This window comes from Pristiophorus japonicus, unplaced genomic scaffold, assembly GCF_044704955.1.
Source record: "Pristiophorus japonicus isolate sPriJap1 unplaced genomic scaffold, sPriJap1.hap1 HAP1_SCAFFOLD_56, whole genome shotgun sequence".
In the NCBI taxonomy this organism is placed as follows: domain Eukaryota; kingdom Metazoa; phylum Chordata; class Chondrichthyes; family Pristiophoridae; genus Pristiophorus; species Pristiophorus japonicus.
In genome coordinates, this window is record NW_027254467.1 from 3,792,135 (window position 1) to 3,864,223 (window position 72,089).

Here is a 72,089-nt window from a genome sequence, read left to right on the forward strand (position 1 = left end):
GGCTCTCAGCGACCGGACCCTTGGCCCTCAGCCACCGCGTCCTTGACCCTCAGCCACTAGTTCCTTGGCCCTCAGCCATCGGGTCCTTGACCCTCAGCCCCCAGTCCCTTGGCCCTCAGCCACCGGGTCCTTGAATCTCAGCCATCGGTCCCGTGACTCTCAGCAACCATTCCTTTGGCCATCACAACTGGTCCCTGTGCCCTCAGCAACCGGTCATTTAGCACTTAGCACCTGGTGATTTAGCTCTTAGCAATTATTCTTTAGGCACTTCGTAATTGGTCCCTTGGCCCTCAGCCACCTTCCCTTGACTCTCAGCCACCGGATCTTCCGTACTCAGCCACCGGTCCCTTGGCTCTCAGCGACCAGACCCTTGGCCCTCAGCGACTGGTCCCTTTTCTCTCAGCCACCGAGTCCCTTGGCCCTCAGATACCGGTCCCTTGGCCCTCAGCCACCGGTGACTTGGCCCTCAGAATCTGGTCCCTTGGCCCTCAGCCACCGGTCCCTTCGCCCTCAGCCACCGGTCCCTTGGCCCTCAGCGACTGGTCCCTTGTCCCTCAGCCACCGGTCCCTTGGCCCTCAGACACCGGTCCCTTGGCCCTCAGACACCGGTCTCTTGGCCCTCAGACGCCGGTCCCTTGGCCCTCAGCCACCGGTCCCTTGGACCTCAGCCACCACTCCCTTGGCCCTCAGACACCGGTCCCTTGGCCCTCAGCCACCAGTCCCTTTGGCCCTCAGCCACCGGTCCCTTGGCCCTCAGACACCAGTCCCTTGGCCCTCAGCCACCAGTCCCTTGGCCCTCAGCCACCGGTCTCTTGGCCATCAGCCACCGGTCCCGTGGCCATCAGCCACCAGTCCCTTGGCACTGAGCAACTGGTCCCTTGTCCCTCAGCCACCGGTCCCTTGGCCCTCAGACACCGGTCCCTTGGCCCTCAGACACCGGTCCCTTGGCCCTCAGACGCCGGTCCCTTGGCCCTCAGCCACCGGTCCCTTGGACCTCAGCCACCACTCCCTTGGCCCTCAGACACCGTTCCCTTGGCCCTCAGCCACCAGTCCCTTTGGCCCTCAGCCACCGGTCCCTTGGCCCTCAGACACCAGTCCCTTGGCCCTCAGCCACCAGTCCCTTGGCCCTCAGCCACCGGTCCCTTGGCCATCAGCCACCGGTCCCTTGGCCATCAGCCACCGGTCCCTTGGCACTGAGCAACTGGTCCCTTAGCCCTCAGCCACCGATCCATTGACTCTCAGCCACCGGTCCCTTGGCCCTCTGCAACCCGTCCCTTGGCCCTCATCCACCGGTCCCTTGGCCCTCAGCCACCGGTCTATTGGCACTCACAACCAGGTCCTTGGCCCGCAGCCACCGGTCTCTTGGCCCTCACTGACCGGTCCCTTGGCCCTCAGCGACCGGTCCCTTAGCCCCCTCGTAATGACACCTTGATTTCTACCATATCCAGTCCCCTCAAAATTTTATACACCACATTGTGGTCTCCCCTCAACCTCCTCTGTTCCAAGGAGAGCAATCCCAACTGTCCATTCTGTCCTCATAGCTAAGAGTCTCCATTCCAGTCACTATCCTCGTAATTCTCCTCTGCACCTTCTCTAGTGCAATCATGTCCTTCCTGGAATACGGCGACTAGAACTGCACGCAGTACTCCAGCTGAGGCCTAACCAGTGTATTATACAATTTAAACATAATCTCCCTGCTCCTGTATCCTATGCCTCGGCCAATAAAGTCAAGCGTTGTGTTTACCCTCTTAACCATCATATCTATCTGGCCTGCTACATTCAGGGATCTGTGGCCAAACACTCCAAGTTCCCTTTTTTAATCTGCACTTCTACTTAGCCTATTTTTTAATGTGTATAAATTTCCTTATTAGCCCTCCCCAAGTGCATTACCTCACACTTCTCCGAATTAAATCCGGTTGCGTCATAAATACACCAATAAAAAACTGTTCCTTTAGATGGTGGAATCGTGTGATACCACATGATTTATTTTATGTGAGGCTTTCAAACCCTCTCCAGCTTCCGTGGGATGTGAGGCAGCCATGAGTAGCACCATTTCCTATCAGCGCCCATAACTCGCTCGCTCCTGCAGCCTGTTGCCAGTGATCTACAAACAATTCAATTGCAGAGATAGGGCGCAAAGAATCATCAGGGAGAGCTGCATGGGCTCAAAAACTAAATTAGAGGGACAGGATCAGTGGGACAGTTAATGTTCTGGAGCATGGTCATCGGTCAGAGCTGCAAACACATCAATGTAAGATGGAGAGAACATTTTAACTCTGGAGGAAAGGTCCAGCTCAGTGGGTATTGATCCTGCAGGGAGAAACGATTGATTGTTACTTTGTAATCGCTACAAATTCACGGCAGATCACGACGAACCAGAGCCTCAGACCGAGGAGGCAGAGGTATATGGGGTGCACACATTTACCCCAAAGTGTCCCCCGATAATGCTTAAATTTGAATTAAATGGACTCCCGGTGTCAATGGAGCTGGACACGGGCGCGAGCCAGTCCATTATGAGCAAAATGATTGAAATAAATTGTGGTGCAGCAAGGCCTCAAGGACAGTCTTGTCTCCCATTTGCACGAAACTGAGAACTTACACAAATGAATTGATTCCCGTAATCCGCAGTGCTCCTGTAAAGGTAACCTACGGTGGAGTGGTGCAGAAGCTACCACTCTGTGTGTTACCGGGCGATCGCCCCACGCTGTTCGGCAGGAGATGGCTGGCAAAGATACACTGGAATTGGAATCCTTTCAGAGCGCTCTCGTCCACTGACGACACTTCGTGTGCCCAGGTCTTAAACAAGTTCCCTTTGATGTTTAAACTAGGGATCGGGAAGTTCCAAGGAGCAAAAGTAGAGATCCATCTAAGTCGGGCGGTGCGACCCATCCATCACAAGGCGAGAGCAGTATAGTACATCATGAGAGAAAGAATAGAGAGCAAGCTGGACTGCTTCAATGAGAGGGCATCATTTCGCCAATCGAATTCAACGAGTCCGATTGTTCCAGTCCTCAAGGGATATGGCACCATCAGAATTTGTGGCGATTACAAAGTCATTATCAATCGCTTCTCCCTACAGGATCAATACCCACTACCAGAAGCTGACGAACTTTTGGCGACATTGGCGGGAAGGAAGACGTTCACGAAGCTGGACTTGACCTCGGACTACATGATGCAGGAGTTGGAGGAATCATCGAAGGGTCTCACCTGCATCAACACGCACAAAATTCATTTCATTTACAACAGATGCCCATTTGGGATTCGATCAGCCGCTGCGTTATTCCAGAGAAACATTGAAAGCTTACTGAAGTCGGTCCCGCGCACAGTGGTCTTCCAGGATAGCATATTGGTAACAGGTTGGGGCACAGTCGAGCATCTGTAGAACATGGAGTAGGATTTTAATCGACTCAACTGCGTGGGGCTCAGGTTAAAACGCTCGAAGTGCGATTTCCTGGTGCCTGAAGTGTAATTCCTGGGGATAAGAATCGCGGCGGATGGCATCAGGCCCACCGATTGGAAGATTGAGGCAATCGAGAACACACCGAGGCCACAGAACGTGATGGAGCTGCTGTCGTTTCTAAGACTCCTGAACTATTTTGGCAACTTCTTACAGGCACCAAGGGAGCAGTTGCTAAGCACCAAGGGACCAGTTGCTAAGGGCGAAGGGACTCGTTTCTCAGGGTGAAGTACCCGTTGTTAAGTTCGAAGAGACTGATTGCTAAGCGCCAAATGACCAATTGCTCAGGGCCAAATGACCAATTGCTCAGGGCCAAATGACCAATTTCTCAGGGCCAAATGACCAATTGCTCAGGGCCAAATGACCAATTGCTAAGCGCCAAATGACCAATTGTTAAGCGCCAATTGACCAATTGCTCAGGGCTAAATGACCAGTTGCTTCGGGCCAAGGTGATCAGTGGCTGAGGGCAAAGGGGACCGATGGTTGAGAGCCAAGGTGCTGGTGGCTGAGGGCCAAGGGACTGGTTGCTGAGGGCAAAACTGCTGGTTGCTGAGGGCAAAGCCATGGTGGGTCAGGGCCAAGGGACCGGTTGCTTAGAGGCAATGGTTGGGCGCTAATGGCCAAGTGAATTCTTGCCGAGGGCCTTGGCACTGGAAGGCAGAGGGCCAAGAGACAAGTTGCTAAGGTCAAGGGAGCAGTTGCTAAGGGCCAACGGCCTGGATGTTAAGGGCCAAGTGACCAGTTGCTAAGTGCAAAGGAGCTGTTGGTAAGGGCCAAGGGACTGGTTGGTAAGCACCAAGTGACTTGCTGCTAGAAGTGAAACGACCGGAGGCTGTGGGCTTAGGATCGGGTGGCTGAGCATGAAGGGACTGGTCGCTGAGGACCAAGGCACTGCTTGCTATGGACCAATGTTGGTTGCTATGGGGCAAGGGACTGGTTGCTATGGGCCAAAGGACTGGTTGGTCAGGGCCAAGTGTTGTGCCGTTAAGAGCGTAATGACCAGTGGCTGAGGGCTGAGGAAACGTTGCTCACGGCGCAGAGACCAGTGGCTGAGGGTGAAGAGATCGGTTTCTAAGTGGCAAGTGTTGGCTGCGAACGGCAAATAGGCCAGTTGCTAAGGGCCAAGGGACCGGTTGCTCAGGGCGAAGGGACCGGTTGCTGTGGGCCGAGGGACCGGTTTCTGTGGGCCAAGGGACTGTTGGCTGAGAGCCAAGGGACCGGTGGCTGAGGGCCAAGGGACCGGTGGCTGAGGACCAAAGGACCGGTTGCTAAGGGCCAAGGGACCGGTTGCTAAGTGCCAAAGGGACCGGTGGCTGAGGGCCAAGGGACCGGTTGCTAAGGGCCAAGGGACCGGTTGCTAAGGGCCAAAGGGACCGGTTGCTGAGGGCCAAAGGGACCGGTGGCTGAGGGCCAAGGGACCGGTGGCTGAGGGCCAAGGGAACGGTTGCTCAGGGCCAAAGGGACCGGTTGCTAAGGGCCAAGGGACCGGTTACTAAGGGCCAAAGGGACCGGTGGCTGAGGACCAAAGGACCGGTTGCTAAGGGCCAAGGGACCGGTTGCTAAGTGCCAAAGGGACCGGTGGCTGAGGGCCAAGGGACCGGTTGCTAAGGGCCAAGGGACCGGTTGCTAAGGGCCAAAGGGACCGGTTGCTGAGGGCCAAAGGGACCGGTGGCTGAGGGCCAAGTGACCGGTGGCTGAGGGCCAAGGGAACGGTTGCTCAGGGCCAAAAGGACCGGTTGCTAAGGGCCAAGAAGCCGGTTGCTAAGGGCCAAAGGGACCGGTGGCTGAGGGCCAAAGGGACCGGTTGCTGAGTGCCAAAGGGACCGCTGGCTGAGGGCCAAAGGGACCAGTTGCTAAGGGCCAAAGGGACCGGTTGCTAAGAGCCAAGGGACCTGTTGCTAAGGGCCAAGGGACCGGTTGCTAAGGGCCAAGGGACCGGTTTCTGTGGGCCAAGGAACCGGTGGCTGAGGGCCAAGGGACCGGTTGCTGAGGGCCAAGGGACCGGTTGCTAAGGGCCAAAGGGACTGGTTGCTGAGGGCCAACGGACCGGTGGCTGCGGGCCAAGGGACCGGTTGCTAAGGGCCAAAGGGACCGATTGCTGAGGGCCAAGGGACCGGTGGTTGAGGGCCAAGGGACCGGTTTCTAAGGGCCAAGGGACTGGTTGCTAAGAGCCAAACAACCGGTGACTGAGGGCTAAGGATCGGGCGTCTGAGTGGCAAGGGACTTGTCACTGAGGGACAAAGCATCAGTTGGTAAAGGCCAAATGTTGGTTGCTGTGGGCACGCAACCAGTTGTAAAGGATGAAAAGACTGGTGGCTCAGGGCCAAGGGACTGGTGGAAGAGGGCCAATAGACCAGTTGCTAAGGGCCTAGAGACAAGTTGCTCAGGGCCAAGGGTGCAAGTGCCAAGGGCCTGGTTGCTAATGGCCAAGTGGCCAGTTGCTGAGGGCCAATGGATCTGTTGGTAAGAGCCAAGGTACTGCTGGCTGAGGGCCAAGGGACTGGCTGCTGTGGGAAGAACAGTCGGTTGCAGGGGGCAAAGCAATGGTGGTTCAGGTTTAAGGTACTGGTTGCTTAGAGGCAAGGGTTGGGTGCTAAGGGCCAAGCGACCGGTTGCCGCGGGCCTTGGCACTGGTGACAGAGAGCCAAAGAAATGGTTGCCAACGGCCTACAGACTGGTTGCTAAGGGCCAACAAAACAGTTGCCAAGGGCCAAGGGCCTGGTTGCTTTGTGCCAATGGACCGGCTGCTAAGGGGCAAGGGACCGGTTGGTAACGCCCAATGGACTTTTTGTTAAGGGAATAGTGCCTTGCTGCTATAAGTGAAATGACCGGTGGCTGAGGGCTAATGATCGGGCGGCTGAGGGCCAAGTGCCTTGCCGCTTGGAATGAAACAACCGGTGGCTGAGAGCTGAGGTCCGGTTGCTCAGGGCGAAGAGACTAGTGGCTGAGGGCGAAGAGACTGGTTGCTACGTGGCAAGAGACTGGTTGCTAATGGCCAAGGGACCGGGTGCTAAGTGGCAAGAGACCGGTTGCTAATGGCCAAGGGATAGGTTGCTAATGGCCAAGGGACCGGTTGCTAATGGCCAAGGGACTGGTTGCTAATGGCCAAGGGACCAGTGGCTGAGGCTCAAATGACCAGTGGCTGAGGGCCGAGGGCGGGTGGCTGAGGGCCTAGGGACCAGTGGCTGAGGGTTGTGGGATTAGTGGTTGATGGTCAAGGGACTGGCTCTTAATGGCCAAATGATTGACTGCTAAGGGCCAAAGGAGTGACTGCTAAGGGCCAAAGGGACCAGTGGCTGAGGGCTATGGGACTGCTGACTGAAGGTCAAGGGACAGGCTCCTGAGGGCCAAATGACCGGTTGCTGAGGGCCAAGGGCCCAGTTGCTGAGGGCCACGGCACCGGTTGCTGAGGGCCAAGGGACCGGTTGCTGAGTGCCAAGGGACCGGTTGCTGAAGGCCAAGGTACAGGTGCTGGGAGGCAAGGGAATGGTGGCCGAGGGCCTAGGACCTGTTGCTGAGGGCCACGGGGCCGGTTGCTGAGCACCAATGGGCCGGTTGCTGAGGGCCATGGGGCTGTTTGTTGAGCGCCAATGTACAGGTGCTGGGAGCCAAGGGACCGGCGGCTGTGGGCCAAGGTTTCGGTGGCTGAGGGCCAAGGAATCGGTGGCTGAGGGCCAAGGGATCGGTGGCTGATGGCCAAGGGATTGGTGGCTGAGGGCCAAGGCATCGGTTTCTGAGGGCCAAGGGATCGGTGGCTGATGGCCAAGGGACTGGTGGCTTAGGGCAAAGGGACTGGTGGCTTAGAGGCAATGATTGGGTGCCAAGGCCCCAGTGACAGGTTTCTGAAGTCCTTGGCACTGGTGGCAGAGGGTCAAGAGTCCGCTTTGTAAGGGACTAGAGACTGGTTGCTAAGGGCCAAGGGACCAGTTGCGAAGGGACAACGGACCAGTTGCGAAGGGCCAAGGGACCAGTTGCGAAGGTCCAAGAGACCAGTTGCTAAGGGCCAAGAGACCAGTTGCTAAGGGCCAAGGGACCAGTTGCTAAGGGCCAAGGGACCAGTGGCGAAGGGACAAGGGACCACTTGCGAAGGTACAAGGGACCAGTTACTAAGGGACAAGAGACCACTTGCTAAGGGACAAGGGACCAGTTGGGAAGGGACAAGGGACCAGTTGCTAAGAGCCAAGGGACCAGTTGTGAAGGGTCAAGGGACCAGTTGTGAAGGGACAAGGGACCAGTTGTGAAGAGACAAGGGACCAGTTGCGAAGGGACAATTGACCAGTTGCTAAGGGCCAAGGGACCAGTTGTGAAGGGACAAGGGACCGGTTGTGAAGGGACAAGGGACCAGTTGTGAAGGGACAAGGGACCAGTTGCGAAGGGACAAGGGACCAGTTGTGAAGGGACAAGGGACCAGTTGTGAAGGGACAAGGGACCAGGTGCGAAGGGACAAGGGACCACCTGTTAAGGGACAAGGGACCAGTGGCTGAGGGTCAAATGACCGGTGGCTGAGGGCCGAGGGACCGATGGCTGAGGGCCTAGGGACCGGTGGCTGTGCGTTGTGGGATTAGTGGTTGATGGTCAAGGGACTGGCTGCTGAGGGTCAAATGACCGGTGGCTGAGGGCCAAGGGCCCAGTTGCAGAGGGCCACTACACCGGTTGCTGAGGGCCAAGGGACCGGTTGCTGAGGGCCACGGAGCCGGTTGCTGAGCGCCAAGGGGCACGTTGCTGAGCGCCAAGGGGCCGGTTGCTGAGCGCCACGGGGCCGGTTGCTGAGCGCCAAAGGAACGGTGGCTGAGGGCCAAGGGGCCGGTTGCTGAGCGCCACGGGGCCGGTTGCTGAGCGCCAAGGGAACGGAGGCTGAGGGCCAAGGGGCCGGTTGCTGAGCGCCAAGGGGCCGCTTGCTGAGTGCCAAGGTGCCGGTTGTTGAGTGCCAATGTACAGGTGCTGGGAGCCAAGGGACCGGCGGCTGTGGGCCAAGGGATCGGTGGCTGAGGGCCAACGGATCGGTAGCTGAGGGACAAGGGATCAGTGGCTGAGGGCCAAGGGATCGGTGGCTGAGGGCCAAGGGGCTGGTTGTTGAGGGCCAAGGGACTGGTGGCTGAGGGCAAAGGGATCGGTGGCTTAAAGGCAATGATTCGGTGCAAAGGCCCAAGTGTCTGTTTGCTGAAGGCCATTGTACTGGTGGCAGAGGGTCAAGAGTCCGCTTGCTTAGGGACTAGAGACTTGTTGCTAAGGGACAAGGGACCAGTTGCGAAGGGACTAAGGACCAGTTGCGAAGGGACAAGGGACCGGTTGCGAAGGGACAAGGGACCAGTTGCGAAGGGCCAAGGGACCAGTTGCGAAGGGCCAAGGGACCAGTTGCGAAGGGCCAAGGGACCAGTTGCGACGGGACAAAGGACCAGTTGCTAAGGGCCAAGAGACCAGTTGTGAAGGGACAAGGGACCAGTTACGAAAGGACAAGGGACCACTTGCGAAGGCACAAGGGACCAGTTGTGAAGGGACAAGGGACCACTTGCTAAATGACAAGGAACTGGTTCCTAAGGGCCAAATGCCTTGCTGCTTGGAGCGAAACGACCGGTGCCTGAGGGCCAAGGGGCTGGTTGTTGAAGGCCAAGGGACTGGTGGCTGAGGGCAAAGGGATCGTTGGCTTAAAGGCAATGATTCGGTGCAAAGGCCCAAGTGTCTGTTTGCTGAAGGCCTTGGCACTGGTGGCAGAGGGTCAAGAGTCCGCTTGCTTAGGGACTAGAGACTTGTTGCTAAGGGATAAGGGACCAGTTGCGAAGGGACAAAGGACCAGTTGCGAAGGGACAAGGGACCAGTTGCGAAGGGCCAAGGGACCAGTTGCGAAGGGACAAGGGACCAGTTGCGAAGGGCCAAGGGATCAGTTGCGAAGGGACAAGGGACCAGGTGCGAAGGGCCAAGGGACCAGTTGCGAAGGGACAAGGGACCAGTTGCTTAGGGCCAAGGGACCAGTTGGGAAGGGACAAGGGACAGGTTGCTAACGGACAAGGGACCAGTTGCGAAGGGAGAAGGGACCAGTTGTGAAGGGACAATGGACCAGTTGTGAAGGGACAAGGGACCAGTTACGAAAGGACAAGGGACCACTTGCGAAGGCACAAGGGACCAGTTGTGAAGGGACAAGGGACCACTTGCTAAATGACAAGGAACTGGTTCCTAAGGGCCAAATGCCTTGCTGCTTGGAGCGAAACGACCGGTGGCTGAGGGCTAAGGATCGGGTGGCTGAGTATGAAGTTTCTGGTGGCTGAGGACCAAGACACCGGTTGCGAAGAGCCAAGTGTTGGTTGCTGTGGAGCAAGGGAACAGTTGCTATGGGCAACGGACTGGTTGCTAAGGGCCAAGTGCCTTGCTGCTTAGAGCGAAAAGGCCAGTGGCTGAGGGCTATGTGGCAAGTGTTGGCTGCTAACGGCCAAGAGACCAGTTGCTATGGACCAAGGGACCGGTTGCTAAGGGCCAAGGGACCGGTGGCTAAACATAGAAACATGGAAAGTAGGCGCAGGAGAAGGCCATTCGGCACTTCGAGCCTGCACCACCATTCAATATGTTCATGGCTGATCATTCAACCTCAGTACCCGACCCCTGCCTTGTCTCCATATCCCAGGATCTTTTAGCCGTAAGGTTGACATCTATCTCCCTTTTGAATATGTCCAACGAACTGGACTCAACAACTTACTATGGTACTGAATTCCACAGCTTCACCACTCTCTGGGTGAATAAGTTTCTCCTCATCGCGGTCCTATATGGCTTACCCCTTATCCTTAGACTGTGACCCCTGGTTCTGGACTTCCCCAACATCGGGAACATTCTTCCCGCATCTAACCTGTCCAATCCCATCAGAATTTTAAAAGTTTCTATGAGATCGCCTGTCATTCTTCTAAATTTCAGTTAGTATAAGCCAAGCCGATTCAATCTTTCCTCATATGTCAGTCCTGCCATCCCGGGAATTAGTCTGGTGAACCTTCACTGCACTCCCTCAATAGCAAGCACGTGCTTCCTCAGATTAGGAGACCAAAACTGAACACAATACTCATAGTGTGGTCTCTCCAAGGCCCTGTGCAACTGCAGTAAGACCTCCCTGCTGCTATACTCAAATCCTCTCGCTATGAAGGCCAGCATGCCATTTGCTTTCTTTACTGCCTGCTGTACCTGCATGCCAACCTTCAACGACTGATGTATCATGATACCCAGGTCTCTTTGCACCTCCCCCTTTATTAATCTATCACCATTCAGGTAATTATCTGCCGTCCTGCTTTTGCCACCAAAGTGGTAACCTTACATTTATCCACATTATACTGCATAAGGGCCAAGGTACCGGCTGCTAATGGCCTAAAGACTGTTTGCTAAGTGCCATGGGACTGGTTGCTATGGGCCAAGGAACTGGTTGCTAAGGGTCAAGGAACTGGTTGCTAAGGGCCAAGGAACTGGTTGCTAAGGGCCAAGGGACAGGTTGCTAAGGGCTAAGGATCGGGCGGCTGAGTGTCAAGCGACTTGTCGCGAAGGGTTAGGGCATCGGTTGCTAAGGGCCAAGGGACAGGTTGCTAAGGGCCAAGTTCCTTGTTGCTAAGAGCGAAACGCCCAGAGGCTGAGGGCTAAGGGCCTGTTGCTCAGGGCGAAGGGACCTGGTGCTAAGTGGCAAGTGTTGGTTGCTAACCACCAAGGGGCTGGTTGCTGAGGGCCAAGGGGTCGATTGCTGAGGACCAAGTTGCTGAGGGCCAATGGACCTGTGACTAAGGAACCGGTTGCTGAGGGCCAAGGGTTGGCTGCTAAGTGGCAAGGGTCTGGTTGTTGAGCAGCAATGGACCAGCTGCTGAGGGCTAATTGACTTGTTGCCGAGGCCATGAGACTGGTGGCTGAGGGCAATGGGATTGTCTACTAAGGTCCACGGGACCGGTTGCTAAGGACCAAAGGACCTGTTGCAGAGGGCCAAATTACTGGTGGCTGAGGGCAATGCGATGGTGGTTGATGGCCCGAGACCAGTTGCTTTGAGCCAAGGGACCGTTTGCCGAGGTCAAGAGACTGGTTGCCGAGGGCCAAGGAACAGCTTGCCAAGGGCCAAGGGACTGGTTGCTAAGGGCCAAGGGACCAGTTGTTAAAGGACAAGGGACAGGTTGTTGAGGACCAAAAGACCGGTGACTGAGGGCCAAGGGACTGGTGGCTAAGTGCCAAAGCACCAGTTGCTAAGGGCCAAGTGTTCGTTGCTGTGGGCCAAGGGAGCGTCAGCTAAGGGCCAAAGGACCAGTTGCTTGGGGTCAAGAGACCGGTTGCTAAGGGCAATATGACGGTTTGCTAAGTGCCAAGTGACTGGTGGCTGATGGCCAAGAGACTTGTTGTTAAGGGCCAAGGGGCCAATTGTTAAGGACCAAGAGACCTGTTGCTAAGGGCCAAGAGACCGGTTGCTAAGGGCCAAGAGACCGGTTGCTAAGGGCCACGGGACCGGTTGCCGAGGACTTTTGGACCGGTTGCCGAGGGCCATGGGAGTGTTGGTTGAGGGCCAGGGGACGGGCTGCTAAGGGCCGAGAGACTGGTTGCTAATGGCCAAGGGAATGGTTGGTATGGTCCAGCTGCTTGCTGCTAGGAGCGAAATGACTGGTAGCTGAGGGCTAAGGATCGGGTGGCTGAGCGTGAAGGGACTGGTGGCTGAGGGTCAAGTGTTGGTTACTGTGAGCCAAGGGACCGGTTGATAAGGGCCAAGCGACTGTTTGCTAAGGGCCAGGTGCCTTGTTGCTGAGAGCGAAATAACCGGTGGCTGAGGGCTTCGGGACCAGTGGCTGAGGGCCAAGTTGCAGAGGGCCATGGCACGTTTGGCTAAGGGACCGGTTGCTGACAGCAAAGGGTCATAGAAACATAGAAAATAGGTGCAGGAATAGGCCATTCGGCCTTTCGACCCTACAGCACCATTTAATATTATCTTGGCTGATCATGCAACTTCAGTACCATATTCCTGATTTCTCTCCTAACCCCTTGATTCCTTTAGCCGTAAGGACCACATCTAACTCCCTTTTGAATATATCGAACGAACTGGCCTGAATAACTTTTTTTGCTCGAGAATTCCACAGGTTCACAATTCTCTGAGTGAAGAAGATTTTCCTCATCTCTGTCCGAAATGGCTTACCCCTTATCCTTAGCCTGTGTCCCCTGGTTCTGGACTTCCCCAACATCGGAAACATTCTTCCTGCATCTAACGTGTCCAATCTCGTCAGAATGTTATATGTTTCTATGAGATCCCCTCTCATTCTTCCAAATTCCAGCGAAAATAAGCCTCATCGATCCAGTCTTTCTTCATATGTTAATCCAGTCATCCCGAGAATCAGTCTGGTCAACCGTCGCTGCACTCCGTCAATTGCAAGAATGTCATTCCTCAGATTAGAAGACCAAAACTGTACACAATATACAAGGTGTGACCTCACCAAGGCCCTGTGCAACTACAGCAAGACCTCGCTGCTCCTATACTCAATTAATCTTGCTATGAAGGCCAACATGCCATTTGCCTTCTTCACCGCCTGCTGTACCTGCATGCCAACTTTCAATAATTGATGTACCATGACAGCCAGGTCTCGTTGCACCTCCCATTTTCCTAAGCTGTCACCATTCAGATAATATTCTGCTTTCCTGAATTTTCACCAAAGCGATAACTCACATTTATCTACATTACACTGCATCTGCCATGCATTTGCACAATCGCCTAACCTGTCCAAGTCAACCTGTAGCCTCTTAGTATCCTCCTCACAATTCACGCTGACACCCAGCTCAGTGTCATCTGCAAACTTGGAAATATTACATTCAATTTCTTCATCTAAATCATTAATGTATATTGTAAATAGCTAGCGTCCCAGCATTGAACCTTGCGGTACCACAATCGTTACTGCCTGCCGTTCTGAAAAGGACCTGTTTATTCCTACTCTTTGCTTTCTGTCTGCCAACCAGTTCTCTATCCACATCAATACTTTCCCCACAATACAATGTGCTTTAATTTTGCACACCAGTCTCTTGTGTGGGACCTTGTCAAAAGCCTTTTGAAAGTTCGAATACGCCACATCCACTGGTTCTCCCTTGTCCACTCTACTAGTTACATCCGGAAAAAATGTAAAAGATTTGTCAAGCATGATTTCCCTTTCATAAATCCATGCTAACTTGGACTGATCATGTCACTGCCTTCCAAATGCGCTGCTATTACAACTTTAATAATTGATTCCAACATTTTCCCCACTATCAATGTCAGACTCTAATTCCCTGTTTTCTCTTTCCCTCCTTTTTTAAAAAGTGGGTTTACATTAGCTACCTTCCAATCTATAATAACTGATCCAGAGTCTACAGAATGTTGGAAAATGATCACCAATGCATCCACTATTCCTAGAGCCACTTCCTTAAGTACTCTGGGATGCAGACTATCAGGCCCTCGGGATTTATCGGCCTTCAATCCCATTAATTTCCCCAACACAATTTCCTGACTCATAAGGATTTCCTTCAGTTCCTCCTTCTCGCTAGACCCTCGGTACCCTAGTATTTCCGGAAGGTTATTTTTGTCTTCCTTCATGAAGACGGAGCCAAAGTATTTGTTCAGCTGGTCTGCCATTTCTTTGTTCCCCATCATAAATACATCTGATTCTGACTGCAAGGGACCTACATTTGTTTTCACTAATCTTTTTCTCTTCACATATCTATAGAAGATTTTGCAATCAATTTTTATCTTCCCTGCAAGCTTACTCTCATCCTCTATTTTCACGCTCCTAATTAAACCCTTTGTCCTCCTCTTGAATTCTAAATTTCTTCTAATCCTCAGGTTTGCTGCTTTTTCTGGCCAATTTATATGCCTCGTCCTTGGATTTAAAATATCCCTAATTTCCCTTGTTACCCATGGTTGAGCCACCTTCCCCGTTTTAATTTTAAGCCAGACAGGGATGTACAATCTTTAAATTTCATCCATGTGATCTTTAAATGTCTGCCATTGCCTATCCACCTTCAACCTTTTAAATATCATTTGCCAGTCTATCCTAGCCAATTCACACCTCATACCATCGAAGTTACCTTTCCTAAAGTTCTGAACTCTAATCTCTCACTTAACTGTCTCACTTTTCATCTTAATGAAGAATTCTACCATATTATGTTCACTCTTCCCCAAGAGGCCTCGCACAACAAGTTTGCTAATTACTCCTTTCTCATTACACATCACCCAGTCTAGGATGGCCAGCTCTCTGGTTGGTTCCTCGACATATTGGTCTAAAAACCCATCCCTTATACACTCCAGGAAATGCTCCTCCACCACATTGCTACCCGTTTGGTTAGTCCAATCTTTCTGTAGATTAAAGTCACCCGTGATAACTGCTGAACCTTTACTGCATGCATCCCTAATTTCCAGTTTAATACCATCTCCAGCCTCACTACTACTGTTCGGTGATCTGTACACAACACCCACTAGCGTTTTCTGCCCTTTTGTGTTCTGCAGTTCTACTCATACAGATTCCACATCATCCAAGCTCATGTCCTTCCTTACTATTGTGTTAATATCCTCTTTAACCAGCAACGCTACCCCACCTCCTTTTCCTTTCTGTCTATGCTTCCTGAATATTGAATACCCCTGGATGTTGATTTCCCAGCCTTGGTCACGCTGGAGCCATGTTTGCGTAATCCCAATTACATCATATCCGTTAACAGCAAACTGCACAGTTAATTCATTCAGCTTATTATGAATAAGGACAAAACAGTAAACCTTGTCTTATACTCAATAGTCCTATGGATAAATCCAACACCCTATTGCTCTTACTATCGCTGCACGGCATTGCTCGTGTACATTTAATGCACTTGAAAGCCGACATTTATTTTTATCTCTGCACCTTTAGGATGTACGAATGTTAAGCATTTGCCCTACCCGCATGCATAACATGGAACTTATCTAAGTTATACGTAATTTTCTAGTGATGAGCCCAGTCTCCCAACACATTAAGATCTGCTTGAATCAGACGAGCCTCTTCTACAGTTCGAGCATGCGCATAGATCTTGGTATTATTTCCAAATTGTGCCCCAACCCCACAATCCAGATCATTGATAAAAATAGTGTAAAGCAACGGTCCCAACACTGATCCCTGCAGGACACCACTGGTGACTGGTCTCCAAACAGATCCAAATCCATCTATAACTGCTCTTTACCTGCACCCTGCCAGCCAGTTCTGTATCCAGCTCAACATACTTCCACTAATATCAGAGGCTCCGATCTTGCGTGGTACCTTGTCAAAAAGGTTTTGGAAATCTAAGTAGACAATGTCTACTGAGCTTCCCTCATCCATCAACTTTGTAACTTCTCAAAAAGTACAATTAGAGTTGTGAGACATGAACTTTTTTTATGAAGCCATGTTGGTTTTCCCTAATATGTCCCTCCCTATCCAATTCATAAATTGCATCCCATATGATTCTTACCATCATCTTATCTATTACAGATATAATTACACAGATCAGCCTTGTCACATTGTTTTAAAAATGGGGACTACTTTCGCCTCCTTCCTATCTGTAGGGATAATTCTAGAGTGCAGTGAGCTATTAAACATACAGGACAGGGGCTCACACAGCACATGTCTCATCTCCCGGAGGACCCTCACACAGCACATGTCCCATCTCCCGGAGGACACTCACACAGCACATGTCCCATCTCCCGGAGGACCCTCACACAGCACATGTCCCATCTCCCGGAGGACCTTCACACAGCACATGTCCCATCTCCCGGAGGACACTCACACAGCACATGTCCCATCTCCCGGAGGACCCTCACACAGCACATGTCCCATCTCCCGGAGGGGCTCACACAGCACATGTCCCATCTCCCGGAGGACCCTCACACAGCACATGGCCCACCTCCCGGAGGACCCTCACACAGCACATGTCTCATCTCCCGGAGGTCCCTCACACAGCACATGCCCCATCTCCTGGAGGGGCTCACAAAGCACATGACCCATCTCCCAGAGGATCCTCACACAGCACATGTCCCATCTCCCGGAAGGGCTCACACAGCACATGTCCCATCTCACGGAGGACCCTCACACTGCACATGTCACATCTCCCGGAGGACCATCACAGAGCACATGTCCCATCTCCTGGAGGACCCTCACACAGCACATGTCCAATCTCCCGGAGGGGCTCACACAGCACATGTCCCATCTCCCGGAGGACCATCACACAGCACATGTCCCATCTCCCAGAGGGGCTCACACAGCACTTGTCCCATCTCCCGGAGGACCCACACACAGCACATGTCCCATCACCCGGAGGGGTTCACACAGCACATGTCCCATCTCCCGGAGGAACCTCAACAGCACATGTCCCATCTCCCGGAGGACCCTCTCACAGCACATGTCCCATCTCCCGGAGGACCTTCACACAGCACATGTCCCATCTCCCGCAGGTGCCTCACACAGCACATGTCCCACCTCACGGAGGAGCCTCACACAGCACATGTCCCATCTCCCGGAAGTCCCTCACACAGCACATGCCCCACCTCCCGGAGGGGCTTACACAGCACATGACCCATCTCCCGGAGGACCCTCGGATGGATAGCCTCCGGCCCAGCTGCTCTATCTATTTTAAAGTTGTGAATGTTTTCTGAAACAATATGTTTATCAATGTTAATGTTACTGATAAAACTAATATTATTAAATTCTAATATTTGAGCATGATGTTAAATGGTGAAGACTGATGCAAAGTACTCACTGATATTCCCGCTATACTCAGTGAATCCTGTGTAACCTGTCCTTGAACACCCTTCAGTGGCCCAATAAAGACTTTGATAGTTCTCGGACTCTGCACATCACTGAAAAAGTTCCGCCCATGTCGGCCAGTTGTCTACAATCATTTTATTCCCAGAGACTTTTTGCTGATTGAACAGCAGCCTTCGTTTTCTTTAGTTGTTCCTTGTATTCACCCTATTTATTTGAGGTTAAATTTATTTAATTTGTGGAAACTTTTCTGTTTACATCTTTGTCTAGAGCCAGTCGGCCACCTTGTCTTTTTCTTACCACATTTCCTTCTTTTAATTTTGACTACATTTGTTAACCACATTTTTAAACTTGTTCTGAAAACCTTTCCATTGATATCCAACATCGGTCACATCACCACCGAGGAGGGTTGACCAATTTACCTGTTACAATCCTCTGCCAGTTTGGAGAAGTTTGCCCTGAAATGCGGTCCATGTTGCAGGGTCTCAGTCCCTTTGGTTCTCCGGGCCAATCGGGATGGTATAATGTGATCAGTGTTGCCCTGATGTTCCCCACACGGAGGACTGATCCCAGGTCAGGCTCACCACTAAACACCAGATCCAATCTCTGGTTTTCCCCAGTTACTGCATCAACATGTTGTGTCATTAAACAGTGCTGAAAATTGTCACTCAATCTTTCAGCTGTACTGCCCCCAGCAGCTGGTAAAGGCCCCTGGCCCTGAATGTCAGGCCAATGACAATGATCTTCCCTCACTTCCATTCTCTCTCTGTCCCCACACACACACTGACTGAGCTCTCAGGCTGACTGTACCCAGCACCTTCTCTCTTTATTCTCTCACATTGCAGCATTCCCGCTGCTGGGCTCAGGGGCTGTGTGGGCGGGGCCCTGACCTCACACACGGTGGGCGGGTCTGTGACCTCACACAGGAATTGAGAGCGAGTTGGATCTTCATTGTTGTCTCTCCGGACACAGAGAGAGCCCCAGACAGTGGAAGGGAGAAACCCCTTGTTAATCAGTGTCATTAAAGCTGGCCAACGCTCCAGGGAAATTGCTGAGTTGTCTGAGTTGAATATATTGTCTGTCAGCTCTCTCTCTGCCTGAGGTGTCACTGAGAGAAAGTAAAACACGAGGGAAAGACAGACAGATGGAGGCTGGGCGGGTTTGTCCTGGATGGGCTTCAGCCAGGAATATAAAGGAATGGGCAGCGATTACAGATAGCGGAGAAAGCATGCTGGCCTTCAAAGCGAGAGGATTTGCGTACAGGAGCAGGAAGGGCTTACTGCAGTTGGACAGGGCCATGGTGAGACCACACTTGGAATATTGTGTGCAGTTTTGGTCTCTTAATTTGAGGAAGGACATTCTTGCTATTGAGGGAGTGCAATGAAGGTTCACCAGACTGAGTCCGGGGATGGCAGGACTGACATATGAGGAAAGATTGGATCGGCTTGGCTTATACTCACGGGAATTTTGAAGAATGAGAGGGGATCTCATAGAAACATATAAAATTTTGATGGGATTAGACAGGTTAGATGCGGGAAGAATGTTCCCGATGTTGGGCAAGTCCAGAACCAGGGGACATAGTCTAAGGAAAAGGGGTAAGCCAATTAGGACCGAGATAACGAGAAACTTCTTCACTCAGAGAGTGGTGAACCTGTGGAATTCTCCACCACGGAAAGTTGTTGAGGCCAATTCACTAAATATATTCAAAAGCGAGTTAGATGTGGTCCTTAGGGCTAAAGGGATCAAGGGGTATGGAGAGAATGCAGGGCTGGGATACTGAGGTTGAATGATCAGCCATGATCTTATTGAATGGCGGTGCAGGCTAGTACGGCCGAATGGCCTGCTCCTGCACCTATTTTCTATGTTTCTATCTTCAATATGTGACCTACTCGTGATAAATGCACGGCCAGTATATGAGGAGTCGCTCACCGCGGAATATTGAATTATTTTTAATTGAATGTTTTGTTTCAAACAGTAACTACAAGGTAGGTTAACATCGCACTGTATTTCACACCGATAATATTGGTCTCATTTTCTGTCTGATTAGATGTGCCGGTGAATGTAGGAGTGCTTGAGAAGATTCCAGCTGTGGACCTAACAGGGAGTGTAGACTGAGGAACAAGACCAGATGAACCAGCCCAGGATTGTGAGTGCACCAAACAGAGAAAACTATTGATTCAAAGAGCTTCCATACATCGATAGGGGCTAAAGGTAAGAGAGAGTCCCATAGATTCAGATACACAGTGGTCCTGGGGAGAGACTGGGGAGAAAGGTCAGAGAGAGTCCCATTGACTCAGATACACACTGGTCCTGCGGATAGACTGGGGAGAAAGGTCAGAGAGTGTCCCATTGACTCAGATAAACACTGGTCCTGGCGATAGACTGGGGAGAAAGATCAGAGTGTCCCATTGACTCAGATACACACTGGTCCTGGGGATAGACTGGGGAGAAAGGTCAGAGAGAGTCCCATTGACTCACATACACACTGGTCCTGGGGATAGACTGGAGAGAAAGGTCAGAGAGAGTCCCATTGACTCAGATACACACTGGTCCTGGGAATAGACTGGGGAGAAAGGTCAGAGTGTCCCATTGACTCAGATACACACTGGTACTGGGCATAGACTGGGGAGAAAGGTCAGAGTGTCCCATTGACTCAGATACACACTGGTCCTGGGCATAGACTGGGGAGAAAGATCAGAGAGACTCCCATTGACTCAGATTCACACTGCTCCTGGGGATAGACTGGGGAGAAAGGTCAGAGAGTCCCATTGACTCAGATACACACTGGTCCTTGGGATAGACTGGGGAGAAAGGTCAGAGAGAGTCCCATTGACTCAGATACACACTTGACCTGGGGATATACTGGGGAGAAAGGTCAGAGAGAGTCCCTTTGACTCAGATAAGCACTGGTCCTGGGGATAGATTGAGGAGAAAGGTCAGCGAGAGTCCCATTGACTCAGATACACACTGGTCCTGGGGATAGACTGGGGAGAAATGTCAGAGAGAGTCCCATTGACTCAGATACACACTGGTCCTGGGGATAGACTGGGGAGAAATATCAGAGTGTACCATTGACTCAGATACACAGTGGTCCTGGGGATAGACTGGGGAGAAAGGTCAGAGTGTCCCATTGACTCAGATACACAGTGGTCCTGGGGATAGACTGGGGAGAAAGGTCAGAATGAGTCCCATTGACTAAGATAGACACTGGTCATGGGGATAGACTGGGGAGAAAGGTCAGAGAGAGTCCCATTTACTCAGATACACACTGGTCCTGATTTAGACTGGGGAGAAAGGTCAGAGAAAATCCCATTGACTCAGATACACACTGGTCCTGGGGATAGACTGGGTAGAAAGATCAGAGAGTGTCCCATTGACCCAGATAAACACTGGTCCTGGGGATAGACTGGGGAGAAAGGTCAGAGAGAGTCCCATTGACTCAGATACACACTGGTCCTGGGGATAGACTGGGGAGAATGGTCAGAGAGAGTCCCATTGACTCAGATACACACTGTCCTGGGAATAGACTGGGGAGAAAGGTCAGAGTGTCCCATTGACTCAGATACACACTGGTCCTGGGGATAGACAGGGGAGAAAGATCAGAGAGACTCCCATTGACTCCGATACACACTGCTCCTGGGGATAGACTGTGGAGAAAGGTCAGAGAGTCCCATTGACTCAGATACACACTGGTCCTGGTGGTCTGGGGAGAAAGGTCAGAGAGAGTCCCATTGACTCAGATACACACTGGTCCTGGGGGACTGGGGAGAAAGGTCAGAGAGAGTCCCATTGACTCAGGTACACACTGGTCCTGTGGGACTGGGGAGAAAGATCAGAGAGAGTCCCATTGACTCAGATACACACTGGTCCTGGGGATAGACTGGGGTGAATGGTCAGGGTGTCCCATTGACTCAGATACACACTGGTCCTGGGGATAGACTGGGGAGAAAGATCAGAGAGACTCCCATTGACTCAGATTCACACTGCTCCTGGCTATAGACTGGGGAGAAAGGTCAGAGAGTCCCATTGACTCAGATACACACTGGTCCTGGGGATAAACTGGGGAGAAAGGTCAGAGAGAGTCCCATTGACTCAGATACACACTGGTCATGTGGATAGACTGGGGAGAAAGGTCATAGAGAGTCCCTTTGACTCAGATAAACACTGATCCTGAGGATAGATTGAAGAGAAATGTCAGAGAGAAAGCCATTGACTCAGATACACACTGGTCCTGGGGATAGACTGGGGAGAAATGTCAGAGAGAGTCCCATTGACTCTGATACACACTGGTCCTGGGATAGACTGGGGAGAATGGTCAGAGAGAGTCCCATTGACATAGATACACACTGGTCATGGGGATAGACTGGGGAGAAAGATCATATAGAGTTCCATTGACCCAGATAAACACTGGTCCTGGGGATAGACTGGGGAGAAAGTACAGAGAGAGTCCCATTGACTCAGATAAACACTGGTCCTGGGGATAGACAGGGGAGAAAGGTCAGAGAGCGTCCAATTGACTCAGATAAACACCGGTCCTGCGGATAGACTGGGGAGAACGGTCAGAGAGTCCCATTGACTCAGATACACACTGGTCCCGGGATAGACTGCGGAGAAAGGTCAGAGAGAGTCCCATTGACTCAGATACTCACTAGTCCTGGGGATAGACTGGGGAGAAAGGTCAGAGAGAGTCCCATTGACTCAGATATACACTGGTCATGGGGATAGACTGGGGAGAAAGGTCAGAGTGTCCCATTGACTCAGATACACACTGGTCCTGGGGATAGACTGGGGAAAAATGTCAGAGAGAGTCCCATTGACTCAGATACACACTGGTGCTGGGAATAGACTGGGGAGAAAGGTCAGAGACAGTCCCATTGACTCAGATACACACTGGTCCTGGGGATAGACTGGGGAGAAAGATCAGAGAGTCCCATTGACTCAGATAAACACTGGTCCTGGGGATAGACTGGGGAGAAAGGTCAGAGAGAGTTCCATTGACTCAGATACACATTGGTCCTGCGGGGCTGGGGAGAAAGATCAGAGAGAGTCCCATTGACTCAGACACACACTGGTCCTGGGTATCGACTGGGGAGAAAGGTCAGAGAGAGTCCCATTGACTCAGATATACACTGGTCATGGGGATAGACTGGGGAGAAAGGTCAGAATGTCCCATTGACTCAGATACACACTGGTCCTGGGGATAGACTGGGGAGAAAGGTCAGAGAGAGTCCCATTGACTCAGATACACACTTGCCCTGGGAATAGACTGGGGAGAAAGATCAGAGAGTCCCATTGACTCAGATAAACACTGGTCCTGGGGATAGACTGGGGAGAAAGGTCAGAGAGAGCCCCATTGACTCAGATACACATTGGTCCTGGGGGGCTGGGGAGAAAGGTCAGAGAGAGTCCCATTGACTCAGACACACACTGGTGCTGGGGATCGACTGGGGAGAAAGGTCAGAGAGAGTCCCATTGACTCAGATATACACTGGTCATGGGGATAGACTGGGGAGAAAGGTCAGAATGTCCCATTGACTCAGATACACACTGGCCCTGGGGATAGACTGGGGAGAAAGGTCAGAGAGAGTCCCATTGACTCAGATACACACTGGTCCTGGGAATAGACTGGGGAGAAAGGGCAGAGAGAGTCCCATTGACACAGATACTCACTGGACCTGGGGATAGACTGGGGAGAATTATCAGAGAGTCCCATTGACTCAGATGAACACTGGTCCTGGGGATAGACTGGGGTGAAAGGTCAGATAGAGTCGCATTGACTGAGATATACACTGGTCCTGGGGATAGACTGGGGAGAAAGGTCAAAATGTCCCATTGACTCAGATACACACTGGTCCTGGGGATAGACTGGGGTGAAAGGTCAGATAGAGTCGCATTGACTGAGATATACACTGGTCCTGGGGATAGACTGGGGAGAAAGGTCAAAATGTCCCATTGACTCAGATACACACTGGTCCTGGGGATAGACTGGGGAGAAAGGTCAGATAGTCCCATTGACTCAGATACACATTGGTCCAGGGGATAGACTGGGGAGAAAGGTCAGAGAGTCCCATTGACTCAGATACACACTGGTCCTGGGGATAGACTGGGGAGAAAGGTCAGAGAGCGACCAATTGACTCAGATACACACTGGTCCTGGGGGACTGGGGAGAAAGGTCAGAGAGAGTCCCATTGACTCAGATACACACTGGTCCTGGGGATAGACTGGAGAGAAAGGTCAGAGAGAGTCCCATTGACCCAGATAAACACTGGTCCTGGGGATAGACTGGGAGAAAGTTCAGAGAGAATCCCATTGACTCAAATAAACACTGGTCCTGGGGATAGACAGGGGAGAAAGGTCAGAGAGAGTCCCATTGACTCAGATAAACACCGGTCCTGGGGATAGACTGGGGAGAAAGGTCAGAGTGTCCCATTGACTCAGATAAACACTGGTCCTGGGGATAGACTGTGGAGAAAGGTCAGAGAGAGACCCATTGACTCAGATACACACTGGTCCTGGGGATAGACTGTGGAGAAAGGTCAGAGACAGTCCCATTGAATCAGATACACACTGTTGCTGGGAATAGACTGGGGAGAAAGGTCAGAGAGAGTCCCATTGACTCAGGTACACACTGGTCCTGGGGATAGACTAGGGAGAAAGATCAGAGAGTTCCATTGACTCAGATACACACTGGTCCTGGGCATAGACTGGGGAGAAAGGTCAGAGTGTCCCATTGACTCAGATACACACTGGTCCTGGGCATAGACTGGGGAGAAAGATCAGAGAGACTCCCATTGACTCAGATTCACACTGCTCCTGGGGATAGACTGGGGAGAAAGGTCAGAGAGTCCCATTGACTCAGATACACACTGGTCCTTGGGATAGACTGGGGAGAAAGGTCAGAGAGAGTCCCATTGACTCAGATACACACTTGACCTGGGGATATACTGGGGAGAAAGGTCAGAGAGAGTCCCTTTGACTCAGATAAGCACTGGTCCTGGGGATAGATTGAGGAGAAAGGTCAGCGAGAGTCCCATTGACTCAGATACACACTGGTCCTGGGGATAGACTGGGGAGAAATGTCAGAGAGAGTCCCATTGACTCAGATACACACTGGTCCTGGGGATAGACTGGGGAGAAATATCAGAGTGTACCATTGACTCAGATACACAGTGGTCCTGGGGATAGACTGGGGAGAAAGGTCAGAGTGTCCCATTGACTCAGATACACAGTGGTCCTGGGGATAGACTGGGGAGAAAGGTCAGAATGAGTCCCATTGACTAAGATAGACACTGGTCATGGGGATAGACTGGGGAGAAAGGTCAGAGAGAGTCCCATTTACTCAGATACACACTGGTCCTGGGATTAGACTGGGGAGAAAGGTCAGAGAAAGTCCCATTGACTCAGATACACACTGGTCCTGGGGATAGACTGGGTAGAAACATCAGAGAGTGTCCCATTGACCCAGATAAACACTGGTCCTGGGGATAGACTGGGGAGAAAGGTCAGAGAGAGTCCCATTGACTCAGATACACACTGGTCCTGGGGATAGACTGGGGAGAATGGTCAGAGAGAGTCCCATTGACTCAGATACACACTGTCCTGGGAATAGACTGGGGAGAAAGGTCAGAGAGAGTCCCATTGACTCAGATACACACTGGTCCTGGGGATAGACTGGGGAGAATGGTCAGAGAGAGTCCCATTGACTCAGATACACACTGTCCTGGGGATAGACTGGGGAGAAATGTCAGAGAGAGTCCCATTGACTCAGATACACACTGGTCCTGGGGATAGACTGGGGAGAAATATCAGAGTGTACCATTGACTCAGATACACAGTGGTCCTGGGGATAGACTGGGGAGAAAGGTCAGAGTGTCCCATTGACTCAGATACACAGTGGTCCTGGGGATAGACTGGGGAGAAAGGTCAGAATGAGTCCCATTGACTAAGATAGACACTGGTCATGGGGATAGACTGGGTTGAAAGGTCAGAGAGAGTCCCATTTACTCAGATACACACTGGTCCTGGGATTAGACTGGGGAGAAAGGTCAGAGAAAGTCCCATTGACTCAGATACACACTGGTCCTGGGGATAGACTGGGTAGAAAGATCAGAGAGTGTCCCATTGACCCAGATAAACACTGGTCCTGGGGATAGACTGGGGAGAAAGGTCAGAGAGAGTCCCATTGACTCAGATACACACTGGTCCTGGGGATAGACTGGGGAGAATGGTCAGAGAGAGTCCCATTGACTCAGATACACACTGTCCTGGGAATAGACTGGGGAGAAAGGTCAGAGTGTCCCATTGACTCAGATACACACTGGTCCTGGGGATAGACAGGGGAGAAAGATCAGAGAGACTCCCATTGACTCCGATACACACTGCTCCTGGGGATAGACTGTGGAGAAAGGTCAGAGAGTCCCATTGACTCAGATACACACTGGTCCTGGTGGTCTGGGGAGAAAGGTCAGAGAGAGTCCCATTGACTCAGATACACACTGGTCCTGGGGGACTGGGGAGAAAGGTCAGAGAGAGTCCCACTGACTCAGGTACACACTGGTCCTGTGGGACTGGGGAGAAAGATCAGAGAGAGTCCCATTGACTCAGATACACACTGGTCCTGGGGATAGACTGGGGAGAATGGTCAGGGTGTCCCATTGACTCAGATACACACTGGTCCTGGGGATAGACTGGGGAGAAAGATCAGAGAGACTCCCATTGACTCAGATTCACACTGCTCCTGGGTATAGACTGGGGAGAAAGGTCAGAGAGTCCCATTGACTCAGATACACACTGGTCCTGGGGATAAACTGGGGAGAAAGGTCAGAGAGAGTCCCATTGACTCAGATACACACTGGTCATGTGGATAGACTGGGGAGAAAGGTCATAGAGAGTCCCTTTGACTCAGATAAACACTGATCCTGCGGATAGATTGAAGAGAAATGTCAGAGAGAAAGCCATTGACTCAGATACACACTGGTCCTGGGGATAGACTGGGGAGAAATGTCAGAGAGAGTCCCATTGACTCAGATACACACTGGTCCTGCGATAGACTGGGGAGAATGGTCAGAGAGTGTCCCATTGACATAGATACACACTGGTCCTGGGGATAGACTGGGGAGAAAGATCATATAGAGTTCCATTGACCCAGATAAACACTGGTCCTGGGGATAGACTGGGGAGAAAGGACAGAGAGAGTCCCATTGACTCAGATAAACACTGGTCCTGGGGATAGACAGGGGAGAAAGGTCAGAGAGCGTCCAATTGACTCAGATAAACACCGGTCCTGCGGATAGACTGGGGAGAACGGTCAGAGAGTCCCATTGACTCAGATACACACTGGTCCCGGGATAGACTGCGGAGAAAGGTCAGAGAGAGTCCCATTGACTCAGATACTCACTAGTCCTGGGGATAGACTGGGGAGAAAGGTCAGAGAGAGTCCCATTGACTCAGATATACACTGGTCATGGGGATAGACTGGGGAGAAAGGTCAGAGTGTCCCATTGACTCAGATACACACTGGTCCTGGGGATAGACTGGGGAAAAATGTCAGAGAGAGTCCCATTGACTCAGATACACACTGGTGCTGGGAATAGACTGGGGAGAAAGGTCAGAGACAGTCCCATTGACTCAGATACACACTGGTCCTGGGGATAGACTGGGGAGAAAGATCAGAGAGTCCCATTGACTCAGATAAACACTGGTCCTGGGGATAGACTGGGGAGAAAGGTCAGAGAGAGTCCCATTGACTCAGATACACATTGGTCCTGCGGGGCTGGGGAGAAAGATCAGAGAGAGTCCCATTGACTCAGACACACACTGGTCCTGGGGATCGACTGGGGAGAAAGGTCAGAGAGAGTCCCATTGACTCAGATATACACTGGTCATGGGGATAGACTGGGGAGAAAGGTCAGAATGTCCCATTGACTCAGATACACACTGGTCCTGGGGATAGACTGGGGAGAAAGGTCAGAGAGAGTCCCATTGACTCAGATACACACTTGCCCTGGGAATAGACTGGGGAGAAAGATCAGAGAGTCCCATTGACTCAGATAAACACTGGTCCTGGGGATAGACTGGGGAGAAAGGTCAGAGAGAGTCCCATTGACTCAGATACACATTGGTCCTGGGGGGCTGGGGAGAAAGGTCAGAGAGAGTCCCATTGACTCAGACACACACTGGTCCTGGGGATCGACTGGGGAGAAAGGTCAGAGAGAGTCCCATTGACTCAGATATACACTGGTCATGGGGATAGACTGGGGAGAAAGGTCAGAATGTCCCATTGACTCAGATACACACTGGCCCTGGGGATAGACTGGGGAGAAAGGTCAGAGAGAGTCCCATTGACTCAGATACACACTGGTCCTGGGAATAGACTGGGGAGAAAGGTCAGAGAGAGTCCCATTGACACAGATACTCACTGGACCTGGGGATAGACTGGGGAGAATTATCAGAGAGTCCCATTGACTCAAATGAACACTGGTCCTGGGGATAGACTGGGGTGAAAGGTCAGATAGAGTCGCATTGACTGAGATATACACTGGTCCTGGGGATAGACTGGGGAGAAAGGTCAAAATGTCCCATTGACTCAGATACACACTGGTCCTGGGGATAGACTGGGGAGAAAGGTCAGAGAGTCCCATTGACTCAGATACACATTGGTCCAGGGGATAGACTGGGGAGAAAGGTCAGAGAGTCCCATTGACTCAGATACACACTGGTCCTGGGGATAGACTGGGGAGAAAGGTCAGAGAGCGACCAATTGACTCAGATACACACTGGTCCTGGGGGACTGGGGAGAAAGGTCAGAGAGAGTCCCATTGACTCAGATACACACTGGTCCTGGGGATAGACTGGAGAGAAAGGTCAGAGAGAGTCCCATTGACCCAGATAAACACTGGTCCTGGGGATAGACTGGGAGAAAGTTCAGAGAGAGTCCCATTGACTCAAATAAACACTGGTCCTGGGGATAGACAGGGGAGAAAGGTCAGAGAGAGTCCCATTGACTCAGATAAACACCGGTCCTGGGGATAGACTGGGGAGAAAGGTCAGAGAGTCCCATTGACTCAGATAAACACTGGTCCTGGTGATAGACTGTGGAGAAAGGTCAGAGAGAGTCCCATTGACTCAGATACACACTGGTCCTGGGGATAGACTGTGGAGAAAGGTCAGAGACAGTCCCATTGACTCAGATACACACTGTTGCTGGGAATAGACTGGGGAGAAAGGACAGAGAGAGTCCCATTGACTCAGGTACACACTGGTATGGGGATAGACTAGGGAGAAAGATCAGAGAGAGTCCCATTGACTGAGATATACACTGGTCCTGGGGATAGACTGGGGAGAAAGGTCAGAGAGAGTCCCATTGACTCAGATACACACTGGTCCTGGGGATAGACTGGGGAGAACGGTCAGAGAGTCCCATATGACTCAGATACACACTGGTCCTGGGGACAGACTGGGGAGAAAGGTCAGAGACAGTCCCATTGACTCAGATACACACTGGTCCTGGGGATAGATTGGGGAGAAAGGTCAGAGAGAGTCCCATTGACTCAGATATACACTGGTCCTGGGGGTAGACTGGGGAGAAAGTAAAGAGAGAGTCCCTTTGACTCAGATACACACTGGTCCGGGGGTAATGGGGAGAAAGGTCAGAGAGAGTCCCATTGACTCAGATACACTCTGGTCCTGGGGGACTGGGGAGAAAGATCAGAGAGAGTCCCATTGACTCAGATACACTCTGGCCCTGGGGGACTGGGGAGAAAGGTCAGAGAGAGTATCATTGACTCAGATACACTCTGGACCTGGGGGACTGGGGAGAAAGGTCAGAGAGAGTCCCATTGACTCAGATACACACTGGTCCTGGGGATAGACAGGGGAGAAAGGTCAGATAGAGTCCCATTGACTCAGATACACACTGGTCCTGGGGGATAGACTGGGGAGAAAGGTCAGAGAGTCCCATTGACTCAGATACACACTGGTCCTGGGGGATATACTGGGGAGAATGTTCAGGGAAGTCCCATTGACTCAGATACACACTGGTACTGTTGACTGGGGAGAAAGGTCAGAGAGTCCCATTGACTCAGATACACACTGGTCCTGGGATTAGACTGGGGAGAAAGGTCAGGGAAGTCCCATTGACTCAGATACACACTGGTACTGGATGACTGGGGAGAAAGGTCAGAGAAAGTCCCATTGACTCAGATACACACTGGTCCTGGGGATAGACTGGGGAGAAAGATCAGAGAGAGTCCCATTGACCCAGATAAACACTGGTCCTGGGGATAGACTGGGGAGAATGGTCAGAGAGAGTCCCATGGAGTTCCACAGGGCGTTCTGGGACGTCCTGGGGGGCGACTACGCGCGGGTCCTGGGGGAATGTCTTGCGACCGGGGAGATGCCCCTCACTTAGCACAGGGCAGTTATCATCCTGCTGCCTCAGAAGGGTGATCTCCAACTCCTTAAGAACTGGCGCCCGGTCTCCCTCCTCAGCACGGACTACAAGATCTTCGCCAGGGCGACGTCTGCTCACCTTGGCGCCGTGCTGGACCACATGATCCACACCGACCAGTCCTACACGGTCCCGGGCCGGACAATCCACGATAACATCCATCTGGTCTGGGACCTCATCCAATATTCCCAGGAGGCTGTTCTGTCGGTCGCCTTCCTATCCCTCGACCAAGAGAAGGCGTTCGACAGGGTGGATCATGAATATCTGCTCGGAACTCTGCGCGCTTTCGGGTTCGGGACGCATTTCGTCAACCGGATCCGACTTTTGTACGCTGCCGCGGAGTGTCTGATTAAGGTTAACGGGTTCTTAACGGCGCCCCTTCGCTTTGGGAGAGGAGTGCGCCAGGGATGCCCCATGTCCGGCCAGTTATATGCCGTCTGCGTGGAGCCTTTCCTGTACCTCCTGCGGACGAGGTTGACGGGACTGGCTCTGCAAGGGCCGGGCGTGGAGGTCGTCCTCTCGGCGTTCGCCGATGATGTGCTCCTCGCGGTAGAGGATCCTGCTGACCTGCGGAGGATGTGTGAGTGCCAGGAGATTTATTCGGCCGCATCCTCCGCCAGAATCAACTGGGAAAAATGTTCCGGACTCCTGGTGGGTCAGTGGCGGGTGCACTCCCTGCCGGAGGAGCTCAGGCCTTTTGCCTGGAGCACGACCCATCTCCTCTATCTGGGAGTCTACCTTAGCCCCGACGAGGAAGCCTGGCCGGCGAACTGGCAGGAGAGGAGGCCAAGGTCGCCGCTCACCTAGGGCGCTGGACAGGACTGCTCCGAGTGCTGTCCTATAGAGGTCGAGCGCTAGTCATAAACCAGCTGTTGGCCGCCATGTTGTGGTACCGGCTGGTCACTTTGAACCCTCCCCCTGCGTTTGTCGCCAACATACAGAAGAAGCTGGTGGACTTCTTCTGCAACAACAGGAAGCACTGGGTCTCTGCGGCGGTCTTGAGACTCCCGCTTTGGGAGGGAGGTCAGTCGTTGGTGTGCGTCAGCACCCAGCTCGCGACTTTCCGTCTTCAGACCCTGCAGAGATACCTTTACGTCAAGCCCACTCCTAGGTGGCATGCTCTGGCGACGTATCTCTTCCGCCAGCAGCACGGCCTCAATTACGACACGCAGCTCCTGTTTGTGAGTGTGGGGGGCGTCAGGACCGCCCTCCTGGAGCTGCCTGTCTTTTACAAGCAACTCACCAGAATCTGGAACAAAGTCTCCACCAAGCGCAGCTCTCCATCGGCTGGATGGCGGCCATCCTGCAGGAGCCGCTGCTCTGGAATCCGTACCTCCACGACCGAGGTTTTATGTGGCGGTCGGACGAGAGGGCTGTGGCTAGTGAGGTGGTCAGGGTCAGGGACCTGCTCGAGGAGGAGCGGGCTGGATGGCGCCAGACACGCTGGCGCGGAGCCTAAATTCTGCCAACGTCCGCCACGCGGCCGATGCTATCGATTCGCTAAAAAGAGCTCTGGGCCCCGATTCTGTTAGGTGCATCGAGGAGGCTCAAGCACGTGGGGAGATCCCGTCCAAACTGACCACAGTCCGGACGGAATTCCTCATCGGCGCCAAACCCCAGAACCTCCCTCGGGGGCCGGCGCCTCACAACTTGAGCCGCCTCGTGGAAATCCCCTCCGTGCCTTTCAGTTCCGCGCGGAGGGATATCCTGTACGGGCTGGTCCTGCACACTCTCAAATTTGCCATCCTCGCTGGCCGTCCGGACACGCCATGGCGTACCATATTGCCATCCAGAGGAGGCGGGGGTCCCCGATGGAGGACACTCTACCCGAGAGTCCTCCCAGTATTTATCGGGGACTTGGCCTGGAGGGTGGTGCACGGAGCAGTGCCATGCAATACATATTTAGGCCGGTTCACGGGCTCCCAGGCCGCCTGCAATTTCTGCGGTCTGGAAGAGTCCGTGTTCCATGTTTTTATGGAATGCACGAGGTTCCAGCCCCTGTTTTATTATTTAAAGGGGCTGCTCCTGAAATTCTAGCTGCACTTCAGCACTACACCCCTGATCTTCGGGCACCCTGTGCGGAGGGGAGCGGGTTAGTCCGAGGGCCTCCTCGTAGGACTGCTCCTGGGCACGGCCAAAGGTGCCATCAGCCGGTCCAGGCAGCGGGCGGTCGAGGGAGTCGTTCAACCTGACTGCCTGACTCTCATCCGCGCCTACATCCGGTCCAGGGTGTCCCTGGAGATAGAGCACGCGGTGTCGACTGGTACGCTCGCGGCCTTCCGCGAGAGGTGGGCACCAGAGGGACTGGAGTGCATCGTCATGCCCGGCAACCAAATTTTAATTTGATTTTATGTTTTTTAAGTTAATTTGTTTTAATTGCCAGTGCTTTTAGTGTCCCCCTCCCCTTTTATAGGGGGCACTTGGAAAAAAAATTCGAATCTGTGCCAAAAAAAAAAAATGGCATTGTAAATTTTGGTGTTTCCCCCAGATCGGGTGGCACGGGTTAATGTTTTTCAGTCAACTCCTAAAAGTGTTTCATGCACAAGGACCCCCAGATCTCTGCACCGCAGCATGTTGTAATTTCTCCCCATTCAAATAATATTCCCTTTTACTGTTTTTTTTCCCAAGGTGGATGACCTCACATTTTCCGACATTGTATTCCATCTGCCGGACCTTAACCCATTCGCTGAACCTATCCAAATCACCTTGCAGCCTCTCTGTGTCGTCCACACAACCCGCTTCCCCACTAATCTTTGTGTCATCTGCAAATTTTGTTGCACTACACTCTGTCCCCTCTTCTAGGTCATCTATGTATATTTTAAACAGTTGTGGTCCCAGCACCGATCCCTGTGGCACACCAGTAACCATCGATTTCCAACCCGAAAAGTACCCATTTATCCCGATTCTCTGCTTTCTGTCAGCTAGCCAATTCGCTATCCATGCTAATACATTTCCTCTGACTCCGTGTACCTTTCTCTTCTGCAGTAACCTTTTGTGTGGCACCTTATCGAATGCCTTTTGAAAATCTAAATACACCACATCCATCGGTACACCTCTATCCACCATGTTCGTTATATCATCAAAGAATTCCAGTAAATTAGTTAAAGATGATTTCCCCTTCATTAATCCACGTTGCGTCTGCTTGATTGCACTATTCCTATCCAGATGTCCCGCTATTTCTTCCTTAATGATAGTTTCAAGCATTTTCCCCAATACAGATGTTAAACTAACCGGCCAAAAGTTACCCGCCTTTTGCCTGCCCACTTTTTGAAACAGAGGCGTTACATTAGCTGCTTTCCAATCCGCTGGTATCTCCCCAGAGTCCAGATAATTTTGGTAGATTATAACGAATGCATCTGCTATAACTCCGCCATCTCATTTAATAACCTGAGATGCATTTCATCAGGACCAGGGGGCTTGTCTACCTTGAGTCCCATTAGCCTGTCCAGCACTAACTCCAAAGTGATAGTGATTGTCTCAAGGTCCTCTCTTCCCACATTCCTCTCTCAGTCTCTCTCTTTGTCCATCTCTCTCTCTCGCTATCTCTCTGTAAATGTCTCTCTCTCTGTCAGTCTGTCCCTCTCTCTCATAGCCCTGTTTCAATCCCCAAACTAATCCCATTCCCCCGCTCTATCCCCATAGCTCTGTATCAATCCCGAAATTAATCCCACTGCCCCGCGCTGACGCCATAGCCCTGTATCAATTCCCAAACTAATCCCACTGTCCCGCTCTCTCCCCATAGCCCTGTATCAATCCTCAAACTAATCACACTGCCCCGCTCTCTCCCCATAGCCCTGTATCAAACCCCAAACTAATGCCACTGCCCCTCTCTTTCTCTCACTCTATGTCTCTCTCTCTCTCTCCCTCCCTCTCTCTCTCTCTCCCTCTCTGTCTCTCTCTCTGCCTGTATCATCCCTGACCTCACAATATCTTGACCCCGCGCGGAGAGGGTCAGGAGCAGAGGTCTGATGTCGGGAGTTAGAAAATGTACGACCAAATGACACGTTGTAAATCCCACTGAGACTGTAAATAAACAGATACAAATATAAAATGTGAGAAGACTTTAATAAAAAAGTAAACGCAGACAGCAGCTCCATCTCCGCCCTTTCTCATCATTGCCCCGCTCCATTGTATTAAAAAGCAGCAATAAGTTGTGCTCTGAAAGTGAGCACATTGCTCAGGTATCAGCACCATGCACCATTGGTGATGGGAAATACACAAACTATCTCTCTTCACAGAGACCCGGAGTTTGTAAACCTTCGCTTTAAAGGGCTGAATGTTCACATTTCCTCCGTGTGGGCTGTAAAACTGGAGCCGATCCCCTAACACCGAGTTGTGGGAGGTAAAAGTGAGAATTCTCCCCAGAGTGTTTAACCGTCCCTTGCAGCCCATTGTAGACCACTGACAGCCAGGAGATGGGGATGGTGAGCTGGGCAAAGGTCTGTAAAGTTTTACAGTACAATATCACCAGCTGCTGGTGTACATCAGTACTGCAGTAATGCCAACATTGGAGAAACATTCGCTATCTTTCACAATTCAGGCAAGGTCTTTCTTCAGAACTGAGAGATAATTGGATCAGAGAGAAGGCCGTAAAATAAACAGGAGACTAGAAAGCTGCCATTAGATCCCCTCACTTTTCTGAGTACATAACTCACTCAGAGAATTGTGAACCTGCGAAATTCCCTGCCTGACTCCAATGACTGAGTGAATTCCTTACCATACTCAGAGAGGTGAACGGCCTCTCCCCAGTATGAACTCGCTGGTGTATCAGCAGGTGGGATAACTGAGTGAATCCCTTCCCACACTCAGAGAGGTGAATGGCTTTTCCCCAGTGTGAACTAGCTGGTGTGTCACCAGGTGGGATAACTGAGTGAATCCCTTCCCACACTCAGAGAGATGAACAGTCTCTCCCCAGTGTGAACTTGTTGGTGTGCCAGTAGGTGGGATAACTGAGTGAATCCCTTCTCACACTCAGAGAGGTGAACGGCCTCTCCCCAGTGTGAACTCGCCGATGTGTTTCCAGCTGGGACGGGTAGTTGAATCGTTTCCCACTGTCCCCACATTTACACAGTTTTTCTCCAGTGTGATTGCGCTTGTGTCTCTCCAGGTTGGATGATCGGCTGAATCCTTGCCCACACACACAGCACGTGTGCAGTTTCTCCCCGCTGTGATCAGTGTTTTTTGCTAACATGGTCAAAGGCCAAAGATATTCAGGTCCCGATGAATCGAGTGACCCCATCAGATCTGAATGTGATGTTTGGTTCGAGTCTCTGGTCGACAAATCCTCCCCGTTTAATACACTGTAAAGTGAACTTCTGTAAAGTAAAGTGAAAGAAGAACATTAGAACATAAGAAATAGGAGCAGGAGTAGGCCATAATACCCCTGGAGCATGCTCCACCTTTCAATAAGATCATGGCTGATCTGATCATGGACTCAGCTCCATTTCGCTGCCCACTCCATATAAATCTTTACTTCCATAATCGCTCAAAATCTGTCTATCTCCGCCTTAAATAAATTCAATGTCCCGGCTTCCACAGCTCTCTGGGACAGGGAATTCCACAGATTTACAACCCTCAAAAGAAGAAATTCCTCCTCATCTCAGTTTTAAATGGGCGACCCCTTACTCTGAAACTATGCTCCCGGTTTTAGTTTCCCCTGTGAGTGGGAACATCCTCTCTGCATCCACCTTGTCAAGCCCCCTCAGTATCTTTTATGTTTCAATATGATTACCTCTCATTCTTCTTAACTCCAATGTGCAAAGGCCCAAAAGACTCAAACCTTTCTTCATAAGTCAACCCCCTTATCTCAGAAATCAACCTCGTAAACCTTTTCTGAACTGCCTATATTGCAACTATATCCTTCCTTAAATACAGAGACCAAAACTGCACGCAGTACTCCAGGTGTGGCCTCATCAATACCTTGTACAGTTGCAGCAGGACTTCTCTGCTTTTATAATCTATCCCCTTTGCAATCGCAGCTTCTTCAGTCTGTCCAGGTAACTGAAGTCTCTCATCCCTGGAATCATTCTCGTAAATCTTTCCTGCACCCTCGAAAAGGCCTTCATATTCTTCCTAAACTGCGTTGCCCACAGCTGGGTGTGGATCACTGGACCCTGAGGCTGCTGGACCCTCACACACTGAGCCTCACATTCACACACACTTCAGCTGGGTCTGGATCACTGGAACCTGAGGCTAGTCGCTCACACACTGAGCCTCACATTCACACACACTTCAGCTGGGTCTGGATCACTGGACCCTGAAGCTGGTCCCTCACACACTGAGCCTCACATTCACACACACTTCAGCTGGGTCTGTATCACTGGACCCTGAGACTGGTCCCTCACACACTGAGCCTCACATTCACACACACTTCAACTGGGTCTGGATCACTGGACCTGAGGCTGGTCCCTCACACACTGAGCCTCACATTCACACACACTTCAACTGTGTCTGGATCACTGGACCTGAGGCTGGTCCCTCACACACTGAGCCTCACATTCAGACAAACTTCAGCTGGATCTGGATCACTGGACCCTGAGGCTGGTCCCTCACACACTGAGCCTCACATTCATACAAACTTCAGCTGGGTCTGGATCACTGGACCCTGAGGCTGGTCCCTCACACACTGAGCCTCACATTCACACAAACTTCAGCTGGGTCTGGATCACTGGACCCTGATACCGGATATGCAGCGAATGAGTTAGGACAATGGCGTGGTTTTCCTGCAGAATGTGAGCATCAGTATGTTTTCGGTGAAGGAGAGCTCGATGAATGTGACACTATTTTATTGCTCACAAGTTTAGAATCATATTGCTGTCATAGTGCCCAATCTGACCTGTGGTCACAGATATCTGACAGCAGGCAATGGCCACCTGGGTCATTTCTTCCTGAGAAGAGTCTGCAGCTGCCCACACACCGTGCTACTGGTTCTCATTGCCTGTGGTGTTGTTACTCTGCAAACACCATTGTACATAGACAGTGGGAACGGGGACTCGCTGCTGGAAACACCACCGTTCACAGACATCAGGACAATGTAATCAGGTCCACAATCAACATCACTTCAGTTCCAATAAATTCCACAGAGCCGCAGGTGATGGAGAAGCCGTTCGTGAACTGGAGAATGTAAACTTTCAAAGACAATTAATGCTGATTGATATAATGATCGGTTTTTTATTCTCCAGGCATTTCCACACACACAAACCAACACAGTTATCATTCACTTCCTGATATTCTTCAGCTATTAAATCAAAAGGCGTATTCTCCTATTAAACTCCTCTGGGATAACCCACGTGTTAGAAACATAGAAACATAGAAAATAGGTGCAGGAGTAGGCCATTCGGCCCTTCTAGCCTGCACCGCCATTCAATGAGTTATTGGCTGAACATTCAACTTCACTACCCCATTCCTGCTTTCTCGCCATACCCCTTGATCCCCCTAGTAGTAAGGACCTCATCTAACTCCTTTTTGAATATATTTAGTGAATTGGCCTCAACAACTTTCTGTGGTAGAGAATTCCACAGGTTCACCACTCTCTGGGTGAAGAAGTTCCTCCGCATCTCGGTCCTAAATGGCTTACCCCTTATCCTTAGACTGTGACCTCTGGTTCTGGACTTCCCCAACATTGGGATGATTCTTCCTGCATCTAACCTGTCTAACCCCGTCAGAATTTTAAATGTTTCTATGAGGCCCCCTCTCATTCTTCTGAACTCCAGTGAATACAAGCCCAGTTGATCCAGTCTTTCTTGATAGGTCAGTCCGCCATCCCGGGAATCAGTCTGGTGAACCTTCGCTGCACTCCCTCAATAGCAAGAATGTCCTTCCTCAGGTTAGGAGACCAAAACTGTACACAATACTCCAGGTGTAGCCTCACCAAGGCCCTGTACAACTGTAGCAACACCTCCTGCCCCTGTACTCAAATCACCTCGCTATGAAGGCCAACGTGCATTTGCTTTCTTAACCGCCTGCTGTACCTGCATGCCAACCTTCAATGACTGATGTGTCGGACAACTGACTTAACCATTCAACGCCAGATTTGGCTAGCCTGCATAAAGTATTATCGGGCCCGACTCGTGTCTGCTAAAACTACTCACTATTCCAACATCATTCTAGAATGGAAATATAACCCCCGGCTACTATTCTCGACTGTAAACTTTCTTGTTGAACTCCTCTCCCCAGTCTCCACCACACTCACCTCCAACAACAAGTGTGAGTAGCTCATGGAATTATTTGTCTCAAAGATTGAGACCACACAATCAGCTGCCTCTGCCACTTCTCTTCCTTCCTCTAGCCCAACGGGTCAAACTTGCCCTAAGTTTCCACCCTGCGCTAGCCATGAAGTCGCAACTCTCTCTATTCTCTCCCTGATCTGGTAACCTGTTAAAATGAGTGCTGGAAACTCTATGGGCTGCAATAATATCTTCGGACATTTTATCCTGTAGAACATACAGATACACTGAAATTGGACCTGCGAGTAATGCAGAAATGATGACTCTGGTGCGTGACGTATAGGAATGCAGTATTAGATCATTCTGCCCCACAAGCCTTTTCCACCATTCCAGTAGACCATGGGTGATCGGCACCCTAACTCCAATTACCGTCTTGGTTCCATACCCCTTGATACCCTGACCTTAACAAATCTATCGAACAGAGTCTGTAAAATTACAACTGACCATTAATTGACAGAATTTTGTGAGAACGAGTGTTATCTTTCTCCTCGACTTTGTGTGAGAAAGTATATCGTGATTTCACTCCTAAATGGCCGAGCTGCAATTTTAAGATAATGCCTTCTGGTTTAGATTACACCCCCATAGGAAACTGTTTCTGTGCCTACACTATCGAACACCTTTATCTATTTAAATAACTCGGTTATATCACGCTTCACCCTTCTAAACACAATGGAATACAAGGCAAGGTTATGTAACCTTTCCTCATATTTGAATACGTTAAACCGTGGTATCAGTCTGGTTAACTTGCGCTGAAACCCCTCGAAGGCCAATCCATATATCCTGCGATATGCTGCCCAAAACTGAACGTATATACTCCAAATGGGATCTGACCAAATCTCTGTACAGATTGAACAGCACTTCCTCAGTTGTAAATATCTTCCCCCTTGTGATAAAAGCCAAAATTCGCTTAACATTTATCCCTATTCTGTGGTTCCTTCCGTGCATCCAACTATCGAACCAAGTCGTAAGATTACCGCTAATTACGTGGGTTCCCATTTTTACGAATAATAACTGAAAAACATTATCAAAGCAGGGACTTAACTGACAATGTAAAACAATTTGAGACGATGGGAACAGACATTCCAATGCACCGAGTACTGATCATATTTATTGTAAAAATTACCGCAGCTGACACAATATTGAATGGAAATAACAATTTGGCACTTTTGCTTCACAAACTAAGCACGTTACCGGGAACAACAATTACCACGCCGAGAACTGAAACACGGCAAATGGTAATTCAATAAATCAAACTGTACTGAGCTCTGAGAAATGATCGGGACTCTTGGTGCGGAACATGTTACAACGGAACATGTGAGCTGATATCGTCAGAGATACTCTTAGTAATACAGGGGCGAAGCTTGCAGTAGGAGCATTAGGCTGCATTGATCCTGAGATTTGTGAGAGTCAGCGGGATAGTGAGACAACTCACTTCAATCTGTTCTCATTGAGTAACTTCTTCAAACAGACTCTGCAGAGTGTTAAAAACAACAGCCATAATATTGGACTTTAATGCTGACCATATTTCTTCAAACAGAAACATGCAAGGCAATTTATTAGTACAGAAGATAAAATGTGAGATTTCAGTTTCCCAATGAAGTTGGAAAGTTAGTCAGTGGTACAATGGGTGATAAAACACACTGGTTCGATAGCCGGGGCTCTGCCACATAACCTGTAAATGTGAGGTAGAGGAATGTAATACAGACACAGATTACAGGGCGATATGACAGATGTGTTTAAAATTATTGTCAGGATGGAAGAAGGTAGATAGAAACAGACTGATTCCAGTAGATGTGTGTTGCAGAACGAGGCGCTGTAGAAACTAAGTGAAATAGAAGACAATGGAACAGAGAGAAGAGAGAGCGGGAGATGCTTTTTTATAAAGGGATTGGGGAGGCGGTGGAGTTCAGTCACATGGATAAAGGTTGAGGCAGAATCTGTGTCAGAATTCAAAGTAGATTGGGTCCGTGGCTGGAGGAAGAGGCGATAAAGAGATATGGAGACCGGTTGGGTAAATGTGACTAGAAATTTCTCTATCTCTCAATATCTGAAGCGAAATTAAAGTGAATGTGTGTGGATCACCGAGCGGACAGACTTACTGAGGGTAGAGTCCATGTTCTATCACCCTGCAAGCGTTTGGTCTGAACAATAAATTTGTCCGATTCGTCTAAATGGACCATGACCCGGCATGGAGACGGTGCTTTGGTTAAAATGCAGATATTGAATCTAAAACGGGTTTTTAAATGTAGACAAACCCAGGTCAGCTGCATAGAGCACAGCTGCCTTGTTTCAATCGCTCTCTCACAGCACGGATTCCCGGTCTGACCTGTACCGCTGCAGGAATGGATGTGACAGAAACCAGCTGCCTCCCACCGGCTGAAGGTAGAACAATCTCCGCCGGGAGGGTGAAGGCGAGTCTGAGAACAGGCTGGTCAGCGGTCAGTGGAGAAGATGAGGGAGAGAGTGTGTGTTCCTGCATGGAGCACAATCCCACACTCGGCATGGATTGTGATCACCAGGAATAATATCCGGCAATCTGCTGGAACCAGACCGAGAACAGCGGGTAGATTCTGATTAACGGGACTGAACAAATCCCGGTCCTGACTGTCCGAATTCCCAGTTATATGTCCATGATCGGCTGTCAGTGTCTATCTCCACAGCGGGAGTCAATGGGAGACAAACTGGAGCATTTTACAACACGCTGAATGTTCAGTAAAATATAATCTGTCAGATATTCCCGAGTGTTACGGGAAAGGAGAGCAGGCACGGAAAAATGGGATTAAAATAATCCATTGAATCACTCATTGCACGATTCACAGATAAAACCGAACCAGTTTGAAAGACATTACATGGGGGAAATAATCTGAAGCTTTTATGGGGGGTTAAATAAAATTAGAAAGGCAACAAATGATCAGTCACTTAAAAAGGTAGAGCGGGAAATACAGTCACTGACTTTCAGCCTTTTAATTGAAATGAGAAGAATAGTTTAAAAATATAATTACTGACATAAGAGCAGGAATAAAGTTAATCCCAACTTTATTCACGACGTTAGTAACAGAATTTAATCACTTACCGGGGATTCCCACGGCTGCTATAATCGGATAGTAAATCATTACCGCCTGTACAACTGGTGGTAACCAGGAAAATGTATAGGCGACAAACGGAACTCTCATTCTGTCCGAGAAGTGATGATGACTCTTGGCACTGAACATAGGGCTCCAACTGACTGTGCGATGAGAGCTTAAGAGAAAAACGTTATTATAATCACGGGAGATTTCCCGTGGGACCATGAAACAACAGGAGCATTGATATTACTTCCATTCATTTGGCTGCACGTCAACACCCTTCACAGTAATGTTTGTGCTGCACTAATTATATCCAAACTAATAATACAAGTGTTTGACGTGAAACCACCCAAAATTTGGAGTGATACTTTGCTCACATTTCTAACTAACAATGTGCAGAAAGCCGGGCTCTGCTGGCAATGCTGCACCACATTTAACAGAAGCAGCTCCAGCTTTCCTCCTGGTATGTGAGACGCTTAAATCCTGTCGATGCACCAACTGAATTCCCCGAATTCTGAAACATGTTTCAATGTTTACACCACTCCGGGCGTTCGTCACTCATCCGTTTCACTGTGGGAGTTCTGGTTGGCAATTGAATCAGAAATATATGTCTTTAGCACGGAAGACGTCGGGCATTGCACTTGCACCTTGCATAAAAATGAATGTAAATTATAGTGTAAAAAGTTGCTGAATTAATAGTGCAGAAAATGCAGTCTCATACAACTGCTCAGTCACTTATTTTGCTTGCATATCGTAAAATTGTCAAAATAATGCTTGGTGATGAAGCGGAACAAGAAATTGCAAAAATTCCGCTGTCTGTCGATACATTTCGGAGAAGGATAAATTATATATCATCTAATATTGAAGAAAATGTAGCCCAGAAACTTACAAACTCGAATTTTGCTTTGCAAATCGACGAGTCGGTCGACATTATTGGTAAAGCACAATTATTATCATTTGTTCACTTCATTAATGAAAACGAGATATTGCACCAATTTCTGTGCTGGAGAGAACTTCCAGAAAATACTAGAGGTCAAGACATGTTTGATTCTGTGAATTCATATTGAGAAAACTTCAAAATTTCATTGAACTCATGTGTTGGAATCTGCACGGACGGTGCTCCATCTATGGTGGGATGTGTCAAAGGATTCATTACACTCGCAAAAAAAATAATACCAACCATTCCCTTGACCATTAGCAACCAGTCTCGAGGCCCTTAGCAGCCGGTCCCCCGGCCCTCAACCACCAGTCCCATGGCCCTTGACAACCGGTCCCAAACCCCTCGGCAACCGGCCCCGTGGCCCTTCTGAACCGGTCTCTTGGCCATTCGCAACCGGTCTCTTGGCCCTTAGCAACTAGTCTCTTGGCCCTTCGCAAATGTTCTCTTGGCCCTTAGCCACAGGTCTCTTGGCCCTTTGCAAATGGTCTCTTGGCCCTTAGCAACAGGTATCTTGGCCCTTAGCAACAAGTCTCTTGGCCCTTAGCAACAGATTTCTTGGCCCTTAGCAAATTGTCTCTTGGCCCTTTGCAAATGGTCTCTTGGCCCTTAGCAACAGGTCACTTGGCCCTTAGCAACAGGTCTCTTGGCCCTTAGAAACAGGTCTCTTGGCCCTTAGCAACAGGTCTCTTGGCCCTTCGCAAATGGTCTCTTGGCCCTTAGCAACAGGTCTTTTGGCCCTTTGCAAATGGTCTCTTGGCCCTCGGCAACCGCTCCCGTGGCCCTTCGCAACCGGTCTCTTGGCCGTTAGCAACTGGTCTCATGGCCCTTCACAACCGGTTTCTTGGCCCTTCGCAACCGGTCTCTTGGCCCTTAGCAACAAATCTCTTGGCCCTTTGCAAATGGTCTCTTGGCCATAAGCAACAGGTCTCTTGGCCCTTAGCAACAGGTCTCTTGGCCCTTTGCAAATGTTCTCTTGGCCCTTAGCAACAGGTCTCTTGGCCCTTTGCAAATGGTCTCTTGGCCCTTAGCAAACAGGTCTCTTGGCCCTTAGCAACAGGTCTCTTGGCCCTTAGCAACAGGTCTCTTGGCCCTTAGCAAATTGTCTCTTGGCCCTTTGCAAATGGTCTCTTGGCCCTTAGCAAACAGGTCTCTTGGCCCTTAGCAACAGGTCTCTTGGCCCTTAGCAACAGGTCTCTTGGCCCTTAGCAAATTGTCTCTTGGCCCTTTGCAAATGGTCTCTTGGCCCTTAGCAACAGGTCTCTTGGCCCTTTGCAAATGGTCTCTTGGCCCTTTGCATATGGTCTCTTGGCCCTTAGCAACAGGTCAGTTGGCCCTTTGCAAATGGTCTCTTGGCCCTTAGCAACAGGTCACTTGGCCCTTAGCAACAGGTCTCTTGGCCCTTAGCAACAGTTCTCTTGGCCCTTAGCAACAGGTCACTTGGCCCTTTGCAAATGGTCTCTTGGCCCTTAGCAACAGGTCACTTGGCCCTTCGCAAACCGTCACATGGCCCTTAGCAAACGGTCTCTTGACCCTAAGCAACCGGTCCTTTGGCCTTTAGCAACAGGTGTTTCGGCCGTCAGCCACCAGTCCCTTGGCCCTCAACAACCTGTCTCTTGGCCCTCAACAAACGGTCCCTTGTTCTTTAACAACCTGTCCCTTGTTCTTTAACAACCAGTCCCTTGGCACTTGGCAAGTTGTTCCAAGGCCCTCGGCAACCAGTCTCTTGACCTCGGCAACCGGTCCCTTTGCTAAAATCAACTGGTCTCGTGGCGGTCTACCACCATCGCTTTGCCCTCAGCCACCAGTAACTTGGCCCTCTGCAACCGGTCCTTTGGTCCTTAGAAACCGGTCCCGTGGACCTTAGCAGACAATCCCATGGCCCTTAGACACCATTCCCATGTCCTCGGCAACAAGTCGCTTAGCCCTCAGCAGCTGGTCCATTGCTGATCAACAACCGGACTGTTGCCGCTTAGCAGCCAATCCTTGGCGGTTAGCGACCAACACTTGCCACTTAGCACCAGGTCTCTTCGCCCTGAGCAACAGGTCCTTAGCCTCAGCCACTGGGCGATTCGCTCTTAGCAACAAGGAACTTGTCCCTTAGCAACCTGTCTCTTGGCCTTGAGCAACCAATGCCCTAAACCTTAACGACAAGTCGCTTGACACTCAGCCGCCCGATCCTTAGCCCTCAGTCACGGGTTTCTTTGCTCTTAGCAGCCAGTTCCTTGGCCCTTAGCAATCAGTCCCATGGCCCTTAGCAAACAGTCCCATGGCCCTTAGCAGCCGGTCCCTTGGCCCTTAAGCAGTATAATGTGGCTAAATGTAAGTTTATCCACTTTGGTAGCAAAAACAGGACGGCAGATAATTATCTGAATGGTGACAGATTAGTAAAAGGGGAGATGCAAAGAGACCTGGGTGTAATGGTACGTCAGTCGTTGAAGGTAGGCATGCAGGTACAGCAGGCAGTAAATAAACCAAATGGCATGCTGGCCTTCATAGCGAGGGGATTTGAGTAGAGGAGCAGGGAGGTCTTATTGCAGTTGCACAGGGCCTTGGTGAGACCACACCGTGAGTATTGTGTGCAGTTAATGGTCTCCTAATCTGAGGAAGGACATTCTTGCTATTGGGGGAGTGCAGTGAAGGTTCACTGGGATGGCAGGACTGACATATGAGGAAAGATTGGATCGGCTCGGCTTATATTCATTGAAATTTAGAAGAATGAGAGGGGATCTCATAGAAACGTTTTCAATTTTGATGGGACTGGACAGGTTAGATGCAGGAAGAATGTTCACGATGTTGGGGAAGTCCAAAACCAGGGTCACAGTCTAAAGATAAGTGGTAAGCCATATTGGACTGAGCTGAGAAGAATCTTTTTTCACCCAGAGAGTTGTGAATCTGTGGAATTCTCTACCATAGAAAGTTGTTAAGTCCAGTTCATTGGACATATTCAAAAGGGAGATAGATATCACCGTTGCAGATAAAAGATCAGGGGACATGGAGGCAAGTCAGGGGTGGGGTACTGAGGTTGCATGGTCAGCAGGCTCGAAGCGACGAATGGCCTATTTTCCATGTTTCTTTGTTTAGCCACCGGTCCCTTGGCCCTTAACAACTGGTCCCTTGGCTCTGAGCAACCGATCCCTTGGTCCATAGCAACCGGTCTATTGATGCTAAGAAAACGGTTCCTTGGCCCTTAGCAACTGGTCTCTTGCCCGTTAGCAGCCAACACTTGCCACTTAGCCTTCAGCCACTGGTCGTTTCGCTCTGAGCAGCAAGGCACTTGGCCCATAGCAACTGGTCCCTTGCTCCACAGCAACCAACACTTGGCTCTTCGCAACCGGTGCCTTGGCCCTCAGCCTCCAGAAACTTCATGCTCAGCCACCCGATCCTTAGCCCTCAGACACCGGTCGTTTCGCTCCTAGCAGCAAGGCACTTGGGCTTTAAGAACCAGTCCTTGTCCCTTAGCAACTGGTCCCTTGTCCCTTAGCAACTGGTCCCTTGTCCCTTAGCAACAAGTCTCTCGTCCCTTAGCAACTGGTCTCCTGACCCTCTGCCACCAAGTGCCAAGGCCCTCAGTAACCAGTCACTTGGGCCTTGGCACCCAATCATTGCCTCTAAGCAAACAGTCTCTTGGCCGTGAACCACCATGGCTTTTCCCTCAGCAACTGCTATGTTTGTCCTCAGCAACAAGTCCCTTGGCGCTCAGCAACTGGTCCCTTGGCTCCCAGCACCTGTACATTGGCCCTCAGCAACCGGGCCCTTGGCCCTCAACAACCGGTCCATTGGCTCGCAGCATCTGCACCTTGGTGCTCTGCAACTGGACCCTTGGCCCTCAGCAACTGGGCCATTGGCCCTCAGCAGTCAGTCTTTTGGCCCTCAGGAGCCAGTCCCTTGACCTTCAACCACCAGTCCCATAGCCCTTAGAAACCGTTGCCCTGGCCCTCAGCAACCGTTCCCTTCGCACATAGCAACCGGTCCCTTGGCCCTTAGCAACCAGTCCCTTGCCGGTCATCAATCAGTCACTTGGCACTCAGCCACCGGTCCCTCGGCCCTCAGCCACCGGTTATTTGACCCTCAGCCACTGGTCATTTGGCACTCAGCCACCAGTCATTTAACCCTCAACCACCGGTCATTTGACCCTCAGCCACTGGTCATTTGACCCTCAGCCACCGGTCATTTGACCCTCAGCCACCGGTCATTTGACCCTCAGCCACTGGTCATTTGAGCCTCAGCCACTGGTCATTTGGCACTGAGCCACCAGTCATTTGAACCTCAGCCACCGGTCATTTGGCCCTTAGCAACCGGTCCCTTGGCCCTTAGCAACCGGTCCCTTGGCCATTAGCAGACAACACTTGCCGCTTAGCAACCAGTTTCTTCGCCCTCAGCCACTGTTCTCTTCACCCTGAGCAACCGGACTTCAGCTCTCAGCCACCGGTTGTTTCGCTCTTAGCAGCAAGGCACTTGGGGCTCAGCTACCGGTCCCTTCACGCTCAGCCACCCAATCCTTAGCCCTCAGCCACCGGTCGTTTCGCTCATAGCAGCAAGGCACTTACCCCTGAACGAAAAGTTCCTTGGGCCTTACTAACCGGTCCCTTGGCCCTTAGCAACTGTTTTATTGGATCTTAGCAACCAATCTGTAGTCCCTTGGCAACCCGTTGTTTGGCTCTCTGTCACCAGTGCCAAGGCCCGTGGCAACCGGTCACTTGGCCCTTAGCACCCAATCCTTGGCTCTAAGCAACCGGTCCCTTGGCCCTGAACCACCATTGCTTTGCCCTCAGCAACCGGCTGTTCTTCCCTCAGCCACCAGTCCCTTGGCCCTCAGCCACCGTAACTTGGGCCTTACGAACAGCTCCATTGTCCCTTTACAACTGGTCCCTTGGCCCTGAGCAACCAGGCCCTTGTCACTTAGCAACCAGGCCCTTGGCCTTTAGCAACAGTTCTCTTTGCCCTCGCAACTTGTCTCTTGGCCCTTAGCAACCGGTCTCTTGGCACTCTGCCACCACTGCCAAGGCCCTCGGCCATCATTCACTAGGTCATTAGCAACCGTTCCCTTGGGCCTTCAGCCACCGGTCCCTTGGCCAGCTGGTCATTTGGTCTGTGGAACTGGTCATTTGGCCCTGTGCAAATGGTCATTTGGCACTGAGCAATCGGTCTCTTGGCCCTTAGCAACGGGTCACTTCAACCTGAGCAGCGGGTCCCTTGGCCCTTAGCAACTGGTCCCTTGGTGCTTAGCAACCAATACATTTATCTGAGGATACTGGTCCCTTGGCCCGAAGCAACAGGTCCCTTTGTCCTGAGCAACCGGTCCCTTGGCCCTCAGCCACTGGTCCATTCGTCCTGAGCAACAAGTCCATTCGTCCTTAGCAACTGGTTCCTTGGCCTCCAGCAACCAACACTTGGCCCTAAGCAACCGTTGCTTTGGCGCTCAGTGACAAGTCCCTTGACACTCAGCCGCCTGATCCTTAGCCCTCAGTCACCGGCAGTTTTGCTCTTAGCATCCAGTCCCTTAGCCCTCAGCAACCGGTCCCGTGGCCCTCAGCAACCAGTTCCATGGCACTCAGCAACCGGTCCCATGGCCTCAGTAACCGTTCACTTGGCCCTGAACAACTGGTCCCTTGGTGCTAAACAGCCCGTCCCTAACCCTTAACAGCCAACTCTTGCCATGTAGCAACCGGTCCCATCTCCCTGAGCAACCGTCCTTAGCCCTCAGCAACTGGTCCCTTGGCCCTCAACAACCAGTCCTTTGGTTCTCAGCTACCGGTGCCTTGGCACTAAAGAATCAGTCCCTTGGCCCGAGGCAACCGGTCCCTTGTTTCTGAGCAACCTGTACATTTGCCCTCTGCCACCAGTCCCTTAGCCCTTAGCAACCAGTCCTTTGCCCTTAGCAGCCGGTCCCTTGGCCCTTAGCCACAGGTTCTTTGGCCCTTAGAAAACGGTCCTTGGTACTTTGAAACCGGTCGCTTGGCCCTTTGCAACTGGTAGCTTGGCCCCTAGCAGTCAGTTCCATGGCCATTAGCAACCGGTCTCTTGGCGATTGGCAACTGATCCCTTGGCCCTTAGCAACCAGTCTCCTGACGCAAAGCAAACTGTCTCTTGGCCCTTTGCAACAGATCTCTAGGTCGTTAGCAGCCGATACTTGCCACTTAGCAACCAGTGGCTACTCTTCGCCCTCAGCCACTGGACTCTTCGCCCTGAGCAAGCGGACTTCAGCACTCATCACTGGTCGTTTCGCTCTTATCAGTAAGGCCCTTGGCCCTTCATAAAAAGTCCCTTGGACCTTACCAACCGATTCCTTGGCCCTTAGCAACCAGGCTCTTGGCCCTTAGCAACTATCCTGTTGGTCCTTAGCAACCAGTCTGTAGGCCCTTGGCAACCAGTTTTTTGGATCTCTGTCACCAGTGCCAAGGCACTCGGCAACCGGTCACTTGGCCCTGAGCGCCCAACCCTTGCCTCTAAGAAACCAGTCCCTTGACGCTGAACCACCATTTGTTTGCCTCAGCAACCGACCGTTTTTCCCTCAGCATCCGGTCACTTGGCCCTCAGCCACCGGTCCCTTAGCCCTGAGCCACAAGTCTTTTTGCCCACAGCAACCAACATTTGGCTTTTACCAACCTGTGCCTTGGCACTCAGCGATAAGTCCCTTGATGCTCAGCCGCCGATCCTTAGACCTCAGTCACCGGTTGTTTTGCTCTTAGCAACCGGGCTCTTGGCCTTTAACAACCAGTCCCGTGGCACTTTTCAACCAGTCCCTTGGCCCTTAGCAACCAGTCCCTTGGCCCTTTTCAACTAGTCAGATGGCCCTTAACAACCAGTCCCTTGGCCCTTAGCAACCAGTTCCTTGGTCCTTAGCAACCAGTCCCTTGGCCGTTAGCAACCAGTCCCTTTGCCCTTAACAACCAGTCCATTGGTGCAAAGAAACCGGTCCCTTGGCCCTAAGCAGGCAATCCCTTGGCCTTCAGCAACTGTCCCATTTGCCATTAGCAGCCAACAATTGCCACTTCGCAACAGGTCTCTTCGCCCTCAGCCACTGGTCCCTTCGCCCTGAGCAACGTTTCCTCAGCCCTCAGCCACTGGTCGTTTCGCTCTTAGAGGCAAGGCACTTGGCCCTTAACAACCAGTCCTTTAGCCCGTAGCAACCAGTCCCTTGCCCCACAGCAACCAACATTGACCCATAGCAACCAGTGCCTTGGCACTCAGCCACCAGTCCCTTCATGCTCAGTCAACAGATCCAAAGCCAACAGACTCCGGTCGTTTCGATCCAAGCAGCAAGTCACTTGGCGCTTACCAACCAGTCCCTTGGCCCTTACCAACAGGTCCCTTGGCCCTTAGCAACTAGTCTTTAGTCCATTAGCAACTGGTCTCTTGGCCCTCTGCCACCAGTGCAAAGACCCTCGGCATCCATTCACTTGGCCATTAGCACCCAACCATTGGCTCGAAACAACGATTCCCTTGGCCCTTAACCACCATGGCTTTGCCCTCAGCAACCAGTAGTTTTGCCCTCAGTCATCAGTCCCTTGGCCCTCAACCACCGGTCCCTTTCACCCTCAACCACCGGTCCCTTGGCCCTCAGCCACCGGTCCCTTGGCACTCAGCCACCGATCCATTGGCCCTCAGCCTCCGGTCCCTTGTCCCTTAGCAACTGGTCATTTGGCCCTTAGCAACTGGTCATTTGGCCCTTAGGACCTGGTCATTTGGCCCTTAGCAACTGGTCATTTGGACCTTAGCAACTGGTCATTTGGCACTCAGCAATCAACCTGTTGGCCGTTAGCAACTGGTCCCTTGGTGCATAGCAAGCAGTCCGTTTGCCCGAAGGAACACGTCTCTTGTGCCTAAGCTACAGGTCCCTTTGTCCTGAGCAACCGGTCCCTCGGCCCTCAGCAACTGGTCCCTTCTTCCTGAGCAACAAGCCCATTTGCCCTTAGCAACCGCTTCCTTGGCCTCTAGCAACCAACACTTGGCACTTAGCAACCGGTGCTTTGGCGCTCAGCAACAAAACCCTTGACACTCAGCCGCCCGATCCTTAGCCCTCAGTCATCGCTTGTTTTGCTCTAAGCATCCAGTCCCTTGGCCCTCAGCAACCAATCCCTTGGACTCAGGAACCGCTCACTTGGCCCTGAACAACCTGTCCCTTGACACGAAGCAGCCAGTCCCTTGGCCCTCAACAGCCGGTCCTTTGGTTCTCAGCAACCGGTCCCTTGGCCCGAAGGAACCGGTACATTGGCCCTAAGGAACTAGTCCCTCGCCCTAAGGAACCGATCGCTTGCCTGAAACAACCAGTCGCTTGGCCTTAAGCAACATGTCCCTTGTCTCTGGGCAACGGGTGCTTTGGCTCTCAGTCACCAGTCCCTTAGCCTTTAATAACCAGTCCCTTGGCCCTTAGTAACCAATCCCTTTGGCCCTTAGCAACCAGTCCCTTGGAAATTAGCAACGAGTCCCTTAGCCCTCATCAACCAGTCCCTTTGCCCTATGCAACAAGTCCTTTGGCCCTTAGCAACCGGACCCTTGGACCTTACCAACAGGTCCTTTGGCACTTTGCTACTAGTCCCTTGTCCATGAGCAACCAATCCTTTGGCCTTTAGCAACCAGTCCCTTAGCTCTTAGCAAACAGTCCCTTAGCAGTTAGCGACCAGTCCTTTAGTCCTTTGCAACATGTCCCTTTGCACTTATCATCCGATCCTTTGACTTAGGAAATGGTCCCTTGGCCATTAGCAACAAGTCCCTTGGCCATTAGCAAAAGGTCCTTTGGCCATTAGCACCGGTCCCTTGGCCATTAGCAACCAGCCCACTGCCGCTAAGCAACCGGTCCCTTGCCGCTAATCAACCGGTCACTTGGCCCTCAGCCACCGGTCCCTTGGCCCTCAGCCACCGGTCCCTTGGCTCTCAGCCACCGGTTCATTGGCCCTCAGCCACCGGTCCCTTGGTCCTCAGCCACCGGTCCCTTGGCTCTCAGCGACCGGACCCTTGGCCCTCAGCCACCGGTCCCTTGACCCTCAGCCACCAGTCCCTTGGTCCTCAGCACCAGTCCCTTGGCTCTCAGCGACCGGACCCTTGGCCCTCAGCCACCGGTCCCTTGTACCTCAGCCACCAGTCCCTTGGTCCTCAGCCACCAGTCCCTTGGCTCTCAGCGACCGGACGTTTGGCCCTCAGCCACCGGTCCCTTGGCCCTCAGCCACCGGTCCCTTGGCCCTCAGCCACCGGTCCCTTGGCCCTCAGCAAACAGTCCCTTGGTTCTCAGCCACCAGTCCCTAGGTCCTCAGTCACCAGTCACTTGGCCCTCATCCACCGGTCACTTGGCTCTCAGCCACTGGGTCCTTGAACCTCAGCCACCAGTCCCTTGGCCCTCAGCCACCGGTCCCTTGACCCTCAGCCACCAGTCCCTTGGTCCTCAGCCACCAGTCCCTTGGCTCTCAGCGACCGGACCCTTGGCCCTCAGCCACCAGTCCCTTGGCCCTCAGCCACCGGTCACTTGGATCTCAGCCACCGCGTCCTTGACCCTCAGCCACCAGTCCCTTGGCCCTCAGCCACTGCGTCCTTGGCCCTCAGCCACCGGTCCCTTGGCCCTCATCAACCGGTCACTTGGCTCTCAGCCACTGGGTCCTTGACACTCAGCCACCAGTCCCTTGGCCCTCAGCCACCGGTCCCTTGACCCTCAGCCACCAGTCCCTTGGCCCTGAGCCACTGGTCCCTTGGCCCTCAGCCACCGGTCCCTTGACCCTCAGCCACCAGTCCCTTGGTCCTCAGCCACCAGTCCCTTGGCTCTCAGCGACCGGACCCTTGGCCCTCAGCCACCGCGTCCTTGACCCTCAGCCACTAGTTCCTTGGCCCTCAGCCATCGGGTCCTTGACCCTCAGCCCCCAGTCCCTTGGCCCTCAGCCACCGGGTCCTTGAATCTCAGCCATCGGTCCCGTGACTCTCAGCAACCATTCCTTTGGCCATCACAACTGGTCCCTGTGCCCTCAGCAACCGGTCATTTAGCACTTAGCACCTGGTGATTTAGCTCTTAGCAATTATTCTTTAGGCACTTCGTAATTGGTCCCTTGGCCCTCAGCCACCTTCCCTTGACTCTCAGCCACCGGATCTTCCGTACTCAGCCACCGGTCCCTTGGCTCTCAGCGACCAGACCCTTGGCCCTCAGCGACTGGTCCCTTTTCTCTCAGCCACCGAGTCCCTTGGCCCTCAGATACCGGTCCCTTGGCCCTCAGCCACCGGTGACTTGGCCCTCAGAATCTGGTCCCTTGGCCCTCAGCCACCGGTCCCTTCGCCCTCAGCCACCGGTCCCTTGGCCCTCAGCGACTGGTCCCTTGTCCCTCAGCCACCGGTCCCTTGGCCCTCAGACACCGGTCCCTTGGCCCTCAGACACCGGTCTCTTGGCCCTCAGACGCCGGTCCCTTGGCCCTCAGCCACCGGTCCCTTGGACCTCAGCCACCACTCCCTTGGCCCTCAGACACCGGTCCCTTGGCCCTCAGCCACCAGTCCCTTTGGCCCTCAGCCACCGGTCCCTTGGCCCTCAGACACCAGTCCCTTGGCCCTCAGCCACCAGTCCCTTGGCCCTCAGCCACCGGTCTCTTGGCCATCAGCCACCGGTCCCGTGGCCATCAGCCACCAGTCCCTTGGCACTGAGCAACTGGTCCCTTGTCCCTCAGCCACCGGTCCCTTGGCCCTCAGACACCGGTCCCTTGGCCCTCAGACACCGGTCCCTTGGCCCTCAGACGCCGGTCCCTTGGCCCTCAGCCACCGGTCCCTTGGACCTCAGCCACCACTCCCTTGGCCCTCAGACACCGTTCCCTTGGCCCTCAGCCACCAGTCCCTTTGGCCCTCAGCCACCGGTCCCTTGGCCCTCAGACACCAGTCCCTTGGCCCTCAGCCACCAGTCCCTTGGCCCTCAGCCACCGGTCCCTTGGCCATCAGCCACCGGTCCCTTGGCCATCAGCCACCGGTCCCTTGGCACTGAGCAACTGGTCCCTTAGCCCTCAGCCACCGATCCATTGACTCTCAGCCACCGGTCCCTTGGCCCTCTGCAACCCGTCCCTTGGCCCTCATCCACCGGTCCCTTGGCCCTCAGCCACCGGTCTATTGGCACTCACAACCAGGTCCTTGGCCCGCAGCCACCGGTCTCTTGGCCCTCACTGACCGGTCCCTTGGCCCTCAGCGACCGGTCCCTTAGCCCCCTCGTAATGACACCTTGATTTCTACCATATCCAGTCCCCTCAAAATTTTATACACCACATTGTGGTCTCCCCTCAACCTCCTCTGTTCCAAGGAGAGCAATCCCAACTGTCCATTCTGTCCTCATAGCTAAGAGTCTCCATTCCAGTCACTATCCTCGTAATTCTCCTCTGCACCTTCTCTAGTGCAATCATGTCCTTCCTGGAATACGGCGACTAGAACTGCACGCAGTACTCCAGCTGAGGCCTAACCAGTGTATTATACAATTTAAACATAATCTCCCTGCTCCTGTATCCTATGCCTCGGCCAATAAAGTCAAGCGTTGTGTTTACCCTCTTAACCATCATATCTATCTGGCCTGCTACATTCAGGGATCTGTGGCCAAACACTCCAAGTTCCCTTTTTTAATCTGCACTTCTACTTAGCCTATTTTTTAATGTGTATAAATTTCCTTATTAGCCCTCCCCAAGTGCATTACCTCACACTTCTCCGAATTAAATCCGGTTGCGTCATAAATACACCAATAAAAAACTGTTCCTTTAGATGGTGGAATCGTGTGATACCACATGATTTATTTTATGTGAGGCTTTCAAACCCTCTCCAGCTTCCGTGGGATGTGAGGCAGCCATGAGTAGCACCATTTCCTATCAGCGCCCATAACTCGCTCGCTCCTGCAGCCTGTTGCCAGTGATCTACAAACAATTCAATTGCAGAGATAGGGCGCAAAGAATCATCAGGGAGAGCTGCATGGGCTCAAAAACTAAATTAGAGGGACAGGATCAGTGGGACAGTTAATGTTCTGGAGCATGGTCATCGGTCAGAGCTGCAAACACATCAATGTAAGATGGAGAGAACATTTTAACTCTGGAGGAAAGGTCCAGCTCAGTGGGTATTGATCCTGCAGGGAGAAACGATTGATTGTTACTTTGTAATCGCTACAAATTCACGGCAGATCACGACGAACCAGAGCCTCAGACCGAGGAGGCAGAGGTATATGGGGTGCACACATTTACCCCAAAGTGTCCCCCGATAATGCTTAAATTTGAATTAAATGGACTCCCGGTGTCAATGGAGCTGGACACGGGCGCGAGCCAGTCCATTATGAGCAAAATGATTGAAATAAATTGTGGTGCAGCAAGGCCTCAAGGACAGTCTTGTCTCCCATTTGCACGAAACTGAGAACTTACACAAATGAATTGATTCCCGTAATCCGCAGTGCTCCTGTAAAGGTAACCTACGGTGGAGTGGTGCAGAAGCTACCACTCTGTGTGTTACCGGGCGATCGCCCCACGCTGTTCGGCAGGAGATGGCTGGCAAAGATACACTGGAATTGGAATCCTTTCAGAGCGCTCTCGTCCACTGACGACACTTCGTGTGCCCAGGTCTTAAACAAGTTCCCTTTGATGTTTAAACTAGGGATCGGGAAGTTCCAAGGAGCAAAAGTAGAGATCCATCTAAGTCGGGCGGTGCGACCCATCCATCACAAGGCGAGAGCAGTATAGTACATCATGAGAGAAAGAATAGAGAGCAAGCTGGACTGCTTCAATGAGAGGGCATCATTTCGCCAATCGAATTCAACGAGTCCGATTGTTCCAGTCCTCAAGGGATATGGCACCATCAGAATTTGTGGCGATTACAAAGTCATTATCAATCGCTTCTCCCTACAGGATCAATACCCACTACCAGAAGCTGACGAACTTTTGGCGACATTGGCGGGAAGGAAGACGTTCACGAAGCTGGACTTGACCTCGGACTACATGATGCAGGAGTTGGAGGAATCATCGAAGGGTCTCACCTGCATCAACACGCACAAAATTCATTTCATTTACAACAGATGCCCATTTGGGATTCGATCAGCCGCTGCGTTATTCCAGAGAAACATTGAAAGCTTACTGAAGTCGGTCCCGCGCACAGTGGTCTTCCAGGATAGCATATTGGTAACAGGTTGGGGCACAGTCGAGCATCTGTAGAACATGGAGTAGGATTTTAATCGACTCAACTGCGTGGGGCTCAGGTTAAAACGCTCGAAGTGCGATTTCCTGGTGCCTGAAGTGTAATTCCTGGGGATAAGAATCGCGGCGGATGGCATCAGGCCCACCGATTGGAAGATTGAGGCAATCGAGAACACACCGAGGCCACAGAACGTGATGGAGCTGCTGTCGTTTCTAAGACTCCTGAACTATTTTGGCAACTTCTTACAGGCACCAAGGGAGCAGTTGCTAAGCACCAAGGGACCAGTTGCTAAGGGCGAAGGGACTCGTTTCTCAGGGTGAAGTACCCGTTGTTAAGTTCGAAGAGACTGATTGCTAAGCGCCAAATGACCAATTGCTCAGGGCCAAATGACCAATTGCTCAGGGCCAAATGACCAATTTCTCAGGGCCAAATGACCAATTGCTCAGGGCCAAATGACCAATTGCTAAGCGCCAAATGACCAATTGTTAAGCGCCAATTGACCAATTGCTCAGGGCTAAATGACCAGTTGCTTCGGGCCAAGGTGATCAGTGGCTGAGGGCAAAGGGGACCGATGGTTGAGAGCCAAGGTGCTGGTGGCTGAGGGCCAAGGGACTGGTTGCTGAGGGCAAAACTGCTGGTTGCTGAGGGCAAAGCCATGGTGGGTCAGGGCCAAGGGACCGGTTGCTTAGAGGCAATGGTTGGGCGCTAATGGCCAAGTGAATTCTTGCCGAGGGCCTTGGCACTGGAAGGCAGAGGGCCAAGAGACAAGTTGCTAAGGTCAAGGGAGCAGTTGCTAAGGGCCAACGGCCTGGATGTTAAGGGCCAAGTGACCAGTTGCTAAGTGCAAAGGAGCTGTTGGTAAGGGCCAAGGGACTGGTTGGTAAGCACCAAGTGACTTGCTGCTAGAAGTGAAACGACCGGAGGCTGTGGGCTTAGGATCGGGTGGCTGAGCATGAAGGGACTGGTCGCTGAGGACCAAGGCACTGCTTGCTATGGACCAATGTTGGTTGCTATGGGGCAAGGGACTGGTTGCTATGGGCCAAAGGACTGGTTGGTCAGGGCCAAGTGTTGTGCCGTTAAGAGCGTAATGACCAGTGGCTGAGGGCTGAGGAAACGTTGCTCACGGCGCAGAGACCAGTGGCTGAGGGTGAAGAGATCGGTTTCTAAGTGGCAAGTGTTGGCTGCGAACGGCAAATAGGCCAGTTGCTAAGGGCCAAGGGACCGGTTGCTCAGGGCGAAGGGACCGGTTGCTGTGGGCCGAGGGACCGGTTTCTGTGGGCCAAGGGACTGTTGGCTGAGAGCCAAGGGACCGGTGGCTGAGGGCCAAGGGACCGGTGGCTGAGGACCAAAGGACCGGTTGCTAAGGGCCAAGGGACCGGTTGCTAAGTGCCAAAGGGACCGGTGGCTGAGGGCCAAGGGACCGGTTGCTAAGGGCCAAGGGACCGGTTGCTAAGGGCCAAAGGGACCGGTTGCTGAGGGCCAAAGGGACCGGTGGCTGAGGGCCAAGGGACCGGTGGCTGAGGGCCAAGGGAACGGTTGCTCAGGGCCAAAGGGACCGGTTGCTAAGGGCCAAGGGACCGGTTACTAAGGGCCAAAGGGACCGGTGGCTGAGGACCAAAGGACCGGTTGCTAAGGGCCAAGGGACCGGTTGCTAAGTGCCAAAGGGACCGGTGGCTGAGGGCCAAGGGACCGGTTGCTAAGGGCCAAGGGACCGGTTGCTAAGGGCCAAAGGGACCGGTTGCTGAGGGCCAAAGGGACCGGTGGCTGAGGGCCAAGTGACCGGTGGCTGAGGGCCAAGGGAACGGTTGCTCAGGGCCAAAAGGACCGGTTGCTAAGGGCCAAGAAGCCGGTTGCTAAGGGCCAAAGGGACCGGTGGCTGAGGGCCAAAGGGACCGGTTGCTGAGTGCCAAAGGGACCGCTGGCTGAGGGCCAAAGGGACCAGTTGCTAAGGGCCAAAGGGACCGGTTGCTAAGAGCCAAGGGACCTGTTGCTAAGGGCCAAGGGACCGGTTGCTAAGGGCCAAGGGACCGGTTTCTGTGGGCCAAGGAACCGGTGGCTGAGGGCCAAGGGACCGGTTGCTGAGGGCCAAGGGACCGGTTGCTAAGGGCCAAAGGGACTGGTTGCTGAGGGCCAACGGACCGGTGGCTGCGGGCCAAGGGACCGGTTGCTAAGGGCCAAAGGGACCGATTGCTGAGGGCCAAGGGACCGGTGGTTGAGGGCCAAGGGACCGGTTTCTAAGGGCCAAGGGACTGGTTGCTAAGAGCCAAACAACCGGTGACTGAGGGCTAAGGATCGGGCGTCTGAGTGGCAAGGGACTTGTCACTGAGGGACAAAGCATCAGTTGGTAAAGGCCAAATGTTGGTTGCTGTGGGCACGCAACCAGTTGTAAAGGATGAAAAGACTGGTGGCTCAGGGCCAAGGGACTGGTGGAAGAGGGCCAATAGACCAGTTGCTAAGGGCCTAGAGACAAGTTGCTCAGGGCCAAGGGTGCAAGTGCCAAGGGCCTGGTTGCTAATGGCCAAGGGGCCAGTTGCTGAGGGCCAATGGATCTGTTGGTAAGAGCCAAGGTACTGCTGGCTGAGGGCCAAGGGACTGGCTGCTGTGGGAAGAACAGTCGGTTGCAGGGGGCAAAGCAATGGTGGTTCAGGTTTAAGGTACTGGTTGCTTAGAGGCAAGGGTTGGGTGCTAAGGGCCAAGCGACCGGTTGCCGCGGGCCTTGGCACTGGTGACAGAGAGCCAAAGAAATGGTTGCCAACGGCCTACAGACTGGTTGCTAAGGGCCAACAAAACAGTTGCCAAGGGCCAAGGGCCTGGTTGCTTTGTGCCAATGGACCGGCTGCTAAGGGGCAAGGGACCGGTTGGTAACGCCCAATGGACTTTTTGTTAAGGGAATAGTGCCTTGCTGCTATAAGTGAAATGACCGGTGGCTGAGGGCTAATGATCGGGCGGCTGAGGGCCAAGTGCCTTGCCGCTTGGAATGAAACAACCGGTGGCTGAGAGCTGAGGTCCGGTTGCTCAGGGCGAAGAGACTAGTGGCTGAGGGCGAAGAGACTGGTTGCTACGTGGCAAGAGACTGGTTGCTAATGGCCAAGGGACCGGGTGCTAAGTGGCAAGAGACCGGTTGCTAATGGCCAAGGGATAGGTTGCTAATGGCCAAGGGACCGGTTGCTAATGGCCAAGGGACTGGTTGCTAATGGCCAAGGGACCAGTGGCTGAGGCTCAAATGACCAGTGGCTGAGGGCCGAGGGCGGGTGGCTGAGGGCCTAGGGACCAGTGGCTGAGGGTTGTGGGATTAGTGGTTGATGGTCAAGGGACTGGCTCTTAATGGCCAAATGATTGACTGCTAAGGGCCAAAGGAGTGACTGCTAAGGGCCAAAGGGACCAGTGGCTGAGGGCTATGGGACTGCTGACTGAAGGTCAAGGGACAGGCTCCTGAGGGCCAAATGACCGGTTGCTGAGGGCCAAGGGCCCAGTTGCTGAGGGCCACGGCACCGGTTGCTGAGGGCCAAGGGACCGGTTGCTGAGTGCCAAGGGACCGGTTGCTGAAGGCCAAGGTACAGGTGCTGGGAGGCAAGGGAATGGTGGCCGAGGGCCTAGGACCTGTTGCTGAGGGCCACGGGGCCGGTTGCTGAGCACCAATGGGCCGGTTGCTGAGGGCCATGGGGCTGTTTGTTGAGCGCCAATGTACAGGTGCTGGGAGCCAAGGGACCGGCGGCTGTGGGCCAAGGTTTCGGTGGCTGAGGGCCAAGGAATCGGTGGCTGAGGGCCAAGGGATCGGTGGCTGATGGCCAAGGGATTGGTGGCTGAGGGCCAAGGCATCGGTTTCTGAGGGCCAAGGGATCGGTGGCTGATGGCCAAGGGACTGGTGGCTTAGGGCAAAGGGACTGGTGGCTTAGAGGCAATGATTGGGTGCCAAGGCCCCAGTGACAGGTTTCTGAAGTCCTTGGCACTGGTGGCAGAGGGTCAAGAGTCCGCTTTGTAAGGGACTAGAGACTGGTTGCTAAGGGCCAAGGGACCAGTTGCGAAGGGACAACGGACCAGTTGCGAAGGGCCAAGGGACCAGTTGCGAAGGTCCAAGAGACCAGTTGCTAAGGGCCAAGAGACCAGTTGCTAAGGGCCAAGGGACCAGTTGCTAAGGGCCAAGGGACCAGTGGCGAAGGGACAAGGGACCACTTGCGAAGGTACAAGGGACCAGTTACTAAGGGACAAGAGACCACTTGCTAAGGGACAAGGGACCAGTTGGGAAGGGACAAGGGACCAGTTGCTAAGAGCCAAGGGACCAGTTGTGAAGGGTCAAGGGACCAGTTGTGAAGGGACAAGGGACCAGTTGTGAAGAGACAAGGGACCAGTTGCGAAGGGACAATGGACCAGTTGCTAAGGGCCAAGGGACCAGTTGTGAAGGGACAAGGGACCGGTTGTGAAGGGACAAGGGACCAGTTGTGAAGGGACAAGGGACCAGTTGCGAAGGGACAAGGGACCAGTTGTGAAGGGACAAGGGACCAGTTGTGAAGGGACAAGGGACCAGGTGCGAAGGGACAAGGGACCACCTGTTAAGGGACAAGGGACCAGTGGCTGAGGGTCAAATGACCGGTGGCTGAGGGCCGAGGGACCGATGGCTGAGGGCCTAGGGACCGGTGGCTGTGCGTTGTGGGATTAGTGGTTGATGGTCAAGGGACTGGCTGCTGAGGGTCAAATGACCGGTGGCTGAGGGCCAAGGGCCCAGTTGCAGAGGGCCACTACACCGGTTGCTGAGGGCCAAGGGACCGGTTGCTGAGGGCCACGGAGCCGGTTGCTGAGCGCCAAGGGGCACGTTGCTGAGCGCCAAGGGGCCGGTTGCTGAGCGCCACGGGGCCGGTTGCTGAGCGCCAAAGGAACGGTGGCTGAGGGCCAAGGGGCCGGTTGCTGAGCGCCACGGGGCCGGTTGCTGAGCGCCAAGGGAACGGAGGCTGAGGGCCAAGGGGCCGGTTGCTGAGCGCCAAGGGGCCGCTTGCTGAGTGCCAAGGTGCCGGTTGTTGAGTGCCAATGTACAGGTGCTGGGAGCCAAGGGACCGGCGGCTGTGGGCCAAGGGATCGGTGGCTGAGGGCCAACGGATCGGTAGCTGAGGGACAAGGGATCAGTGGCTGAGGGCCAAGGGATCGGTGGCTGAGGGCCAAGGGGCTGGTTGTTGAGGGCCAAGGGACTGGTGGCTGAGGGCAAAGGGATCGGTGGCTTAAAGGCAATGATTCGGTGCAAAGGCCCAAGTGTCTGTTTGCTGAAGGCCATTGTACTGGTGGAAGAGGGTCAAGAGTCCGCTTGCTTAGGGACTAGAGACTTGTTGCTAAGGGACAAGGGACCAGTTGCGAAGGGACTAAGGACCAGTTGCGAAGGGACAAGGGACCGGTTGCGAAGGGACAAGGGACCAGTTGCGAAGGGCCAAGGGACCAGTTGCGAAGGGCCAAGGGACCAGTTGCGAAGGGCCAAGGGACCAGTTGCGACGGGACAAAGGACCAGTTGCTAAGGGCCAAGAGACCAGTTGTGAAGGGACAAGGGACCAGTTACGAAAGGACAAGGGACCACTTGCGAAGGCACAAGGGACCAGTTGTGAAGGGACAAGGGACCACTTGCTAAATGACAAGGAACTGGTTCCTAAGGGCCAAATGCCTTGCTGCTTGGAGCGAAACGACCGGTGCCTGAGGGCCAAGGGGCTGGTTGTTGAAGGCCAAGGGACTGGTGGCTGAGGGCAAAGGGATCGTTGGCTTAAAGGCAATGATTCGGTGCAAAGGCCCAAGTGTCTGTTTGCTGAAGGCCTTGGCACTGGTGGCAGAGGGTCAAGAGTCCGCTTGCTTAGGGACTAGAGACTTGTTGCTAAGGGATAAGGGACCAGTTGCGAAGGGACAAAGGACCAGTTGCGAAGGGACAAGGGACCAGTTGCGAAGGGCCAAGGGACCAGTTGCGAAGGGACAAGGGACCAGTTGCGAAGGGCCAAGGGATCAGTTGCGAAGGGACAAGGGACCAGGTGCGAAGGGCCAAGGGACCAGTTGCGAAGGGACAAGGGACCAGTTGCTTAGGGCCAAGGGACCAGTTGGGAAGGGACAAGGGACAGGTTGCTAACGGACAAGGGACCAGTTGCGAAGGGAGAAGGGACCAGTTGTGAAGGGACAATGGACCAGTTGTGAAGGGACAAGGGACCAGTTACGAAAGGACAAGGGACCACTTGCGAAGGCACAAGGGACCAGTTGTGAAGGGACAAGGGACCACTTGCTAAATGACAAGGAACTGGTTCCTAAGGGCCAAATGCCTTGCTGCTTGGAGCGAAACGACCGGTGGCTGAGGGCTAAGGATCGGGTGGCTGAGTATGAAGTTTCTGGTGGCTGAGGACCAAGACACCGGTTGCGAAGAGCCAAGTGTTGGTTGCTGTGGAGCAAGGGAACAGTTGCTATGGGCAACGGACTGGTTGCTAAGGGCCAAGTGCCTTGCTGCTTAGAGCGAAAAGGCCAGTGGCTGAGGGCTATGTGGCAAGTGTTGGCTGCTAACGGCCAAGAGACCAGTTGCTATGGACCAAGGGACCGGTTGCTAAGGGCCAAGGGACCGGTGGCTAAACATAGAAACATGGAAAGTAGGCGCAGGAGAAGGCCATTCGGCACTTCGAGCCTGCACCACCATTCAATATGTTCATGGCTGATCATTCAACCTCAGTACCCGACCCCTGCCTTGTCTCCATATCCCAGGATCTTTTAGCCGTAAGGTTGACATCTATCTCCCTTTTGAATATGTCCAACGAACTGGACTCAACAACTTACTATGGTACTGAATTCCACAGCTTCACCACTCTCTGGGTGAATAAGTTTCTCCTCATCGCGGTCCTATATGGCTTACCCCTTATCCTTAGACTGTGACCCCTGGTTCTGGACTTCCCCAACATCGGGAACATTCTTCCCGCATCTAACCTGTCCAATCCCATCAGAATTTTAAAAGTTTCTATGAGATCGCCTGTCATTCTTCTAAATTTCAGTTAGTATAAGCCAAGCCGATTCAATCTTTCCTCATATGTCAGTCCTGCCATCCCGGGAATTAGTCTGGTGAACCTTCACTGCACTCCCTCAATAGCAAGCACGTGCTTCCTCAGATTAGGAGACCAAAACTGAACACAATACTCATAGTGTGGTCTCTCCAAGGCCCTGTGCAACTGCAGTAAGACCTCCCTGCTGCTATACTCAAATCCTCTCGCTATGAAGGCCAGCATGCCATTTGCTTTCTTTACTGCCTGCTGTACCTGCATGCCAACCTTCAACGACTGATGTATCATGATACCCAGGTCTCTTTGCACCTCCCCCTTTATTAATCTATCACCATTCAGGTAATTATCTGCCGTCCTGCTTTTGCCACCAAAGTGGTAACCTTACATTTATCCACATTATACTGCATAAGGGCCAAGGTACCGGCTGCTAATGGCCTAAAGACTGTTTGCTAAGTGCCATGGGACTGGTTGCTATGGGCCAAGGAACTGGTTGCTAAGGGTCAAGGAACTGGTTGCTAAGGGCCAAGGAACTGGTTGCTAAGGGCCAAGGGACAGGTTGCTAAGGGCTAAGGATCGGGCGGCTGAGTGTCAAGCGACTTGTCGCGAAGGGTTAGGGCATCGGTTGCTAAGGGCCAAGGGACAGGTTGCTAAGGGCCAAGTTCCTTGTTGCTAAGAGCGAAACGCCCAGAGGCTGAGGGCTAAGGGCCTGTTGCTCAGGGCGAAGGGACCTGGTGCTAAGTGGCAAGTGTTGGTTGCTAACCACCAAGGGGCTGATTGCTGAGGGCCAAGGGGTCGATTGCTGAGGACCAAGTTGCTGAGGGCCAATGGACCTGTGACTAAGGAACCGGTTGCTGAGGGCCAAGGGTTGGCTGCTAAGTGGCAAGGGTCTGGTTGTTGAGCAGCAATGGACCAGCTGCTGAGGGCTAATTGACTTGTTGCCGAGGCCATGAGACTGGTGGCTGAGGGCAATGGGATTGTCTACTAAGGTCCACGGGACCGGTTGCTAAGGACCAAAGGACCTGTTGCAGAGGGCCAAATTACTGGTGGCTGAGGGCAATGCGATGGTGGTTGATGGCCCGAGACCAGTTGCTTTGAGCCAAGGGACCGTTTGCCGAGGTCAAGAGACTGGTTGCCGAGGGCCAAGGAACAGCTTGCCAAGGGCCAAGGGACTGGTTGCTAAGGGCCAAGGGACCAGTTGTTAAAGGACAAGGGACAGGTTGTTGAGGACCAAAAGACCGGTGACTGAGGGCCAAGGGACTGGTGGCTAAGTGCCAAAGCACCAGTTGCTAAGGGCCAAGTGTTCGTTGCTGTGGGCCAAGGGAGCGTCAGCTAAGGGCCAAAGGACCAGTTGCTTGGGGTCAAGAGACCGGTTGCTAAGGGCAATATGACGGTTTGCTAAGTGCCAAGTGACTGGTGGCTGATGGCCAAGAGACTTGTTGTTAAGGGCCAAGGGGCCAATTGTTAAGGACCAAGAGACCTGTTGCTAAGGGCCAAGAGACCGGTTGCTAAGGGCCAAGAGACCGGTTGCTAAGGGCCACGGGACCGGTTGCCGAGGACTTTTGGACCGGTTGCCGAGGGCCATGGGAGTGTTGGTTGAGGGCCAGGGGACGGGCTGCTAAGGGCCGAGAGACTGGTTGCTAATGGCCAAGGGAATGGTTGGTATGGTCCAGCTGCTTGCTGCTAGGAGCGAAATGACTGGTAGCTGAGGGCTAAGGATCGGGTGGCTGAGCGTGAAGGGACTGGTGGCTGAGGGTCAAGTGTTGGTTACTGTGAGCCAAGGGACCGGTTGATAAGGGCCAAGCGACTGTTTGCTAAGGGCCAGGTGCCTTGTTGCTGAGAGCGAAATAACCGGTGGCTGAGGGCTTCGGGACCAGTGGCTGAGGGCCAAGTTGCAGAGGGCCATGGCACGTTTGGCTAAGGGACCGGTTGCTGACAGCAAAGGGTCATAGAAACATAGAAAATAGGTGCAGGAATAGGCCATTCGGCCTTTCGACCCTACAGCACCATTTAATATTATCTTGGCTGATCATGCAACTTCAGTACCATATTCCTGATTTCTCTCCTAACCCCTTGATTCCTTTAGCCGTAAGGACCACATCTAACTCCCTTTTGAATATATCGAACGAACTGGCCTGAATAACTTTTTTTGCTCGAGAATTCCACAGGTTCACAATTCTCTGAGTGAAGAAGATTTTCCTCATCTCTGTCCGAAATGGCTTACCCCTTATCCTTAGCCTGTGTCCCCTGGTTCTGGACTTCCCCAACATCGGAAACATTCTTCCTGCATCTAACGTGTCCAATCTCGTCAGAATGTTATATGTTTCTATGAGATCCCCTCTCATTCTTCCAAATTCCAGCGAAAATAAGCCTCATCGATCCAGTCTTTCTTCATATGTTAATCCAGTCATCCCGAGAATCAGTCTGGTCAACCGTCGCTGCACTCCGTCAATTGCAAGAATGTCATTCCTCAGATTAGAAGACCAAAACTGTACACAATATACAAGGTGTGACCTCACCAAGGCCCTGTGCAACTACAGCAAGACCTCGCTGCTCCTATACTCAATTAATCTTGCTATGAAGGCCAACATGCCATTTGCCTTCTTCACCGCCTGCTGTACCTGCATGCCAACTTTCAATAATTGATGTACCATGACAGCCAGGTCTCGTTGCACCTCCCATTTTCCTAAGCTGTCACCATTCAGATAATATTCTGCTTTCCTGAATTTTCACCAAAGCGATAACTCACATTTATCTACATTACACTGCATCTGCCATGCATTTGCACAATCGCCTAACCTGTCCAAGTCAACCTGTAGCCTCTTAGTATCCTCCTCACAATTCACGCTGACACCCAGCTCAGTGTCATCTGCAAACTTGGAAATATTACATTCAATTTCTTCATCTAAATCATTAATGTATATTGTAAATAGCTAGCGTCCCAGCATTGAACCTTGCGGTACCACAATCGTTACTGCCTGCCGTTCTGAAAAGGACCTGTTTATTCCTACTCTTTGCTTTCTGTCTGCCAACCAGTTCTCTATCCACATCAATACTTTCCCCACAATACAATGTGCTTTAATTTTGCACACCAGTCTCTTGTGTGGGACCTTGTCAAAAGCCTTTTGAAAGTTCGAATACGCCACATCCACTGGTTCTCCCTTGTCCACTCTACTAGTTACATCCGGAAAAAATGTAAAAGATTTGTCAAGCATGATTTCCCTTTCATAAATCCATGCTAACTTGGACTGATCATGTCACTGCCTTCCAAATGCGCTGCTATTACAACTTTAATAATTGATTCCAACATTTTCCCCACTATCAATGTCAGACTCTAATTCCCTGTTTTCTCTTTCCCTCCTTTTTTAAAAAGTGGGTTTACATTAGCTACCTTCCAATCTATAATAACTGATCCAGAGTCTACAGAATGTTGGAAAATGATCACCAATGCATCCACTATTCCTAGAGCCACTTCCTTAAGTACTCTGGGATGCAGACTATCAGGCCCTCGGGATTTATCGGCCTTCAATCCCATTAATTTCCCCAACACAATTTCCTGACTCATAAGGATTTCCTTCAGTTCCTCCTTCTCGCTAGACCCTCGGTACCCTAGTATTTCCGGAAGGTTATTTTTGTCTTCCTTCATGAAGACGGAGCCAAAGTATTTGTTCAGCTGGTCTGCCATTTCTTTGTTCCCCATCATAAATACATCTGATTCTGACTGCAAGGGACCTACATTTGTTTTCACTAATCTTTTTCTCTTCACATATCTATAGAAGATTTTGCAATCAATTTTTATCTTCCCTGCAAGCTTACTCTCATCCTCTATTTTCACGCTCCTAATTAAACCCTTTGTCCTCCTCTTGAATTCTAAATTTCTTCTAATCCTCAGGTTTGCTGCTTTTTCTGGCCAATTTATATGCCTCGTCCTTGGATTTAAAATATCCCTAATTTCCCTTGTTACCCATGGTTGAGCCACCTTCCCCGTTTTAATTTTAAGCCAGACAGGGATGTACAATCTTTAAATTTCATCCATGTGATCTTTAAATGTCTGCCATTGCCTATCCACCTTCAACCTTTTAAATATCATTTGCCAGTCTATCCTAGCCAATTCACACCTCATACCATCGAAGTTACCTTTCCTAAAGTTCTGAACTCTAATCTCTCACTTAACTGTCTCACTTTTCATCTTAATGAAGAATTCTACCATATTATGTTCACTCTTCCCCAAGAGGCCTCGCACAACAAGTTTGCTAATTACTCCTTTCTCATTACACATCACCCAGTCTAGGATGGCCAGCTCTCTGGTTGGTTCCTCGACATATTGGTCTAAAAACCCATCCCTTATACACTCCAGGAAATGCTCCTCCACCACATTGCTACCCGTTTGGTTAGTCCAATCTTTCTGTAGATTAAAGTCACCCGTGATAACTGCTGAACCTTTACTGCATGCATCCCTAATTTCCAGTTTAATACCATCTCCAGCCTCACTACTACTGTTCGGTGATCTGTACACAACACCCACTAGCGTTTTCTGCCCTTTTGTGTTCTGCAGTTCTACTCATACAGATTCCACATCATCCAAGCTCATGTCCTTCCTTACTATTGTGTTAATATCCTCTTTAACCAGCAACGCTACCCCACCTCCTTTTCCTTTCTGTCTATGCTTCCTGAATATTGAATACCCCTGGATGTTGATTTCCCAGCCTTGGTCACGCTGGAGCCATGTTTGCGTAATCCCAATTACATCATATCCGTTAACAGCAAACTGCACAGTTAATTCATTCAGCTTATTATGAATAAGGACAAAACAGTAAACCTTGTCTTATACTCAATAGTCCTATGGATAAATCCAACACCCTATTGCTCTTACTATCGCTGCACGGCATTGCTCGTGTACATTTAATGCACTTGAAAGCCGACATTTATTTTTATCTCTGCACCTTTAGGATGTACGAATGTTAAGCATTTGCCCTACCCGCATGCATAACATGGAACTTATCTAAGTTATACGTAATTTTCTAGTGATGAGCCCAGTCTCCCAACACATTAAGATCTGCTTGAATCAGACGAGCCTCTTCTACAGTTCGAGCATGCGCATAGATCTTGGTATTATTTCCAAATTGTGCCCCAACCCCACAATCCAGATCATTGATAAAAATAGTGTAAAGCAACGGTCCCAACACTGATCCCTGCAGGACACCACTGGTGACTGGTCTCCAAACAGATCCAAATCCATCTATAACTGCTCTTTACCTGCACCCTGCCAGCCAGTTCTGTATCCAGCTCAACATACTTCCACTAATATCAGAGGCTCCGATCTTGCGTGGTACCTTGTCAAAAAGGTTTTGGAAATCTAAGTAGACAATGTCTACTGAGCTTCCCTCATCCATCAACTTTGTAACTTCTCAAAAAGTACAATTAGAGTTGTGAGACATGAACTTTTTTTATGAAGCCATGTTGGTTTTCCCTAATATGTCCCTCCCTATCCAATTCATAAATTGCATCCCATATGATTCTTACCATCATCTTATCTATTACAGATATAATTACACAGATCAGCCTTGTCACATTGTTTTAAAAATGGGGACTACTTTCGCCTCCTTCCTATCTGTAGGGATAATTCTAGAGTGCAGTGAGCTATTAAACATACAGGACAGGGGCTCACACAGCACATGTCTCATCTCCCGGAGGACCCTCACACAGCACATGTCCCATCTCCCGGAGGACACTCACACAGCACATGTCCCATCTCCCGGAGGACCCTCACACAGCACATGTCCCATCTCCCGGAGGACCTTCACACAGCACATGTCCCATCTCCCGGAGGACACTCACACAGCACATGTCCCATCTCCCGGAGGACCCTCACACAGCACATGTCCCATCTCCCGGAGGGGCTCACACAGCACATGTCCCATCTCCCGGAGGACCCTCACACAGCACATGGCCCACCTCCCGGAGGACCCTCACACAGCACATGTCTCATCTCCCGGAGGTCCCTCACACAGCACATGCCCCATCTCCTGGAGGGGCTCACAAAGCACATGACCCATCTCCCAGAGGATCCTCACACAGCACATGTCCCATCTCCCGGAAGGGCTCACACAGCACATGTCCCATCTCACGGAGGACCCTCACACTGCACATGTCACATCTCCCGGAGGACCATCACAGAGCACATGTCCCATCTCCTGGAGGACCCTCACACAGCACATGTCCAATCTCCCGGAGGGGCTCACACAGCACATGTCCCATCTCCCGGAGGACCATCACACAGCACATGTCCCATCTCCCAGAGGGGCTCACACAGCACTTGTCCCATCTCCCGGAGGACCCACACACAGCACATGTCCCATCACCCGGAGGGGTTCACACAGCACATGTCCCATCTCCCGGAGGAACCTCAACAGCACATGTCCCATCTCCCGGAGGACCCTCTCACAGCACATGTCCCATCTCCCGGAGGACCTTCACACAGCACATGTCCCATCTCCCGCAGGTGCCTCACACAGCACATGTCCCACCTCACGGAGGAGCCTCACACAGCACATGTCCCATCTCCCGGAAGTCCCTCACACAGCACATGCCCCACCTCCCGGAGGGGCTTACACAGCACATGACCCATCTCCCGGAGGACCCTCGGATGGATAGCCTCCGGCCCAGCTGCTCTATCTATTTTAAAGTTGTGAATGTTTTCTGAAACAATATGTTTATCAATGTTAATGTTACTGATAAAACTAATATTATTAAATTCTAATATTTGAGCATGATGTTAAATGATGAAGACTGATGCAAAGTACTCACTGATATTCCCGCTATACTCAGTGAATCCTGTGTAACCTGTCCTTGAACACCCTTCAGTGGCCCAATAAAGACTTTGATAGTTCTCGGACTCTGCACATCACTGAAAAAGTTCCGCCCATGTCGGCCAGTTGTCTACAATCATTTTATTCCCAGAGACTTTTTGCTGATTGAACAGCAGCCTTCGTTTTCTTTCGTTGTTCCTTGTATTCACCCTATTTATTTGAGGTTAAATTTATTTAATTTGTGGAAACTTTTCTGTTTACATCTTTGTCTAGAGCCAGTCGGCCACCTTGTCTTTTTCTTACCACATTTCCTTCTTTTAATTTTGACTACATTTGTTAACCACATTTTTAAACTTGTTCTGAAAACCTTTCCATTGATATCCAACATCGGTCACATCACCACCGAGGAGGGTTGACCAATTTACCTGTTACAATCCTCTGCCAGTTTGGAGAAGTTTGCCCTGAAATGCGGTCCATGTTGCAGGGTCTCAGTCCCTTTGGTTCTCCGGGCCAATCGGGATGGTATAATGTGATCAGTGTTGCCCTGATGTTCCCCACACGGAGGACTGATCCCAGGTCAGGCTCACCACTAAACACCAGATCCAATCTCTGGTTTTCCCCAGTTACTGCATCAACATGTTGTGTCATTAAACAGTGCTGAAAATTGTCACTCAATCTTTCAGCTGTACTGCCCCCAGCAGCTGGTAAAGGCCCCTGGCCCTGAATGTCAGGCCAATGACAATGATCTTCCCTCACTTCCATTCTCTCTCTGTCCCCACACACACACTGACTGAGCTCTCAGGCTGACTGTACCCAGCACCTTCTCTCTTTATTCTCTCACATTGCAGCATTCCCGCTGCTGGGCTCAGGGGCTGTGTGGGCGGGGCCCTGACCTCACACACGGTGGGCGGGTCTGTGACCTCACACAGGAATTGAGAGCGAGTTGGATCTTCATTGTTGTCTCTCCGGACACAGAGAGAGCCCCAGACAGTGGAAGGGAGAAACCCCTTGTTAATCAGTGTCATTAAAGCTGGCCAACGCTCCAGGGAAATTGCTGAGTTGTCTGAGTTGAATATATTGTCTGTCAGCTCTCTCTCTGCCTGAGGTGTCACTGAGAGAAAGTAAAACACGAGGGAAAGACAGACAGATGGAGGCTGGGCGGGTTTGTCCTGGATGGGCTTCAGCCAGGAATATAAAGGAATGGGCAGCGATTACAGATAGCGGAGAAAGCATGCTGGCCTTCAAAGCGAGAGGATTTGCGTACAGGAGCAGGAAGGGCTTACTGCAGTTGGACAGGGCCATGGTGAGACCACACTTGGAATATTGTGTGCAGTTTTGGTCTCTTAATTTGAGGAAGGACATTCTTGCTATTGAGGGAGTGCAATGAAGGTTCACCAGACTGAGTCCGGGGATGGCAGGACTGACATATGAGGAAAGATTGGATCGGCTTGGCTTATACTCACGGGAATTTTGAAGAATGAGAGGGGATCTCATAGAAACATATAAAATTTTGATGGGATTAGACAGGTTAGATGCGGGAAGAATGTTCCCGATGTTGGGCAAGTCCAGAACCAGGGGACATAGTCTAAGGAAAAGGGGTAAGCCAATTAGGACCGAGATAACGAGAAACTTCTTCACTCAGAGAGTGGTGAACCTGTGGAATTCTCCACCACGGAAAGTTGTTGAGGCCAATTCACTAAATATATTCAAAAGCGAGTTAGATGTGGTCCTTAGGGCTAAAGGGATCAAGGGGTATGGAGAGAATGCAGGGCTGGGATACTGAGGTTGAATGATCAGCCATGATCTTATTGAATGGCGGTGCAGGCTAGTACGGCCGAATGGCCTGCTCCTGCACCTATTTTCTATGTTTCTATCTTCAATATGTGACCTACTCGTGATAAATGCACGGCCAGTATATGAGGAGTCGCTCACCGCGGAATATTGAATTATTTTTAATTGAATGTTTTGTTTCAAACAGTAACTACAAGGTAGGTTAACATCGCACTGTATTTCACACCGATAATATTGGTCTCATTTTCTGTCTGATTAGATGTGCCGGTGAATGTAGGAGTGCTTGAGAAGATTCCAGCTGTGGACCTAACAGGGATTGTAGACTGAGGAACAAGACCAGATGAACCAGCCCAGGATTGTGAGTGCACCAAACAGAGAAAACTATTGATTCAAAGAGCTTCCATACATCGATAGGGGCTAAAGGTAAGAGAGAGTCCCATAGATTCAGATACACAGTGGTCCTGGGGAGAGACTGGGGAGAAAGGTCAGAGAGAGTCCCATTGACTCAGATACACACTGGTCCTGCGGATAGACTGGGGAGAAAGGTCAGAGAGTGTCCCATTGACTCAGATAAACACTGGTCCTGGCGATAGACTGGGGAGAAAGATCAGAGTGTCCCATTGACTCAGATACACACTGGTCCTGGGGATAGACTGGGGAGAAAGGTCAGAGAGAGTCCCATTGACTCACATACACACTGGTCCTGGGGATAGACTGGAGAGAAAGGTCAGAGAGAGTCCCATTGACTCAGATACACACTGGTCCTGGGAATAGACTGGGGAGAAAGGTCAGAGTGTCCCATTGACTCAGATACACACTGGTACTGGGCATAGACTGGGGAGAAAGGTCAGAGTGTCCCATTGACTCAGATACACACTGGTCCTGGGCATAGACTGGGGAGAAAGATCAGAGAGACTCCCATTGACTCAGATTCACACTGCTCCTGGGGATAGACTGGGGAGAAAGGTCAGAGAGTCCCATTGACTCAGATACACACTGGTCCTTGGGATAGACTGGGGAGAAAGGTCAGAGAGAGTCCCATTGACTCAGATACACACTTGACCTGGGGATATACTGGGGAGAAAGGTCAGAGAGAGTCCCTTTGACTCAGATAAGCACTGGTCCTGGGGATAGATTGAGGAGAAAGGTCAGCGAGAGTCCCATTGACTCAGATACACACTGGTCCTGGGGATAGACTGGGGAGAAATGTCAGAGAGAGTCCCATTGACTCAGATACACACTGGTCCTGGGGATAGACTGGGGAGAAATATCAGAGTGTACCATTGACTCAGATACACAGTGGTCCTGGGGATAGACTGGGGAGAAAGGTCAGAGTGTCCCATTGACTCAGATACACAGTGGTCCTGGGGATAGACTGGGGAGAAAGGTCAGAATGAGTCCCATTGACTAAGATAGACACTGGTCATGGGGATAGACTGGGGAGAAAGGTCAGAGAGAGTCCCATTTACTCAGATACACACTGGTCCTGATTTAGACTGGGGAGAAAGGTCAGAGAAAATCCCATTGACT